We start from the raw sequence: 72089 nt of genomic DNA on the forward strand, positions 1-72089 counted from the left end.
ACTGATGTTTACTGGTATAATTTTTCTTGCTCTTGAAGTGTTTCCGAAACGACGAAGGATCGCGTTTCAGATTCTGTTGAAGGCGGCTGATGTGTTGATGATAAAGATTGTCGTTCAGTGCTTTAAAATCTCGTTCCAAATACCTCAAACGGCATCTTTGATCTCTGGTACGATTCTTAGTAAAACACTTGCGGGCCTTGCGGTAACTGGTTGCGAAATTGTCTAAAATAAGAGTTCCTCCATGCATGTTTAAATGACTGGGGTCTCGATGAGCACTTCAAAGGCACGTATTGTTTCAAAACGGAGTGGAGTTTTCTGTAGAATGCATCGTCTGCAGCATTGACGTTGTCGGTAGCACTGATGAATTCCCAGTTTGTAGAGTCAAACGTAGCAGCAATCAGGTCGAAATAATTTTAACTGTAGTCTAAGGCGAAGTCGAATCTTCCTGTGCAGTCGCTCGGGGTAAAAACGGAGTGAACTTCTACGCATAATACGTACGACTTGTGATGACGGTCGGTAGAAAGAATCGAGATCGGTGATTCGAACATGGTCACATTGCCAGCATCATTACAGAAAGCATGGTCCAATAAGCGCAGGCTAGACCATCACCATGTTGAAGCCCTCTGCGCGATTCGAATGAACTCGAAAATTCACCCGAAATCCGCCCACATCACTGCGTTCCATCCAACGTCGCCTTGGTCAGCTTCCCGGAAAAGCCGTTCTCGTCCATGATTTCCCATAACTAGTCACGGTCGATCGTGTTGTATGTGGTTTTGAAGTCGATGAATAGATGGTGCGTAGGGACTTAATATTCACGGCATTTTTGGAGGATTTGCCGTAGTGTCCGTCGTGGACCGTCCCTGATGACTTCCCACGAATCTGATCGCTTGTGGCATTAGGCGGCGGAGTATTATTCGAGACAGCATTTTGAGGACAGTGATCGCTCAGTATTTCTCACAGTCCAATTTGTCGCCTTTCTTGTAGATGGGGCATATTACTCCCTCCTTCCACTCCTCCGGTAGCTGCTGGCCGACCTGAGCGTTAAAATCTTCAATGAAGATCTTGATATCATTTTTTGGGCAGCGGTCGTATACAGTTCCAGCTGTGCGTAGAATTCGTCTTTGTCGTCACCGGTACTTATGAGGTGAGGGCTGTGCACGTTCATGAATCGGCCCTTGATTCTCAACCGGCACATTCGTGGGTCGATATACCACCACCCAATCACGCGCTTCGTCATCTTTCCCATCACTATAAAAGCTGTTCCAAGTTCGTGTGTGTTGCCGCAGCTCTGGTAGATGTCATGATCATCTTGTAGCGTTCATATCCTGGAGCCTTCCAGCATACCTACTTCAGTGCTACGATATCGAATTTGCGGCTCTTCAATTCGTTGGAGAGTACGTGGGTACTGCGATGAAATTCAGTGCTTGGCAATTCCATGTTCCGAGTTTCCAATCGCTAGTTCCTTTTCGTCTCATGGGTCTTTGCCGATTTCCAGCCAAAATTTCTTGTTCATTCTCGTTCGTTGCTGTTTTTCTCAGTCACGGGCTCGCAAGGCCCGCAGATAACACTCCGCACGCCGCCCCTGACATGGAGAACAGACGCGTACTAAGCCCCCTAACTCAGTCTGCATATGACCAGAGCATTAACTGGGGTTGGGTACCCAATCTCCGCTAAGATTGCTCGCACCCCATGCTTGCACCACGGGGAGGTAGAGAGTCGGAGTTGTGAGGCAAGAGGTGATATGATCATTACCCGAAGGTTGGGTGTATGTGGTCTCGAGTTACGCATTGTCTACCGTTCGCCCAACTCCACAAACAAAGTTTGGATGTATTGCTATCAATCCTTAAATTTGGTGCAATCGATTTTAATTTTACATGTCAATTTATGTAGAGAAAGTGAACACAGCATTAAGAGTTGCTTATTGTGTTGCAAATATTAACAAAATGTATCAACGGGTTATACAAATTGAATAAATTATATCGACCTTAAACATGTAACCTCCAAGTAAAAAATCTGCAGAAAATTAATAGATTCTCAGTGTATTTTTCAATATTTTGAATAATGCAGTTTTTTTTTAAAGTAAAATTTCAAACTTTCATTATTAATTTGGATCATTGGATTGGATTGGATTTGGAAACCCTCATGCTGTAGACATTTTAAAACATTGTATGTATCTAGACATTTAGAATCAAATAATTTCAACAAATCGTATTACTGCAATAATCACCGTACCTTTCCCATAAATAATCCCCATGGGAAATGAATTTCCTATGACCGATAATTACACCTTCACAGTCTCCACGAAAGCCGAAACGTTGGATGGACGGGAGGAAATCGACCGAATCGCCAAAATTTCCTCAGTAGTTGGTTTTATTATGCTGGCCGGCCGTAACGGTTTGGTTTAGCCCGCAAAGTAAGTCCTAGGAAAAAAGCGGGCCCTGCAAGAAGAACGTGCGCTCGTCTGCATGTTGCCCACTCCCTTCTGACTGCCACTAATCAACCTTCAACAACGTCCACCCACCCACGTCCATGCCATACCGAACGATATGAATTGCAAATCGGTTGAATAAATATTGGACTTTTATTACATTATTCGTGGAATAGTGACCGCATAAATCTAGCCGAGAACAAACATTTTACTTTCCACTTTCATATTAACAACCAGCAACAACAAGAAAGCAAAAAAAAACTAAACGCAAGTCCGTCACAAACTTAGCACGGTAGCCACTGCTGGAAAGGTAAATAATTGTTGTTGTTGCTGTCGTTAGATTTTTTGGCAACTTTTCCAAGGTTTTCTGTCTTAGTTTCGGTATCGAGTGGCATAAAAATGCTGGAGTTTTCGTGCACGAGTTGATATTGTTACACTACCTCTCACGAGCCGGCTCGCTAATATATGCACCATGTAATTATATTTTACCACACAGTGTACGCCCCCGCTTTTCCACGGTGCGTATTTCAGTGTGCTATTTTCACCGTTTTCCAGTGTAATTCAACACCCGATGCGATATCACGCACCTTAAAAGTGCTCCGCGGAAAAATTAGATGGTTCTCAAGCTTCTCATTTGGTTTGTTCATTCAAACGAGCTGTGGTTGTTCTAGTTTTTATATGTGCGTACCGTAAACTGGGGGATCTTTGATCACTTTTATAAATTTATTTTTGAATATTTTAGAAAAGGTTGCTTTTTAGTAACAGTTGAAATTTAAAAAAAAAAACTTATTGAGGAAATGAGTATAGCCCATGATCACTGATTTCAGAAAATTTTCACAACATTAGTGGCTAGAATTAAATTGTTGATTGAAAATTTCAAAAATATTTTTTAACTATGATTGGCGATTTGCAGAAAAACTATTTGACATGCAGCGCTAACTAGATTTCAGTTACGGAACTAACAAAAGGGTGATGATAGCTGATTTTTAACACAGCAGTCAATGGGAGTTGTTTTCAAAATTATGGTTTTTGCGTAAATTGGTAAATTTCGGACAGTAAATATGGCAGAATCGGGTAAGACAATTTTCGATTTACTAGTCCTGATGGTTTTTGCATAAGCAAGTTTAGTTTTTATGTAATGTTTTATTTAAAAAGCATTTGTGACTTTTTAAGATTCAAACCAAGGTGAAGCTATTCCGATAGAAATCGACACGGCGGATGTGCTTGACTACGTTGGAGATTCTGTCCGGCCAATCCGAGAAGGGTCCACAGTGAAGCCAATCGATTGCTTGCTTTTAATCGGTTGACCGAAGGAAGTTTCCACGTCGAAGCCAATATTGATCACTTCTTTCCAATTTTCCTGTTCCCGTTTGGTGTTGGGAAAGCTAAATAATTCAATGGGTTTATTTCTAGGCACAGCTTTAAATATGAACAAAAATCTTACGGGTTATAAAATTTCCATCTTTGAAATGCTTTCAGCAAATTTTTCCCGGACGTTTCCTCGACATTTCAAAAAATTTGCTCCATTTAACGAACGCATGGTTTTCGAAAGGTGGCACAGGGAACATTCTACTCCAGGTAAGCCTCCCACGCTGTTGCACGTTGGCACCACTCGGCTTTTTCCGGAAAACTAAAAAGTAATACATTTCGATCAATAGATGGGTTTTGAAAGTATGAACGATTGTGTAGAACACATTTTCTTACCATTTTCTCCGATCCAATCTGGATGAAAACTACTTCAAACAACGAAAGATTAAAATTTTCCGATTTGTTTTGGATAAATAGTACGGGAAAGGACATTTCCACCTATAATATCATCACTTTGATCGAAGTACCCTCTGAACGTCGTTTAGAGCTGCAAATCTCCAATAAGTAATTACTCCAAATGACATCTTCAAACCTATTGGTGATTTGCAGCTCTGAACGACACTCAGAGGGCACTGCGATCAAAATGATGATGTTATGGATTCAAACGTCATTGGCGATTTGCAGCTAAAAACGACACTCAGAGGGCACTGCGATCAAAATGATGATGTTAGAAGCTCTAATGTCAGAACGCATATTATTTTTTCAAAACAAAGTTCAAATATTCAAAATTTCGGTCTCAAATATATTTAATATTGGATTTGACAACACAATAAGGTAAGAAAAAGTGAGTTACGTTGATCTGTTAAAAATTAAACCTTTATATTATTTTAGTTTCGGAAAAGCTTGGGTGTCAGGAAGTCTTCCCGTGTTAATCGTGTTTCAGTGAAGGATTTTGGAAGCAAGGTTATTTAAAGGGACCAATTTTTTGAAGAAACAACTCAAACAAAATGTTCTAGTTCGAAGCATTTCAGAGGCGCTGAAAACTTCACTGGTTTTCAAACAATGATAAAATTCCTATAAAACTATTTTGTGATTTCTGGAACGTTCACTTGTAGATATCCACCGAGTTTACAAGAAGACATTTGTTTGGACAAAAAAGCAACCAAAAGCATTCGAGTTGCAAATAATTGAGAGTGTGTGAACGAACAACTTGTTTGGCTTTCCCAAACTCTGACGGCAACTGGCTATATGAAAAGTAATCAAAATATGAAACCAAAGAACTGGATAGTAACTATCTTAGGATTAATTCGAATCATTATTATGCGCGTAACCAATCGTAACGTAACGTAATCGTAATCCAATAAAGGTACACTGATTTCTTTAATTATATGCAGTTGAATTAACACGCAATTTCTATCCGTAGCGTCGACTTCTTCGAACCACTTCGTCAAAACGCTCATTAAACTTCGAAGAAAATAACATTATAGCGAAGGTGGAATATGAAATCTGAAAATTCAATCATGGAGATGAAAACTGTTAATTCATTCAAATAATTTAATTTTATGTTGAACCTTTTATAACAAATGAGATTTTCTAAGGAAGTTATTAAAATTTTGAAACCAAATTCTAGAAATAAACTAAGAATCCAAAGGGGTCATGCGTATAAGAAATTAGTTATGCAAGTTCAAATAAATTCCAAATAAGGTGACAAATTCGAACAAATCAAAAATGAAAATAGTAGAAATAACCTAAATATGACAATTTTTATAAGGTTTTTGAAGGAAGAGCGGTCAGAGTTCTTTTTTTATTTTGAATCATTATTCGCATGATATTTTTGGATCTTGAACCTTAAAAATCTCTGAATGAAACAATGATCCGTTTAATCGTCATGTCACTAACTCATTTTTTGATGATTTTAATGGCCAATTCCTAGTCTTCTTCTCTTAATGGAGATTTTTCAGCGTTTCGTGCTCTAGTGCTGAATGTAACGTTCTTTAAACGTTGTCCGATATAAAATCACGCTGGTTTTTTGATAAAAAAGGGACCAAATTGTCAAAAAAATTCCTTCTGCAATAGATTCTTCATGATTCGAATTCAAAATCTCGATGGATTATTATTAGAAAAATCACGAAAACCTTTATTTACAAATGCAAAAAGCATTGAAACTACTAAATTGAAGATTTTCTAAAAAGATTCAGTCATTTTCATTATCTGAAATTTTGCTGTTTTTTCAGAAATCTCAATTTTAGAAGCCATTTGTATTCACAGCCGTGTTAAAAAACAGCTATCGTCACCTTTTTGTTAGTTCTATATGTGAAATCCAGTTGGCGTTGCATGTCAAACAGCTTTGCTGCAAATCGCCAATATCACGTAGTATTTTTTCAAAACAAACCCAAAATTTTAAAAATTTCGCTATTTAAAGAAATTTTTGATAAGAAATTATTAGAGAATAAGGTAAGAAAATTTGAATTACCTAATCGCTGATAGTTTAATTGTTCAATCTCTGATACTTTTAAGCTTTCGGAAGGCAATATGTTGTGCGAACTTGCAGCAGCATGGAGATCTAATCCGGGATAGGTGCCGTCCTTTGGAAAAATGCACTATCGAAATGCAAATGAACGAAACGTTACGTTTGTGATGGAAAACTGACGATTTCACCAGCAAAACAAGGCCAAAACTGAAAAAATGGAAAGACAGAATTCTTTAAATTGAAGTCGTCAAGGATAACATCAACCATCCGCTCGGAACTTTTTGATTCACGTATCGACAAAAAAGAAGAAGAAATCGGATATGGATCCGATCAAACTCGTATTCTAATTCGTCAATCTTAAACAAAACAGAATGTCGAAAGAGGAAGCAGTTATGCATTCGTTGGAGGATTGCAGATTAAGAGCAGGTCGAAACATTTTTCTCCATGAATCTATTTTTTTCTCTAGGCAACTTCCTCACAAAACGTGATGCACAATATTATCAAGGATTTTTTGCTTTAAAAAATCATAATGAAATTAAAGTTCAGAACATGAGAACTCTGTGATAACAAGATTTTTCATTTGTTTTCATATTTTCTATGAATTCCTTTCAAAAAAAATAAAACCTTTTTTCCTTATTTCTTGTTTTAATTTGTGGGTCACTTTTCAATCTGGTATAAATGCTTCTGTAGCTTACATTCTACTCTTCGGAACCTACATAAATAAAGTTTTGTTTTAGATTATTCATAACATCAGGTCTTTTCCCTGTTTATTCATAATTACAATCTTAAAATTGATTTTTGTTAAAAAGAACGCGTAAAATATTTTTGTGTGAAAGAATAACATTGAAAGTTTTAAATTTTTAATTTTCTTATGCAATCCATTAATTACTTTTGTCCGAAACTTGATAGATTTCTCGAAAATCACAATTTTGAAAACAATTTGTATTCACTTCCATGTTGAAAAACAGTTATCATCACCCTTTTGTTAGTTCTGTAAGTGAGAATCAGTTGGCGCTGCATGTCAAATAGTTTTGCTGCAAATCGCCAATACAGTTGTGTCATCTGATTTATAAAAGTTTTTTTTTTTTGAAACCCTTATAGCGAAGGCCGTGCGAAGGGGCAGGGGGCTAAGGGGTTTAACCCCCGCATGGATATTTTTTCCAATTAAAATTTTCACCGTATTATCAGGAAATACTTGATCTTAACACACCGACACTTTGTGTATACCTAAGGATACAGCGAGCGGTCAAATGACGGCAATCACCTTTTTCGCTAAAACCGATTTCTACCAAATTTATAGTTTTGGAAAGCTTGTTATGTGACTAAAATAAGATTTTCAAACAATTTTCAGCTACAACCATCTATTTTAAAATTATTAAAATTCCAAGAATTTGAAAAAACATACTTAAGGAAAAAGGCTGTAAATCAATTATTACGTGCTAGAAAAAATATTTCACTTAGTGTCTGAGAAGCTGAAGTAGAAAATATATGTTGCACATGTTGCACTTTTTTTTAAATTTTATTTAAGATCTTGTCCACAAAAAATGTAAAAAATTGTGTAAACCCGTACCATTCAATCAATCAACCGTCAAAGCTATTTCAGTTACAGAAGAAATTTTTTTAAAGTTTTTGTAATACTAAACAAAAAATTTTTGACGACTTTCTAAAGGTGGCTGTTTTTCGAACTTTTTATCCATCTGGATTTTCTGAGACAGTTCTAAATACACCTAAATTCAGCTTTGCACAGGATTTTGAGTGTGTTAACGTAAAGTTTAGGCAATAAAATTATATGCACAAAAAAAGGATATTTTATACCAATTCTAGTGATGTAACTGCATTGGCGATGTGATGCTTAGCAAAAATATGATAAATTAAAGAGTGAAGTACTGATAATAAGTTCGAAAATCAGCGACCTTTGAAAAGTCGTCATATATTTCGTGTTTCGTATTTCAATCGAACCCTGATAGTCTGGCTTACTAGTCAAACGCGCTTGCCAATTGAGCTAAGCACCCACCCCGTTTTGGTCAATTCGTCTTTTAAGAACAATAGCGATTGATCATCGATGATTGCGGATGACAGGTGACGATGATAAACACGGAACAAATGTTTACATCATCACACGCTTAACTGAAAAAACTCAAACTAGGTTCGTGGTAACTCAGCAGTGTTGCCAGTCATTCTGAGTGGTTAACTCAGAATATCACACGATAATAAGAACATCAATAGTGAGGATATCACCAGCGCCAAATAATGGTTGACGGGTTGAGATCCAACCTCGAGTTTAAACACCAGTGCCAATTGTATTATCGTAAACAATATAAGCACACCCAAAATTCAGCCTCTGTGCCAATGGCGTGTAGTCAATTACATAGCATCATTGGTACAAGAAGATAACGCGATCGGTGCTGAATCGATTTGCTCCCACCGGCATTAATCTCCCAAGTTAACCGAATTGCGTATGTCTGAAAGAAACAAAATAAAAACGCTTTCACGTCCCTCCCTATCGCATCACAAGACGAAGAAGGATGGAAATAAATACCGGCCAACACCAGGCAGCCAGCGAACCGAGCACTGTGCGTGTGAATGTAGCAAAAGCAACAACAAAAACATCCTTCTAATTCAATCCCACGGCCGGCAACGGCCCACGGCAAACAACCACGGCCGAGCTGTGCGTGTGTATGCAGTAAAAGCAACAAAAAAAACATTCCTTCAATTCAATTTGCCGGCAAACAACCACGGCTAAGCTGTGCGTGTGTATGTAGCAAAAGCAACAAGAATATATTCCTTCAATTGACCGGCAAACAAGCACCGGCCAAGCTGCCCGGCTTTAGCAGCTGTGTATATGTAGCGTGTGTATGTAATAGCAGGCAGTAAGCAAAGCACAGTTCTCATTCAATGGGTTTCCCGTTTCCTCCACTCCCGTTCCTTTTCCCGTTTCCATCGCAAGACAAATACCTTGAAAGGAGACCAAACGCCGGGAAGCCACTGTCGTGCGTTTCTTTTGTGATTGATCGGTGGCAGAATGCCTATGACAAATATCCCTCTTCCTGCATGAAGTTCAAATAGTACACTGGTTAAGATGTCGGTCTGGCAAGACGATTAAATTGGTGATTTGAGTTCGATTCTCCCTATGGGCGCTGTGGTTTATATTTTTATTTTCTTGTTTCTGGGATGAATTATCCAATAGGAACGAAATCACATAAAATGTTTTTCTTGTTTTGCTTGAATGTAGTGGTCATGCATCATTTTAGTTGGGAGCCGAGTCCTTATGCCAGTTACGGTTTTTCAAACATATCATCTTCGGCACAGTGCACATTTCAGCGCATTATCGGCACAGAGATGTTCCAAATAGGCATTGGATTTTTGCAACCTCTTCTATGGGTGCATAAACCATTTTGAAAATTTCATATCACCAAACCTAAATGCGATTGTCAAAATTTGACAATGATTCGAGTTTAGGACGCAAAAATCACAAAATCAATCATTAAAACAAAACCAAAATAAATTATTATCGCTTGAGTGATCAATTAAATTATATGAATAAGTTTTTATAATGGAAAGACTTGTTTATTGAAAGTAATCCTTCTTAAATGCTAAAACCTTAATCTTTTTAAACTTCATATTATGTTTTAATTTTAGAACTTATATTCGAATAAATTTTATAGTACAGTTTTTTTTTTAAATTTTTGATTAAATTAACCATATTTTGAAGTCAAACTATTTAAACTTTTAGAAATAGTTTTGATAAGTTTGTCAATGCTTTCCAGTTCTGAAATTATAGTGTTCTGCAAGTATACACCTTTAACTTTTTCCTAGTCAAAATTTCACATTTAAATTAGGTTGAATATAAAACAACAGTTATTATCATTTCCCTATCAATTGATGATGGTTATTTTTTTTACCCGATCTAAAATTTGTTATAGAATTTAATTTTTTTCGAAATCTGTGTTTTGGAAATATTTATTTCAAATTTAAAAACTAGACTGCTAAGGAATTATTTTGGAGCAAATTTTAAGTTCAAATTTCTTCTTTTTTTTAAATTAAAAAATGTAGCGGCCCACCACACTCCCCCACACCAAAAGGCTCAATTGAGCCCCCTGGTAATGGACGCTACTGTTCGCTACAAGTTCAAATTCAGAAACATAATTTTGAAAAAAAAATATCAATAACTTACAGAAAATATCTTTGATTTGAAACTTTCATTGTGATTTGTTTTGGAAATTTTGATGACTTTAATTTTTTTTTTTTTTGACTTTGTGTAATGATAATTAGTAAGAAAATGATGATAGAAATCCATTTCCTTATTAGATGGGTATTTTTGGTATTGTTATAACATTTAGCTAAATTTGAATTTAGAACGACCACTAAAAAGGAAACTTCTAAATTTTATGCGAAAACACTCATCTACATTCCATCTTCTCAGTAGGAACAAAATAATTAGGTAATGTAAAAAATGGTCGATTTACCGTGAGTTCAGATAACAAAAGTAAACGATCACAACATTAAACTTTAAACTTGTTATTGATCAAATGATTTTTATTTGAAAGAAAATTGAATTGAAAGCCGTTTGAATATATTTTTCTCTTTTTAAATTCAGGCTCTTTATTGATAAGGACGCAAGAACATAAAAATACGAGAGAGTTTTTTCACAGGTATTTTGTTTTCGAGTTATGTTTCTGATGTCTGATTTGACAAGAGAACAATATTTTTGATGTCTTTATTTAAAATTTAATAGAATTTTTAAATCATAATTTTAAAATCATAATTTAAATATGTGGTTCTTGTCAACGGTTTCAGGATTTGATGATATTGAAAATGAATTTTGAGTCAATTGTATCCCATTTGATGAAAAAATTAAAAGACGTCTTGAAGAATATCTTAGTAAGGTAGAATATTTGAGCAATACTCACTAACAATTCCCCATCTCAGGCACCAAAGCTCGAAAATGGTTTGACGTGCTATGCCGTTCGGCTGTAATTTTTCTTCTTCACTTAGCGTCGCGATAGTTGTAGCTTTACGGTTCATGTCCAGCTCCAGTAGGTACGCGTGTCATTATTTCATTTTCCGCATTTGCAATAAAAATCTTTGGATTTAGGGTTGCTGCTCCCACTTGATTCACACGGTAGATTGGGTAAAGAGGAATCGTAGAAACGTATTTTATGCAAGTTATAACAAAGCCTTTCATTATAATCATCTTCAAGGGATTGTTTAGTTAAAATAGTTCTCGAAAACGTGGCTCCAGAGAGTAGTAAAACAAAAATATGACCAAAAAAAATTAGCAATGAACAATATTTCTTAGTGACTTCGGAACCTTCAAAGAAGAGTGCAGAAAAATATGTACAAGTTGTACCCAATCCAATGTTCGAATTTCTTAATTTCGGGTTGTTGGCTTGTTCTATGCAAATGACCCTAGCGCGGCAACTACTCAGCCAGCAGGTCACGCACCGATCTGAATCAAACCGAAAGTGCGTTTGCCTTACATATTTGAACAGCATTCCTTGGCGTGTGGAGCAGTACGATGGTCATTAAAACGCGTTCTACCCTTTAATTATTATCGGAGAAATCGCAAGGCTTTCTCCTCCACCCACGCCATCCACTAGCCTTTGAGGTCACGCATTTGCAATCCACAGTGGTCGAATCCGTTCCATTTGTAGGGCCCATGCCCAGCAGGATGAAATTTCTGGTCCAATAGAAATGGCACGAAATGTTCTCGTTTATGGAAGCTTTATTGGTGGAATAGTTTGCTGATGGATTTGTATGCGGTTTCCAAGCTCGAATATTTGTACCTACATGACCACCAAAATTAGCTGGCATGGATGAAAGATTGCTTACTTACTTTTGAGTGCTTTATAGGTTTTCGTCACTCAAAAAATTAGTCCTTATATTTTTGAAAAAATAATCTCGGGTAGTTTTTGATGAGACTTAATTTCTTCGAACGAGATAATTAAATTTGGATTTGAAACATTTTCACTCGAATTTAATTACAGAAGAACTGACAAAAATATAAGTTTGTTTTATTGTTCCAGTGCTGGATTTCGTCAGCGCGGGGTTTTTAAAAGATGAAAATATTCATGATATGAACAGTAACTTTTTTTCGTTATGTAGGTAATATTCTTATGATTTATGAACCAGGGCAACAAAAATAATTATAAATCGATTCATGATCATTGAAAAAAAAAAATCGATTAGGATTTTTAAGCACATTTAAAAAATCTGAAAAAAATCACACTTAAAACCGAAAGAAAACTTTTAGATGCAATGTGGTGTTGCATTTTTTGAACCATCTCTTTAAAACTGCCAACATTTTTGATTGCGTTGAACGATGAAAATTTAGCCAAAATTAGCACAAACTTTCTAACATTTTATCATAGAATATTTCGATGAAAAAAAAAATTGACAATGCCCAAAGTAACAGCTTATTTTGTGATGCAATCTCGAATTTCCCCTTCTGTTCTTGACTTTACTCAGAAATTGAATGTTCAACTTTTTCTAAATTTTCTATATTTTGTGGAGAGTTATTTTTGGGGTAATATAGGTTAGTTTTTAAATTTTATTTTCTAAATCAGCATTTTAACATCCCATAAAATGTGAACCGTTTGCTCTTGGTCTTTTATTTTATTAAAATAATATGTCTGGAATGATTTTGAGGGTCCCTCAAATCGGATAGCTTATGGCAAGGCCGTAGGAAGAACTGTCTCATAGGAGGGGTTTTTGGTGACCAAAATTTTCCTAGAGAATTTTTGCTTGAAAGATGCATACATAAAGAACAGTGAAAAAAGTGATACTGAAAGTATCTCATCAACCGGGTTTAAGTTCTTATATATTAATAGTTATTCATTTCAAATCATTACTTTCGAAAAAAAAGTCCTAAAATTGATAAGTTTTTCTATTGAATTTTTAAAACATGAATGAGGGATCTTGATGGCTTTATTTGAAAAAGAAAGTTCAAAACAGATTTATTTTGATTCTTGTAAACTCGATACATTCAGATTTAAGTTAAAACAATTTTTTGAAGTATCTACAATATAAATAATATTAAATAACAAACAAATAAAATATATTTCCTGAACCCGAAGATGAAGTACAAGTTATTTTATCAACATCAAATTATCATTAATAATCTAAATAATTATTGAAATCCTGTGAAAAATTGAAATTTAGATTTTACAAGTAACGAAATTTTGAAAATGAGTTGAGAGCTTCTTTAATGGCGGTGTTTTTTACCTGCTTTATGTTTTGTTTTGGGAATTTTGAATTTTAATTCCGAATCAGAATTCTGAATTTTGAACCTGAATACAAATTTTGAATTCCTATCCTGACTGAAAATTCCAAATGATGAAACTCTTATATTTCATTTCTTCTGGATCACCGTTATGGAATTTTGAAAGTTTTAATTCGGCATAAGAATTAAAAGTGAAAATTTGACATCCAGATTTGAAAAATCGTTTGTTATTTTTTATATTTTCTTTAATATTCCGGAATGATCAGTTTCGAACACAAATTACGATTTATGAAAAAAAAACCAGGGCATAAGAAATTATTCAAACCTAAGCTCACCAGATATTTTTCCGCACTTATCCGGGGAGGGAAAATCAGGGCTTTTTTTTATCTAAAAACCTTGCAAAATCTGGGCACTCGATGCAAAGTTTACAACTCAAAATCTGGGCAATATCCAGACAAATTTAGGAATTCTTCAGTTGAAATCAAGAAGAAAAAACTCGAAAAGTAGTTTGTTTTCATCGAAACACATCAGTCAGTTTATTTGGATAAACTTTTTTTGAAAAAATTGTTTTGGACGCAAAATACAAAATTTTTATCACGCAGTTTAAATTTTTCTTTGTATTTGCAAATAAGTAAAAACTTTTGGGCAAAAATCCGGGCAATCAGGCAACCTTAGTGAGTCTAATCATATTGAAAATTCGATATTGGAGATTAAGAACTATACCAAAATTTATGCACCAACTCATTATGTGAATAACTTTTGATAGCGTTTTTCGAGTACAGTCTTTAAGATTCTATCAACAAGTGAGAAATTTTTTGAAAATCTATAGTAAAGTTGTAGACCTGGGATAAGATTTTGAGGTTTTGGTCTTAGTTCTGGGTCGAGATTGTTACTTTTGATTAACTTGAGTCGTTCATCAAAATTTTATTATGAATTTTAAAATTTCGAGTTTAGAGAAGAACATTTTTGGACCCTCATGGGAGGGGTTCAACCCCCAAAACACCCCCCATTCCTACGGCTATGGCTTATGGCCATTGCCTCTTGATTGCTTCCTCTAAATCCGACTCTTCTTCGATTGTACTATTTGAGCAACATTTAATAGCAAACGTCCAATTCCAACAAAAGGAAATGGAGCTCCATGAAATGAAGTTTTTTTTCGGTACTTTTACAATTTCCCCGCCCATTAGTTTCCTGCAAGGTGGTAAACGCATGAAAATAAGGTTTTCGCGTTTCACTGATTACAAATCAGCCCCGGTATAGTTTGTTGGAACGGAAAACAGCCTGACTGCGTTGCTGATGGTGAAATATTTCACGGAGCTGATTAAGTTTTCCTGTGATCCTAGCGTTTGCGTCCCCCAAACCAATGAATGGTAGCTACTGGATCGTGTTTCACATTTTTCTGACCACCCAAAGGAAAAAAAAAATCATGAACAAGCCACCGGAGCCCGTGGAGCATAATTTAGTGCTCACGCAAAATCAGCACTTTTACAATAATGGCATCTGATAGATGATGCCTTACGGTGTAGTTGTTGTTGTTGTTGTTGTTGCTGTTTGGTCCGATGAATTTTTGGGATGGGGTTCTGAAATTGGACGTTTGATGTGGTTTTTCGGAGTTTGTGCGAGTGAAAAATAATTTATTCCATCCGGGCGAAGGTGATTTTTCGAACATTATTTTATGGATACAATTAACCGGTATACTTTCGCATTTTTTTGCAGTAGGAGGAATAATCGTGATCGAAATTTTCCTTGAGGCGAATGACCAAAGTGCGTGCTAAGTGATTTTGTTGAATTTGTTTCATTGAGTAATGGTAACAGCTTTGCTAGAAAAATGGTATTAATTTTCAAAACAGTCTGCCTTTTTATATCAACGATGAAATTATCGATTTTATAACTTACTCCAAATTAAAATTTTTATAAATTTTCAAAAAGGTCAAATTTGTCTAATTTTGAAATAAAAAAAAAAGTGATAGCTAGTTTTGATATAGCCCGCATTCCCTTATTGAATTATTTTTTATATATTGCAAAAGTTGTAGTTTTCAATTAAGGCTGGAACAAATATCAATTTCTTCTTTTGTCACCCCCCCCCCCCCACCCCCTTCGAAATTTTCAATAACCCGAAGGGGGAAATAAATAAAGTTTGAAGTATGTAAATAATGTAAATTTCGTAAAAAAAAATCAAGATTCCAAAAGATTACAAGACATAAAAACAAATTTTGGAAGATGGAAGTTATTCCACCTTATGTATTCTTGATTGTATTGAATTTTTCGATAAAAAATTACGTGTTTTTAGGTTCTGTGCAATGATATTCTATGCAACTTTGTTGCATATAAGCTTTCGTGCAATTCATTCCAATTTATTTGTTTTTCGCATTATTTTTAATTACCCCCCCTCGCGATGTCCCAACTCCGAGTGGCAAAAGAAGCATTTGAAATTTGTTCCGGCCTAATCTAGACGATAAAAAATTTTTAATTGGATATTTTTACCAATTGAGTACTAAGATATATTTATATTTGTTCCATAATCCATGTATGTATGTCCATGTAATTGATGGTAATAGACGGATAGAAGATTAGAAGCAGATGAAAAGTGTTGAAAATGAGCGAAGGGTTTAAGATTGAACCAAAACTTTATTGATATTACAGGATTGCCGGAGTTGAACGCCTCGAGATATTCTGACTTGTTATAAATCTTAGCCTCCTTAATCAAGGCCTACCTGGTCCCATATGATGGAAAGTTTGCAAATTTCCCTTTAACCCTCATCCGCATCAGATTTCATTACCCTAATCAGCACTAGGAGTGTCAATTTAACACTACAAGCTAAAATCATTATAACTTTTGGCGTGTTGAACCGATCTATACAAAACTTATATCAATAGAAACCTTGTAAACCAGTAAAATATGTTTAGAACATTATATATAGCTAAAGCTTCTAGTTTTCTCGTTATTCAGCATGAAAGAAAAAAAATCTGAAAAAACAGGCCTCAGGAAAACTGCTGTAGTTCATATATTATACGTTAAAAAAAATATTTGTCTTATGCATATGAAACCTGAAGTTAATGTCTACATCATGAAGCCAAGAAATATTTTTTTAAAATTTTTTTAATGAAATGGTCACAAAAAGTTCAAAAAAGTGGTCTGAAAAACCTACTTTTCATTCGATTGCTTGTAAATACTGTTTGAACGATGGTAGAGTTTTTGAAAAAATATGACTAAAAAATCTATTAAAATTCTAACATTTTGCTGTCTTAAGATTTTCCATGCAACAAAAATTTAATTTACTGGAGTTTTTCAAAGTTCACTACTTTGCGCGATTTTTTACAAATTGAAATTTCATCTGTTTTTGTGGTCCGCCGTCAGGTTGTACCCGGATTTTTTTTTTTTTTATTTATTTATTTATTTATTTATTTTTATTTTTTTTTTTATTTTATTTTATTTTATTTTATTTTTTTATTTATTTAAGTTTATTTAAGTCTTTGACTGCCGTCATACAGACCGAGTATTAAAATCACTTATGATTAAATTAAAGTTATGTTAATGCTAGGGAACGTCACGGATTGCACATTTAAACATTGATTTGGATACATTGAAGTCAAACAAGTGTGAAACATCGTTGAAGACTTGACAACATCGATTAAGCGGGTGGTTTTGTCCAAAAACTGTTCTGCTTCTAGGTAGCCAGAAGGTGGTTTGGTTGCGCAAACGGCGTGCTGGGGCGTGTAAACTCAAGCTTTGGAGCAATTGTGGACAGTCAACAGTGTTTGTCAGGATATCGTATACAAACATTCTTTGCAAATATGTTCTTCTTTGACTCAGAGACGATATAGACAGAAGAGCGCATCTTTGTAAGTAAGGCGGTAGCCTTACGGGGTCTCGCCAGGGCAGTCGACGCAGAGCATAACGAAGAAATTTTTTCTGAACTCGTTCGATCCGTTCGATATGAACAGAGTGGTAGGGTGCCCAAACTGGTGCCGCATATTCCAAGACACTTCGCACTAAAGAGCAGAACACTGTCTTGAGAGCATATGGGTCCTCGAAGCTTAAAGTATTTCTTCGCAGGAATCCAAACATAGCGAAGGCTTTAGCTGTTGTTGTCGCGATATGCTGATTAAACGATAGCTTCTGATCAAAGGTTACTCCTAGATCCTTAATGGTGACAACTCTTTCAAGTGGAGTGCCACCAAAAGCGTATTCGAAGGGCACGGAGGTTCTGGTTCTAAAAAAACTGATACACTTGCACTTATCGGCGTTTACTTCCATCCCATGTTTTCCACACCATGCGAGTAGTCTATTGATGTCTTCTTGAAGCGCAGCACAGTCCACTCTCGAGTCAATGATCCTGTAGATTTTCAAATCGTCTGCGAACAGTAGCTTTGGCGATTGAATGAAAGTTGCAAGATCGTTAATGAAAATCACAAAGATAAGCGGTCCTAAGTGACTTCCCTGTGGAACACCAGACGGCATATCGAAACTAGTGGAATGAATTCCACAAATATTTATAAATCCATGACGATGTAACAGGTAGGAATGCAACCATTTGATTGCCCATTCTGGGAATCCGTAGCGCTTAAGTTTCTCGATCACGATCATATGCGGCACTTTATCAAAGGCTTTGGCAAAGTCGACATATATTGAGTCCACCTGCAGTTTTTTACCAATCGCTGTATGCAATTCACTGGCATAGCACATCAAGTTGGTCAACGTCGATCTTTTCCGAATAAACCCGTGCTGGACCTCGGCAAGTAACGGTGTAGCTGCTGAATAGAGCCTTTCGTACATCAAAACTTCGAGCACTTTTGAGAAACAGCAGAGTATTGAAATTGGCCGGTAGTTCTCCACACGATGAGCATTTCCAGACTTATGAATTGGAGAAATTGAAGCAATTTTCCAACGGCTAGGAAAAACTCCTTCTGAGATGGATCGGTTGAAAATTAGACAAAGCGGTGTTGCAAGGGAAACAGCTATTCGCGAAACCAACGACGATGGAATTCCATCTGGACCTGGGCCTTTCGATGGATCAAGTTTACTGAGAATGTTTAGCACCTCTTGCTCGGTAAATAGAGGCTGGGGTAGCCTGACGTCATAGTTCGACAGATTTCCAAAATAGTTATCAGCACAGTTAGGAGTTGACGAGCTATATACGCTGCTGAAAAATTCGGCAAACAAATCAGCTGATTCTCTGATACTGCTCGAGGTGCATCCATGAAACGATACAGAAGATGGAACCGGATTTTTAAGGCGGCGGCTGTTCATGAACTTCCAAAAGCTGGATGGATCTTCCTTAACGTTGCGTTCGATGTATGATATGTATCGTTTAAAGGCAGTATTTCGCAGGGCTGAGTACTCGACTTCTAAACGAGACAAGATCGATTTGTTTTGATCAGATTTCTCCTTGAAGTAACGTTTCCGAGCTTTGCGAACTGAATTGCGGCTTCTTCGTAGTTCAGAGTTCCACCAAGGGAGCTTAAACGGCTTATGCCTGCTTGGTCGTCTAAGAGGGGTGTTCTCACGCAGTATAACCCAAAGGTGGTCATAAAAGGTAGAAAGTGCACTATCAATATCCAGATTGGCAAACGCTGAGTGCCAATTTTTTTCGGCTAACGAATCTATCACACGACCGGTGTCACAGTGCGTAAAATCTAAGCTACAAGTATCGGGGCGAACTGTGTCGATAATCTCTTCATAAGTAGTGTCAATCAATAAAATTGAAGCATGGTGATGTCGATCGGTATTTAAAATGGCGTGCGGCGGGTTTACAGTTTCTGTAAGATCTGGTCTATTCACAAATATGAGGTCGAGGATTCTGCCATTGACATTTACGAGCGAACAGATCTGAGATAAACCAGATGCCTATTGCACTCAATTACAGCCAGTTCCTGTTCGGTTGAGGCGTTTACTGGCAGAAAACTATCAGTATCCTCGTCAAAACTCCAGTTTAAGTTCGGTAAGTTATAATCTCCGGCAACGACGATAATATCTTGACTAGATGCGGTATTCGTTAGCTGATCAATTGCTGACATATGGGACAAATATTGAGCAGTTTCGCTATTAGGTCTAAAGTAAACACAGCACAAGTATACGAAACGGCACCGATCTTTGATTCGAACAACGATTTTCAGTGCTTTTATTTTGTTTGGACCAATCAAAAGTATATTCATTGGAAAGCACATTTAATCTACATTCTAGTGAGGTGCAACAATTCACGCTGTAAGATTTCACAAAAATATGAAAATTATAAACGTAAAATCATTCCTGAATTTCTAGAACCACAAGCAGCGCGTCCAGCAAAACGTGTTTGTTTGCTCTCCGAGTAGGCACGGTGGGTGGTGATTTGGGCAGAGAGCCAAGCTGAGAGAAGAAATAATGATGCGTACCGTGACTAGCAAACGACTTAGATAGATTTTACTTTTGGAGTGTCAAATTGACACTCAAAGTCGGAAAAGGGAGTTTTTTTGCCCAGGCTTCCAGGGTTCATCCATAAAAAAGTGAAGATACAATATTAAAGAACTTTTGAATTCATTTAGGGTCCCCGAAGAAATTTTTGTATTTTGAAGCTTCTGAAAAAAGTTACAAGCCTTCAAACTTGCAGTGGTGTCAAAATGACACTCTAATGCGGATGAGGGTTAAACACGAATAACAATCAACTTCAATTTCATGGTGACTATTCATAACTCAGTTGATAAAAGTGAGCAAATTAAAAAGGTTTTTGGGCCAAGATGATTGCTTAAATCATCTTCAGCATTAATTTTATTGGTTGTTCAAAGTCTATATTCGAGTAATCAATTGATGAGAAACTGAATTGAAGATTTATTAAATTATAAATATCCGATCAAAATGCCCTCGTCAATTTTTGGATAAATCGCCATCCTCTCTAAGCTTGGTTTTTTCAAATACTGTAGCTGAATTCAAAGAATTTATCGACTACGTTGAAATCATAGTATCATTCAACCAAGAAGTTCTTCAAACCTATTCTTTGAATATTGATAAAACCACATTTGAAATCCACACAACTTTCAAATGAAATATTTAAAATCATATTAGTTGTAATCTTTTTCATGAAAAATTGCCAGATTTCCAAATTTATTGGCACCTCTTTACATTGATAATCCAGAAAATTAAGATTCTGTAGTATAATTCAACAAATACTGAAAAAGTTCGTTTTCAATCGATGCTTGAATTTTTTCACAGCCAAACATTCAACATGGCTTTACGCATTTGAAATATTGTCATATGTGTCAGATTCCAAATCTAAATCAAATAAAATAAAATTAATTCTCTACTCCTCGGAGTCACAATTTGAAAAAATTTACAAACTACGCAGAATTTTCATTTTCATTTCAGTTTTTCAATAAAACGCAGGATCTTTCTTAGTATATTCACTCTTGATTATTATTTCAATTTGAATATCCCTGTTGTAATCCTTTTCCAAAGCTTCTGATTCTTCTTGTTGTTGTTTAAATCAACCAATCGTTTTTACGATCTTTTTAAAGCATACCAGGCCCGTGCGAAGGAACCGTCCAAGGGGGGGGGGGGGTTTCGAATTTCAAATTTAGCTAAAAATAATAGCAATTCCAAAAATAAACAATACAAAAAGGAAAGAAATTTCTAACACCGTTTTTCACCCATGATTACTAAACAAACTAAAAATAAATTGGACTGATAATAAAAATCAAAATTGTTAAATCAAACCAGAATTAAAATTTCAAATTTTCGGTAAGTTATTGATAATTTTTTTTTCAAAATTATGTTCTTTATTATGAACTAGAAATTTGTTTCAAAAGAACTTCTAAGCTTATTCAAAATAAACGTTTCCAAAACACAGAGCTCAAAAGAAATCTGGATTCTTAAATAAGTATCCAATCAGGTAAAAAATTAACCATGATTAGTTTTTAGGAAAATGATAATAATTGCTAATTTTTATTCATCTTAATTAAAATTTTGTTCTATTTTTTCAACTATAAGAAATTGATAAATTCCGCTGTAGTAGTTTCAATTTCAACAAAATATATTCAATCGCGACAAAAAATTAATATTTTCGATAACTGCTAAATAAAATTTGAACTTTGGAGAATTAATTCAATTTTTGATGGTTTAATTTAATTTGATAAAAAGAAGAATAGATATATTTATTATTCTTTGTAAAGTGCCAGTGAAAAAAGTAAGAGAAAAAATCTATTTATAGAAAAATAAATGTCTTAAATAGTTCATTTTTTAAGTTCAAAATAATAACTTCATGTTCAATTATACTTACAAGAAAATGTTAGGAAATGCGGAATTTAATGAATGATCAATGAAAACAGATAAAAATTGAAAGATAAGGAATTCCAAGTTACAACGAATATTGTAAGAACAAAGAAAATACAAAGTTGGTAAACATTTCACATTAAAATTAAGTTTTAAGTTACTGCCTATTTCAAATCATGTTTCAAACTTTTAAAGATTAAAGATCATTTTAAAAATCATGATTGATTCAAAAAAGAAGATTTTTCTTTAAAAATTGATGAAAAGTTTTTAAATTTTCAATTACAAGTTTTAAAGTTAAAAATTACAAGCTTATGTGTCAAGTACTTAAAATTCAAAATAAAAAAAAAAAACAAATTTGTTAAAATTTTTTCTAAATTTCAAAATTTCGGCTTAAAAATTTGGCAAGTTAATAACAGATTTGGAAAAAAAACTGTACCTTGAAATTCCGTTAATTTATATTAAAATTTAAACAAAATATGAAAAAAGGAAGATAATCTATTTAAAACATTTCAGGAGGTTTACTTTAATAAACACGTTTCACCAAAAGAATTTACATAATTTAATTGATGTGTCAAGGCAACAGCATTCAGATGTTTTTAATTATGAAATCGAATCTTTTATAAAATTTGGTCGAACACTTTGAGTTTTGGTGATAAGGAGATTCGAAATGTATCAGTTTAAAGTAAAATCAGATATTGATAACTGATTAACTAACAAACCTACATATACGAAAAATCTGATTCTGATTCTGATTCTGTTTATCATACTTCATCCAATTAAGGGATAGTATTATGATGAAAATAATGCATGATCTAAACAATTACAAAAAAATGGAAAGATATCATTACAACTACTTTTGACATAACTGTAGAAAGTGTAAAAAAAACTTGATTTCATTCAACACATTTTTTGAAACCTGCAAAAAGCTTACATGTTTTCGTAAAAATATCTAAAATTCAGTTAAGTTTAAAACTTCTTAAAAATTGGATAAATAAAAAAGAAAAAAAAACTTCTATCGCTTTTTTCGCAGCACTCAAAAATACTTGAATTCTTGAGGAAAGTTTATAATTCATTAAAAACTTTTATTTTTGAATGATTGGCTTTTGATTTTAGTTTTTGTATAAACAATGTAGAAATTTCTCAAATACTTTTTAATTCTTCTCAAAAGTCATTTTAATAACAAATGCTGATAGAAATATTGCATATTAAGATTCAAGGTACCCAAATTAGTTGAAATTACCTTTTTAATTCATTGCACCTCCAAAAATGTAGATTTTGTGGCCTTGTCTAAATTATGTGTTGTGATGAGCATTTAAAAAAAAACAAAAAACGCCTAATAAAATTTAGTCGAAATTGGTTTCTTGAAGAATATTTCATATCAGCATAACATTTGTAATTAAAATAACGATTTTTTAACATAAAAATCGTTCATTTCAAACTCTCTTCTTTATCTTTACACTTCTTAATAAATACCAATTCTGAAGACGAGGTAGGGTTTTTGTATGTCAAGTTTTGAGTTCCTATACAAAAGAACAATTGAATTGCAATTTAGAATCAAAGTTAGTTTCAACTCGTAAACATCGAAAAGTATCGTAGATCGAAATGTCTCAAGCCAAGGGTGATTTAAGAATAAATTCTGCCGGAGGCGAGAAAAATTTCTGCCTTGCTTGTTAACACTTATTTTCATATACATTTTAACATCAAACAATTTTTGTTACTTTGGTGAAAATTTTACTTGGAAAAAATCTTCATGGGGGGGGGTTAAACCCCTAACCCCCCCCCCCCCCCCCCCGTTCGCACGGCCTTGAAGCATACCATATATTTTATCAGATATCGGATCGAGAATAGTTAAAAAATCTAGTTTTTAACTATGCTCGATCCGGTGCAATGTTTCAAATAGTGCCATTTCTATGCCAATGATTTGTCTACTGTCCACAGAGTGCAAAATCAAAGTTCTAAATGATGAATATTGCTAAATAGAGCATTCCATCTTTTGATTTAAGTTGATCTATTGATGGATAAATGGGCTGAGCCCGTAATCTCGATAACTTAAAAATTATCTTATATGTAGTTGCTTCCTGAAATATAACACATACTGATTTTTCACTGTTTGAACAATGGAGTTCAAATCTATAATATTATAAATGCTGTTAACTTCTCTCATTAATCGGAATGCTGGCTCGATGTGACTGTAATTTGTTCTTTGATTTTCAAGAGCGTAACGTCTACGTCGTCTAAGAGCCAAGGTACAGGAATAAGCCGTCAATCGGGAACTCAATAATTTTTCTTACTATGACCTATTTTTCCAATTTAGGTAGAGTAGTTTTTCGAAAATTTAGCTCGATTTATTATGTCCAGGAATTCCCGTGATTTTTCCATCGTTTCCCGGGATTCGGGAATTCCCGAAATTTTGGACGAATACTCTACTCGATACTAAAAGTCTTTTCACTATCAATTTTATGTTATGTTAACCAAAACTCTTAATTCCATCAGAGCTTAGCTTTTAATTATTTTATTATTGGCCGGAACAAATATTGATTTCTTCTTTTGTCTTTGATTTCTCCAGATGTTTTTAACTTTCATAGTTTTTTTCTGGCCGATTTTAAATATTTCATTCGAATAAGAAAAATCATACACGATGAAAAAATAACATAAACATTTTCTATGTTTTTACTCTGTTATTCATTTGTAATGAGATTGTTCAGTTTAAAATGGCTTAAAAAATCTAATGAGTTCCTTAAACATTCTGCAATATTTGTAAAAGTTTGAATCTACAACTACCTACCAAGACTGAAAACAACTAGTTCCATATTGAAAAAAATCATGCCGCTTATTCTGTAAGTCAAGTGATATGACTTGCGAGAACATTGTTGAGCTGATTCCTTAATCCAATCCATGTTAGAAATTTCAGCTTACAAAACGAGTACGAAAAAGCTTACTCCCATCAATGATCTGAGAGCAAGTTCACTGGTTTTGGGAAAAAGTGGTAGAAATTTTGTCACTTTTTGCACATTTTGAAAATTTTGCCATGCAAAAACATTTTCAAGATCTGTGGCCTTCAAGTTTTTTAACAACACGTGTTGAAGTTTCGCATGCTGTGATGCAAAAATAGCAATATGTCTATCACATACGGCTGAGATAGAAACAATGTTGTAAAAAAATACAACGCCCGAAGATCTTGAAAACATTTATGCATGGTAAAATTTTCAAAATGTCAAAATTTCTACCACTTTTTCCCAACACCAGTGAACTTGCTGTGAAGTGCTCTAATATGTGTTGTAAGCCTACTTGGTTGAATAATTCTACTGAATCAAAGCAATCGAAAAATTCCCTTTAATTCAACTACGGTGAAAGAAAAGTTCAGATACCGGTATTTCGATAGCGACTTACTATCTTCTTCAGTGAGCGTTTTCGATATTCATACGCAAAAAGATTCGATAGAAATACCGCCTAAAAGTTTGTTTTTGAAATACTGAGAGCTCAAATTTAAATTATGCTGAAACCAAAACTAAGCACAAAATCTTGTACTCAGTTTTGTTCTTCAACATCCTGGACTTATTCAAAAAATGTGAAAATAAATTAAGGATGGGGTATTGGAAAAAAAGTTATGAAGTTTCTTCAAAAATTCAATATTTAAAAATATGAATGTGGTTAAATAGGCACACAACAAACTAATTCTTCCACGAGTAAAACGTTTCCCAAAAGCAAACTACCACCAGATATCGAACGGAGTTCAACCCTCGTCGCTTCATTACTATTATCGTGTTGTTTCCTCCAAGAGTCGTTACCATCGCTAGCCTGACGTCACCATTCACAATGCAGCAAGTTTAATGACAATCTAGAAAACATCCGAGGTCCGGAAATCCCAAACCATCAATTTGATGTTGTCTAGGCCATGCCATGATAGGGAGAAACCTGGGAACGTTTTTCCCGGGAAAAAATAGAAAACAACATGATATTCCAAGGTGGTTGGAAGGTGGAGTACGGTGGAGGTTGTTGCAGGGGGGGGGGGGCCTAGAATCCCATCAAAAGGCTTGCGGTGCTGCTGAAACTAAAAGGCAAAACAAAATGAGGAAATTTGTGAATGATTCAAAACAAAACCTAGTTGTTGTGTATGGCGAAAATATTCTACGTTTCTTTCCATTCTTCTTCCTTGCGCGATCGATGCTGTTGCACTGCCAGAGTGAAGTTGCTAGTTGTGTTTTTAATTTTTTGCTACTCTAGCATACGAATGAGGATGGGTTAGCAGCAGGAAAAAAATGTAAGAAAAACTAACACACAAAACTCTTCCTACCAAGGCAAGGGGTAGGACAAAGATAGGGCCTCTAGAAGCAAAAAAAAAAGTCAGAAACCAACTCCACTGCGTTGTTTGTTGATTAGATTCACGAATTTATGCGAATGTGGATGAAGGCGCATTTTTTCTTCGCGTTTGGGTAATGTTTTCTATTTCTCTATTTGAAATATTTTTGCTTTTTGTCGTCCTCTATCGGCCAGGTTCTGATGGGTAAGTCGGTGTCACGACACATTCTTACTCTGAAAATTTGTATAATCTGTATATTCAAACGAATATACTACAATGATTTGATTTTCATTAATTATGATTCATTTTGATTCAATTTGATTCATTTGGATTCATTTTGATTCACTTTGATTCATTTTAATTCATTTTGATTCATTTTGATTCATTTTGATTCATTTTGATTCATTTTGATTCATTTTGATTCATTTTGATTCATTTTGATTCATTTTGATTCATTTTGATTCATTTTGATTCATTTTGATTCATTTCGATTCATTTTGATTCATTTTGATTCATTTTGATTCATTTTGATTCATTTTGATTCATTTTGATTCATTTTGATTCATTTTGATTCATTTTGATTCATTTTGATTCATTTTGATTCATTTTGATTCATTTTGATTCATTTTGATTCATTTTGATTCATTTTGATTCATTTTGATTCATTTTGATTCATTTTGATTCATTTTGATTCATTTTGATTCATTTTGATTCATTTTGATTCATTCTGATTCATTTTCATTCATTTTGATTAATTTTGATTAATTTTGATTCGTTTTGATTCATTTTGGTTCATTTTAATTCTTCTTTTTGATTGATTTTGTTTCATTTCGATATATGTATTTCAATTCATTTTGATTCATTTTAATTTTTTTTCATTCATATTATACAGTATTGTTCCGATTTTGTCAGCTCCCGATTTTGTCTACCCCCGATTTTGTCTATCCCCGATTTTGTCAGTATTTTATCCCGATTTTGTCAGCCTTTAAATTTAGTTGAAATTTTCTGCTTTTGAGCTAAAATTCCCAGTCATTTAACACTGTATGTTTTTTGGGGGTTTTCCTGACCCACGTAGAGGACCACTTATTAACCATTTGGTATTTAAAGGGTTGGTATTTAACCCCTTTAATGTATAGTGTTAACCCTTTAATGCATAGTGTTGTTTTAAAACAAAACTAATCAAAATCCAAACATCACGAAGACGCGTGGATATTTTTGAGTGATGTTTTTACAAAAAATATTCTAGAGATTGAAAGAAATTAGCTTATGGTATTCTTATCACGATTTTTTAATGCATGTGTGAGATATCGAACAATGTATGCAAAAAAAATTCGAAAATCAATTTTTTTTTTAAGTTGTTTTTGGAAAATTGCTGTTATTTCTTCAAATTTGCAAATTATAATTATTTTTTTTCAATTTCAATCAATAACAAACACCTTCCTGTACCCAATTAATAAGGTTTTGAAGAAATTAGTAAAACCGTAATGTGAAGAACTAAGAATTTCAAAAATATTTTTTCATCTTTGATGGACCATAACTTTTATAATACAGTATTGTTCCGAATTTTATCAGCTCCCGATTTTGTCTACCTTTAAATTTAGTTTAAATTGTCTGCTTCTCATCCATGCATTTTTGGACGCAAGGTACGTTACGGGAATTTGACGTTCTTAAAGGCTCTGGGATTCCGAGATGTTCCGATTACGATCAGAGGGAGCTTATGGTCTGCTGTGACATTGGCGCATGGCATAAAAGTGATGCGCTCTTTAATAATTTTACGCCCTGGAGCACTAGCCTCTTTCGAACCAAAAAGTGATTCTGTTGGCAACATTTTGAAAAACAATTCCGATCGTCCACATTATACACCATCTGAGCAGTAAGCTCTCGATGAAGTATTTCCTCGTGAAAGTTCTCCAAAAAACCCTCAACACTTCCTATATCGCTCGACAACGCTTCGCCACATATCTTAAGCTTGCGGATACCATAGCGCTTTTTGAAGATATGTATCCAGTGCAGTGAAAATTTAAATGAATCTGGGACGTTGCAACTTTCAGCACATGTTTGAGCTTTGACTATGAGCATGGCCGAAGAAACTGTTTTGTTCAGGCGTCGTTGGTTAAGAAACCAAAGAAACAAAACATCTTCCAAATTTTTATACGCACCTGTGGAAACGTATTTGAAAGTCTTACCAAGACGACACGAGATGTTGGATGCCGCACGAAGTATGCAGTCAGCATTCTTTCGAATTTTTCTGATGGATGTTGTACTTCTTCGCGATGTCTGCTTTCTTCGCAGCCTTGTCCTCAAGATACCGAAGGATTTTGACTTTTTCCTTAAGGCTGAGCGAGTTTCGTTTTTTTCTCAATAGCCAATATTTTTGGAGACATCTATAAATTGTTAAAAAAAGCCATCTGTTTTGAAAACCGTACAGTTTGAAGCACTTAGGATAGTACAAACCTTGCTCAGCACAGTGCTTAGCTATTAATGGTGACTCTTTTTAAAGTAAGTTGTAACGAAGGTTACCTCGGCGATTGGAGGCAGAAAGAGGTTGTTGAATATTGACACCAAATCATGAAGCATTTCTGTAATGTTGGCAGCAGTGAGCTGTCAACACGTGCTGATAGGTTCAAGATGTATTAAGTTTAAAGTGATCTAACTTATGTGATCAACAAATTCAGCTGTTTTGCAATTGAATATCAATCCTGCAGCTACGCACCAACGGTTTTTCAAATGGCATGTACACAATCCATTGTATGAAGGGTGTTTGTAAACAATCACTTAGGGTTGAGTTTTTGAACAGGTCCTCCATTTTGCTATTTGCAAGACCTTTCATTTGACGCCTCAAGAACTCAAATCGGTCAAGCGGTCATCGAGAAACGTGTGTGACATTATTTTGTAACATACACACACACATACACATAAACATACACACATACAGACATATTCCGATCTCGACGAACTGAGTCGAATGGTATGTGACACTTGGCCCTCAACGCCTCGGATCGAATGTTGGTTTTTCAAGCGACATTTGTACCCTTCTTTGTAAGAAGGGTGAAAAATAAAGAAAAGGGGTCAATGTCACCCCTTATCACGGTATTGACATAAAATATCGAAATAACAAGTAAACGGACAATTATCAAATCAAAATTGAAATTACATTCAAGAAATTTTTTTTCCCGATTTTGTCAGGTACCCTGTTTTGTCAGCCCTAAATTCAAGATGGGGCTGACAAAATCGGAACAATACTGTATTTTATTAATATTTATTTTAAAATAATTTGAATCTTTTAAACTTATTTCGAGTCAATTTGAATTATTGAGCTAACTTTAATTCATTTTAGAACATTTTGAATCTGTTGAGGTCTTTTAATTTATGTGAATCCTTTCTGATGCTATGGAACATGTTTTAATATGATTTTTTTGTCGGATTTCAATACATTTTGACTTTACCTAAACATTCGGCGTTTACCTAATTCTGGTATCTAGAAAGTATTTTCATTCAACGGATAATTGTTATTTCTGAAGATTTTAAATTTTTCTAGGTTCAAGGAATGATTTGCCCTCAAAGTGAAAGAAACTATTTCAAGTGCACATTCTGCTTGATTTTCTTTTTCCATGTAGATTCTGAAAGACTCACCCCATGGTTTGCAAGAAATTGCACAAGTTGTGTGGATGTTTTTTCCTAGTTTTTTTTTCCTCTACCCGTTCCCAGCCCAATTTTAGTTTGATCAAAGCCCGTCGTAGTCTGCCTTTCCGAATGCCTAGTCCAGGCACGATTCACTTTTCGGCCATTCTTACATCTATTCTGTGCCCCCAGGAGCTTGAGATAGGCGATAGAAAAAATAACTTCGACAAAATAGCACAGACCAAGATTGAAGGAAACCAATCCAGCATATATTGGGGTCGGAGAGAACCTCGCGCCGAATTCGGAGACTATGACTATATGAAGTCGGATCGCTTAAATTCGCATAAATGCGAATGAATAATAATGCTTCATTGTGTTTGGGCCCGGTCCCGGGAATGACGCTCCGGCAAAGCCAGGCAGAACTAGGCAAGGATGTACCAAATCGTCGGGTAGGACCTAGAATGGCAAGAAGCGGTGTGTGGCAGGCTGAGAATAGCTTTGACTGAGAACTATGCATAAGAATATTTGCGTTATGAAAAAATAACACGCACCCGGGAAGGTGAAGAGCGAACCAAAATATATTGAGTCATTCCGTGGATGCGATTTTTTGGATACGATTATACATTATTTATAGTTTCGTACCATGCAGCACTTTTGATTGGCAGTTGCAAAGAAAGAACAATTCTAACGCAATGCCGGAAAGGAATAGAAAACGTTTCGTTCTCGCGAAAAAACTTGATATTCAAAAACAGCTATTGACAAAGCAGTATGTTGAAAAAAAATATAAAAATGGTCAAGTCGAAAAATTTTCAGAACTGCACTTCAAATTTAAAAAAAATGGCATTATACTTGAAACCGTAACTCTAGTTGTCTCCAAATGATAAAACAGTTTTTTTCAGTCATTTTCAAGAAAATAATTTGTCGGTAAGTCTAGTGAGCTCAGGATTTTTTTTGAAACTTTGTAGTCCTCATTTTTTTGTGGTGTTTCGATTATGGTCGATTTAATATCTTGGTGTCATTCACGACTTTTATCAACGATGCAGTTGTCACTGAAAAATTTATCCGGTGCAACTGTTTTCGATGTTTACTCTTGGGCTCGAACTCACGACATTGACTCAGAGGCAACTGACTTGTCTACTGAGCTACATATATCATAAGCCAAAGATCCTCATTTTTCAATTTTCATATGAAAAATAATTTCTGCTCAATGTTTTTAATTGTCGTCCCTCTGAAAAATTGAAAAAAAACGCTTGATAAGTTTAGTAGTTCAGAAATTTCCTATAATTTTTGTATATGAAAATCTTGAGTGAGATGAATTTCAACAGTCCAACATCCTTTGATTGGTTTTTAACAAACATTAAAATGTAATCAATTCTTTAAAACCTTGGTAATATTAATACTGACAGCAGAACAGCATTCTTAAATTTTGTTAACCAATATTCTAAACAAATTTGAGTAGACAGTTTTTGAGTTTTATTCAAAATGTAAAATACTAAACGTAAACATTTTACACCATTATACTATTACAAAAGCTCTTTAAAAATCCCAGTAGCCATGAGGATGGTGCCAATGCTTGCTTATGATTATGCGTATGATACATACACAGCCAGATCTTGTCAGCATCCCGGTGAGTAGTAAAAGTACATTTACTACCCATCTTTACTCGGCCGGGCCCACAGTGCAGTATTAGACGCAGAGACAACTGGATCACAGGGAGGAAGAAACGTGGACAACAGTACCATACGTTTTCATGGTTAGATTTTTTTTACGTTGCGAGCTTATTTGCTAAAATAAGTAAGCTCCTGGATACCGATCTTTGGTCATTCCTCCTCAAATGGATGGAAATAAGGTTATTTCACACAGAAATGCAAAATTTTTGGAAAAATTTCATTCTTATCTGTTTGTTTCAAAAGCCTTAATTCTTAGCCTAAAATTTATGATGATGATTTATGAGTTATGATGTAAAATTTTGAATTTCTTTGTACCTTATCTCTGGTCATTGACCTTGGATATAGCGCCATTGCTCGCTCTTGAAAAGAAACGTTGATAAAACAGAAAAAAATGTTATTAAAACCTTCATAAAATCTTTTGAAAAAAAAAATTAACTTTTCAAAAGATTTTATTAGTTAAAAAACACCATTCTCATATACATTCCTTTTGTTGCATAAATTCATTATTTACTCCTTAGAAACCAGTTTTGACATTGATTAAATAACTAAGATGAAACAAATTGTCGAACTCAATTGTAAGGCAAAAAAGTTAAATAAATTAAATTTTTAAACAAACATTTAATTTTGAAAACTTCATATCCTTCCTTTTCATCATAATAAAATTATTGCTCAGCAAGCTTTGACTTCTCCACGCCTGATTGCAAAAATTGAACGAGAATACTAACATAGCGCAACAGTAGATTTTGTAATATTTTTTCAATTTTTCTAAAAACGTTTTGTTCAGCAAACGGATTCAAACGTATTTCCTGATTTCATTAAAATAATTAGTTATATAGTTTGAAAAAAAATGAATATGATAATTAATGAAAAGACATAACACTTAGCTTTGTTTCCGGTATGGTTGAGCGCTGGGGCAAACATTTGATTTTTGTTCTGTTCCGTTCACCAAGCAGATTGGTAGAACGGATGAGACAGTAATGGGGATAAAAGAAACACGGATGGAAGTTTTATATTTTCAACATTTTCCAACTTCCCCAACACTTGTCCACTTTCACTATTTTCACAGGTAAAACACAAATATTCGGGGATTTGTCAGATATTTCGCCTTGCGGATGAGATTCCATCGACTTGATCTTTCCGACATTGATTTTGAGACCTGCTGCCTTGGAGCTTTCGGTGAGGTCGTCGAGTTTGCTCTGCATGTCTTGTTGTGTTTGGGCGAGCAAAACAATGTCGTCTGCCAGGTCAAGGTCGTTCAGTTGCTCCATGGTTGAAGGATTCCACGGCAATCCTCGGTTTGGTCTACAGTCAATCGATCCAGTCAAGATCTCATCCATTACGATGAGAAAAAGCAGCGGTGACAAAATACATCCTTGTCTCACTCCAGCAGGTACCGGGATTGGTTCGGACAAGACAACATCATGCAAGACCTTGCACGAAAATGCCTCGTATTGTGCTTCGGTGAGATGGACTAGTTTCTCTGGGACCCCTCGTCGTCTAAGAGCAGCCCAGATGTTTTCGTGGTTCAGTCGGTCAAATGCTTTTTCGAAATCAACGAACACCAGCAGAAGAGAGTCCTGGAATTCGTTGATTTGTTCCAGTATTATTCGTAGCGTTGTGATGTGGTCCACACACGATCGTCCGGATCGGAATCCAGCTTGTTGCCGTCGGAGTGTAGCGTCGATTTTCTCCTGGATCCTGTTAAGGATCACTTTGCAGAGTACTTTGAGGGTTGTACAGATCAAAGTTATGCCAAAATCGTTCCAATTTCATGGTAGCTGGACAACAGGTTGAGACAGTGGAGTGCTTCCAGTATCTTGGTAGCCAGATTACGCCTGATGGTGGTACCAAGAAGGACATCGAAACCCGGATCAGAAAAGCCCGATTTGCGTTTGCGAGTCTCCGAAACATCTGGCGGTCACGCCAGATCTCTCTACGAACTAAGATCCGAATCTTCAACTCAAACGTCAAATCCGTATTGCTGTACGGGTGTGAAACTTGGTGCACATATGCGGTGACGACGCGAAAACTGCAAGTTTTTGTGAATCGCTGCCTGCGGAACATCATCCGCGCTTGGTGGCCTGGCAACTGGATCTCAAACGTTGAACTTCATCGCCGGTGTCATCAAAAGGCGCTAGCAATCGAGATTCGGGAACGTAAGTGGAGATGGATTGGGCACACGCTGCGAAGAGATGAAAACGAGATTTGCAGAGAGGCGCTTGACTGGAATCCAGATGGGCATCGAAGAAGAGGCAGGCCCAAAAGCTCGTGGCGGCGAAGTCTAGCCGCTGAAATCCGCACAGTTGACGAGAACCTTGGCTGGCAGCAAGTGAAGACGCTGGCTCCGGATCGCCAGCAGTGGAGATCTTTTATCTCAGCCCTATGCGCCGGTCAATCGGCGCTGGACCCTTAGGTAGGTAGGATGAGATTCCAAAACCATAATACTTTTAACACCCCTGAAAATTTCACTTCGAATGTTTTCCGACACCATGTATTCTTATTTTAGTTTCGTCGAATGGTGGAATGGTGGCCTTTAATTGGAATTTCACTTGAATTTCAATTGAAAGAATAAGTTTTATAAAAATTTCTACAGACGAAATTTCGGAAATTTTCTGCAGACGAAAAAAAACGCGTGCGTTGCAATCAAGTCAACGCCTACTCCCCGTAACCCTGCGGATGGTGCCAATCAGCACCAAAACTTATTTATTAAATAAAAAGTTTTCGTTTATAGAAATCATATAACTTCTGTAACATATATTAGCTTAAAAGTATCTATTGATTGTACTGCAGTAGTGTGAATGGGATTTTGAGGCATTTAGCTCTGGAGAAGCATAATAAAACGGTTTCTCGTCAATAACTTCCTTCATTACTGGTCGATGGATTTTAAACACTTATTTTTAACACTTGTATTTGAAATCAAGACAGGTTATTTGTGGTTTGTTCCGAATGGAGAAGGATCTCAATATAAATGTTGATAAATTCTTATTTAATGTTTTTTTCTAATTGACAAGTATACATCCATCCATCGATGTATAAATAGATCGAAGTTTAAGGGAAGTTTTGACCGCTTCCCGCATCTACCAGTAGGAAAAAAAATTACTTTAAAAAGACATTAAATTTCGAGTTTGCTTCGCTGTATCTCATTTCACAATGAAGCGATGTTTTTTTTTCAAACTTTAGTTTTTTTTATTATTTATTCGATTATTATTTACATATCTAGAACATATTTAGATCCTAATAAATCTCAGTTCTTCAGTATAATGAAATAAGGATTTCATGATGTTAATATGCGCTTCGGGTCATATTGACCTGAACAGCTTAGGAAGTTTATGAGAATCAGCACCACTGAAAACCTAAGGCACTCAAAAACTACTATTTTTTCTGTTGAGACTTACGATTTCTCCCGTTTGAGGTCTGATCCAGCAGCAATCGCCGTTGAAGAACCAGCACAGTTTGATTTGGTTCTGCTATCTTTGCGCCGATTCGCAATTGATTGCTGAGAACTATCCGCTGTTTCGAAGCTGCGCTGCTGCCATCTGGGGTAGTACGATGTTGCGTGAGCAACATTCTGGGTGAACGATAAATTATAGACGACTTTTCATTGCTTCGAGTTAAGTTTTCATAAATCCAAATGATTATGAAAAAACACTCCTTTGAAAGATTGGAGTTTGTTTTCAAATAAATTTGGATAAATTAGCCTGGTAGGAGAGTCAATTCTATCTGATAGATCCATTTTAAAATAGTCAGTCGGCCAGAGAAAACTAACATGTAAATCAATCTTTTTGTCCAATTTCTAAACTTTTAATTTTTTCCAATTATCTATATTTTTTATCATATCTTTATATTAAACTTTATGCGCTTCTCATTGGTCTGTATAAAAGATCGATTTTTTCGTTGTTACTTCAAACTACAACTATTGGATTCGGTTTAGTTGTTACATTTAATAAATACGTTTTTTTTTTTAATTTAAATAGTTTCAGCCTAAGACAGTATAAAATGTTAAATTTTAATTTAAAATTTTGTACGGCTAGTGGTTGTATAAATTTAATTTTTAATAAAATTTCCCAAAAAAATTCAGATCATGAGGTCCGATAAAAATACAAAACATGATATAACCATTGAACGATGGCAATTGAATAGCATCAAAGTAAACTTAAACTGTGTAGTAATCCAAGGATATAATTTTTTTTTTTTTTCATTTCAACCACCATCAAATATCCAAATCCACCTTCCAGCTTTGAAATTATTACGCCTGATTGTATGCAGCTGCAGAAGGAAACCTAACATAAAAATAGCAAAAATTTATGTTTTTTCGAACAAAAAATTCTAGCTTACCATTAGCTGGATATTTCCCAAATTTTAAAGGAACGTTAATTGACTACTCTTTCAACAAACTGCAATTGAAAATGTGCATTTGGCTTGAGTTTTCATTCAAAAATATGTTAAATACTAAGAAGAGTTTTCGGAGTAGTAAAAAATTGACCTTTTTTTGTTGTCGATTTGCAATGCTTCACGGAACAAACACATTTTTTCCTATAGCTCACAATAATCTCTGAATCTTGTACATCAAATTTATTTATTTATTTATTGTTCACGGTCTTCGATAACTTAATATGATACAGACTGGTTACTTAAACTACGCTTAAAACTATCCTTACTTATATTAAAATCAAAATACACATACACTTGGTTGAACAATCTACAAGAGATGTCAAATGGATTATAAAATTCATTTTTTCCATAATTGTTTAATCTTAGCGGCTCGAAATTTCATAGGGAACGAGATGGGACATGATACGGTATCCTTTCGATGAGACTGGCACTATCTATATTCCCGGATATGACGTCGAATATAAACAAACGACGAAGCAGCACAACACGTGAGCCGATTGGTTCGATATTCAAGATTCCACATCGGTCATGGTAGGAGAGAAGTCGCTGAGGTTCATTCCATGGTAAATTTGGAAGCGCGTATCGCAGGAACCGCCTCTGAACTGACTCAAGTAGTTTCAGCCCTCCAATTGAATTAGGTGCCCATATTTGGATATTGTACTCCAAACCGCTGCGAACGAGTGAGCAGTATAATGCTTTGAGAGTGGTAATGTCACTGAATCCTTTGGTGTTCCTTACCAGAAATCCCAGCACAGTTTTTGCTTTGGCCACGGTTACAGCTAAATGCTCCTTGAATGTCAGAGATTTATCCATAATTACACCAAGATCCCTAATAGACTCAACATTTTCAAGAGAGACGCTATCAGCTGTGTACAGATGGGTAATCTCAACCCTGCTTCTGGTGAACGTAAGAATCTTACATTTTTTTAGGTTGACTTTCATCGCATTCACTTGGCACCAGAGCATTAGATTATCGAGGTCTCGCTGAAGAAGCAAACAGTCTGAGTAATGCGTAATTGAGCGGTACATTTTCAGATCGTCTGCATAAAACACTAATTCAGAACCAATTAATTGACAAAGGTCGTTCATGAATAGGTTAAACAGGAGAGGACCCCCAGAAGGAACAGTGAAATGTTGGGATTTGATGTGGCCCTGTCTGACGAAGGCAATTCTGCCTCGAAGATATGACTCGAGCCATTTAACCAGCCAAGTTGGGAAACCCATTCTATCAAGTTTGTCGATTAAGAGGTTGTGGGGAAGCCGATCGAACGCCTCGGCAAAATCCACGTATATTGCATCCACTTGCTTTTTATTTGCAAGACAGCAAATTTGTATCCGTCTATTTCTGAAATTCCTAACCAAATCAAAGATAATAATGATTTATTACAAAGTAGTATTTTTATTTTTTTGTTAACAATTTTTTGCCACACACGACCTGTCAAAAATTAGCTTCACGCTAACTTTTGACTACCCCTAAACGAATACTTTTGACCCGTTATTCGATAAGACTGGGAGAACTCCTTTTCACGGATAATGTCGCTTTACCCTTTAAGGGGTACTCAGCCTGATAACGCTTCAGCGGATGAAAATTACCCCTTATTCCAAATGCTTGTAACGGATCAAAATTACCCCTTATTTGAAAGGCTTTTGTCGAGAATTTTTAGATGCTTCTTATGGGAAATGTTTGCTGGGAAATAAATCACAACAAAATATCATATGTTTCATGTAGTTTATTTAAATGAAAATAATATTAAAATATTTTTTATTATTTGAAAATTTTAATTTACCCTCCATCGCGAATCGACCTTCGGCTCCAAACAACGGCTTATTTTCATCATCGGGAACTGCGCAGCGCTGAAATAATAAGATCACGGCATTATAATTTCAGAATGGAAGCAATACAAATATTTGTTCAATCAAATACTTACAATCTTTCTAATCGCTGCCAATTTACCGGACAAATAACAACGTTATGAATGTAACAACATCTGAAACTACCCCTTTGAAGCGGACTCGAGCTTTTCGAAATAAGGGGTAATATTGACCCGCAAAAATGACCCGTTATCTGACAGATCGTGGAGGTTCTCAATAACGGGTCAATTTTACGCCTTTAAGGGGTAGCCAAAAGTTAGCGTGTTCGAAATCGCGAATAGGTTGATGATGATGAACGCGGTACAAATGTCATCATCGTACACGAAACTCGATGCTTACTCATAATGTGGTTAGCAGTTACACTGCAATGTTGGCAGATGATAATGAGTAAATCATAATCTCTTTCTACTCATTAAGAAATGAGTCCATTTCTGGCTAGTGAATATAATTGGAGAAAAGTCAGACAATAGCTGTCGCTAATGTAATTAGTTGTATTTGAGTGACTTGACGATAAAACCTATATAAAGATAACTTTACTCCTCCACTCCTGTGTTTTCAACATTATAGATACACAAATACAAAGTTCTTATATGGAGGTTCATCGATCAAATATACTAAATTTAAGTGACAATGAATTGGGAAAAGCTGCTAATTTTGATACCTTCAGGAGATCGCTCAACAACACGCAAGTTTGTGTAGTGTTTTTGCACAACCAAAATTAAAAAATCACTGATTTTGCTTTAATTGTATTAGTATGATTAAACTGATATTGTTTCTTAACATTATTTAACTTAAGGTTTCCACATAACAGATTTCCAGACGGTAAAATGGTACGGTCTTTGATACAAATTTTGTTAAGAAGCGATTATACTTCATCAAATTGGCTATATACCCTATTCAAAACTTGAATTACCATCCAGACTCCCGGCTCAGCTTATCGAAGACAGTCTCAGGGCCGATTTGGATCTTTTTCGGTTACCGGAAACTGTGCTTATGTATGCGTTGTGCACGGCCTCCTGATCTTTCTAGTGACCTGATTGTAGCTGAGTCTTCCTCGCACTGCTTCTTCAAAGTAAGCTCTATCTGCTCTCCCGAAGGTGACATAGTTGTCATCTTGCCGATGACATGTTCAACATGTCTGACTTAAAATGGTGTACCTCCCGAGGTGGCTTTTTGTTTCCGGATCCCAAAGAGTGTATCGAAAATTAACTTTAAACATTTATTTATTTATTTATTTATTTATTCGTCAACCGTAACGTAGACTAGTTTGATACATGTGCATTTCCTTAAGAATAGGTTTAAGCAGTGTCTGCTTTACAATTTCTCCTTAAGAGTTTAGATTTCTTCGATTAAAATATTGTTTGAGTTTTTGCCGAGACATTGTAAAGCCAATGGTTTCGCAGTGTTGATTGTAAGAGGCCATCATGCGATTTATTGGCCCGTTTTTCGCGTAGTTTGTGCGATAGTGATTAATAAAAAATAAATTTCGATTTCGGAGTTGCCGAGAAGGTGCATAAAAGTTTAATTTTGATAGAATTTCTTTTGAGTCAATACGCTGCGAAACAATATCGTTTACAAATGAAACCATTGCATATTCACGGCGTTCTTTTAGTGTTTGTATGTCAATGAGCATGCAGCGCGCTTTATATGATGGAAGTGGAAATGATGTCCAACCTAATTTACGAAGGGCATATAGTAGAAATTGCTTTTGTACTGATTCTATTCTTTCTTCGTGTGAAATTGAATGAGGGGACCAAACAACGCTGCAATATTCCAGTAATGACCTTACATAGGCAATATATAGTGTTTTTATTGTGTATGGGTCTTGAAAATTAAAGCAAAAGCGCTTAATAAAGCCCAGCATGTTATTTGCCCTATGGATGATAGTATTGTAATGGTCTGTGAAAGTAAGTTTAGAGTCTAAGATAATTCCTAAATCCCTAACTCGTTCACATATTTCTACATTCTGATCTCCTAGTGTAATTGTGAGGTTTAGTGTTGTTCTTTTTCTGCTAAATGGTATTAAATTGCATTTTTTTACATTGAGCTTCAGAAGGCTTTTTTTGCACCACAGGTAGAAAATGTGAATTTCATTCTGGAATATGCTGATGTCTTCTTCATTTCTTATTTCGCTCGATGATTTGCCAGGAAGAGGCAGAAACTCAGGACCATCTGACCCAAATCTGGACCGTAAGGAAATCAACCTCATCGACCGGAATCGATCGATGTCCATACGGGATTTGGCGAAAAAAGCTGGGACATCGATCGGAATGGTACAGCGGATCAAGAATCGGAACAACCTGACGACATACGAGAAGCAGAAAGTGTCCAAACAAACGGCTGAACAAAAATCACGAGCCAAAACCAGAGCCCAGAAGCTGTATCATCGGATTTTGCTGAAGCCAGATGCGTGCATTCTCATGGACGATGAAACTTATGTAAAAGAGGATTCCAGTACTCTTCCGGGACTACAATTCTACACTGCAGCTATTGGGGAAGATGTGAGTGACCACGAGAAGTCGATTGAGGTAGAACAATTTGGCCAGAAATTGCTTGTGTGGCAGGCAATCTGCTCCTGCGGATCGAAGTCGGCGAGTTTCTTTACAAAAGGAACAATAAATGCCGATATCTACCAAAAGGAGTGTTGCAGAAAAGGTTGCTGCCACTATATAAGAAACATACGACTCCACCATTGTTCTGGCCGGATTTGGCGTCAGCCCACTACGCTAAATCCACTCTTAGATGGTTTGAGGATAACGATGTAGATTTCGTTGAGATAGATATTAACCCATCAAACTGCCCCCAGCTTCACCCCATAGAACGATATTGGGCTATCGTCAAGAGAGTTTTCAAGAAGGATAGTAAGGCCAACAGGACCATGGCGGTTTTCAAGAAAAATTGGAATGCTGCGGCCAAGAAGTGTGATCAATCAGCTGTACAAAACCTAATGAAACGCGTCAAGTCGAAAGAGAATTTTACCAATAATTAGATACTTTTTTACTTGTATTACTTTATAAACTGTAAGAATATGCTTTTTAGAACACTGTCGAACTGTTTCTTTGTTTGAATCATCAAAAGAATCAATACAATGAAAAAAAATGTGTTTATAACTTATTTTCGATACACTCCTTATGCGTTTAATTTTGTTGGCGTCTTCCGACATCTTTGAAGACACTTTGAGTAATGCGACTCCACGTCAGATCAACACCTTAGAAAACCAAAACTGCCGTATGGTCGACCTCTGCTTAACTTATGAAAAGCACATGCTAAGAAATTGACTAGTTATTTTTTTCATTTCTGAGTGTAGTTTTTTTTGCTAAAATGTAAAAGAGGCGCGAGATTTATCTTCTGCGATTTTTGTTTCGTAAAAGCTATTTTTTCGCTCATCTCGTATTGTCAAGCTTGAATAATTTGGGAATCGCAAGATTTAAAAAAAATACAAAAATAAGATATCCGTCAAGAAACGTCACGTCACACTGAAATGTGTCAATGACATTGTGTCATATGCAGACTATTCTAGAATGTCTAATGTATGCACTAAGTTTCAAATAGGATCATTTCCCTGTTATTGTTGGAAAACTTTCAGATTAAGCGATTCAGTTTGATTATTTAACCAACAGTGATTTACCGTATAGTCTTAAATTAAAATTGAAGCAAAATCGATTTTAACCCTTCAAAACCGGTTTCTCGGTATCATAAAGATGGTCTATATTTATCGGTTTTACCTGTACACTACCCTACATGCTAACTTTTGGCTACCCCTTAACGAATACTTTTGACCCGTTATTCAATAAGACTGGGACTCCCATTGGATGAACTTTGTTAAAAAAAAACAATGTTTCACTGATTTTTTTCACCTTCTCCGTTTCCTCGCCTAATACTAAAAGGTGAATCCTGTATCAAAATAAAAGATTAGATTTTAAATAAAGAATACAAAACCCATTAAACTTACCACCAATGTTAGTTCACCGCGGTTCGTGTTTTCATGTTTAATCCTCCTGGTTCTCGTCTGGTTCGTCCGAAAATTTGCTGTGCTGCTGAAACAAAATGAATGAATGAAAATTCTGAAAAAAATACAATTTAAATTACTAACAAAACACTTACCACAACCTCTCTCATCTTGCCAAATCTATCATTTTAGATGTAACGCATCTAAAACTACCCCTTCGAGCTTTTCGAAATAAGGGGTAATATTGATCCGATAAAATGACCCGTTATTTGACAGACCGTGGAGGTTCTCAATAACGGGTCAATATTACGCCTGTAAGGGGTATCCAAAAATGAGCGTGTATGTAAAGCATAAAAATAGATTTAAACTATTCTAGCTATAGTTTTCAGAAAAAAATACAGTGAATAATTTATGTCGTGTAGTTTTTTTTTTTTTAATACTTTTTAACCAGAGTGTTGCAGTTTAAGAGTTTCCCATTCAACTAGGGTTGCCATCTGTCCCGCTTTTTTGTTGATTGTCCTGCTGTCCCGCTTTTTTCTCGAAAAATTTCACTTAGTTCCCTGACTTACACCGAAAAAATCAAACTTCAGTCACAATTTGAGTTCATTGGTTCGACACAGAAAATCTTTGAAATAAGTCTATTGTTCAAAATAAGTTGCATTTTTCATGATTTACATAGGACAATACTAACTAACTCTAAAGCTCTTAGCATTACAGTAAAATTCTGATTCCGTTAAACGTTCTAGAAGCACGTTCAACGTTTTTGGATTTTATTCACGAATGAAGAACATATTGTTTGAGATGCTTCCAAATAATAATTGATAATAGAATCATAGAAATTAAGTTTTCCGCCGGAATCTTGATAAAATTGCCAGCTTTTCCAACTCAATTGTCCAAAGTACATATATAAACATTGAAGTTGTGTTCAGTTTTCAAACTTGTTAATAAATTTCCAAACAAACAAGTTTATGTACAAATTACACAAAGGTTTTTGACGCGATATCAAATCTGCCTTTTACAAGTACGACAAGAAATATTTTCTCTCGTATATCATGTTAATTCACGAGAACCGTGGAAAATAACTATGCATAAGGCAAAAAACCAATTAAGAAAAACTGAGCAAAATCAATCCGCGTTAAAAAAAACCTGTGTGCACTTTCTTTGAACAACATTGGCTGATGCTTAACGTATAAGTTTGGCTATACAATTAAGTTTGTTTAAGAGTTTCTTAAATGTGCTGCTTTTTTCGTCTGTGTCCTGCAATTTTCTGGAAGTATCTGGCAAGCCTATTAAAATTATATCAATACAATCAAAAAGTACAACATAATTATTTAGTTAGGATCTTAAAGCAAGTAAACTTGAATCCAACAAGAACTCTAATATTTACTGCTCATGATAATTTGGACAGAAAGTAAAAATAACACTTTCATAATTCATAGTTTTGTATTTTTCCCGTACTTTCATGGTGTTGGTCTTTCATTGATTAACTTTTTAGTCAGTATTTTTAAGCGGTAGCCTTTCTGTAAATAGAACTATTTTTAAGATAGGCTTATTCAGTGTTTAGTCTGCATTCTATAACTAGACAATCGGAAAGCAATCCTTTATTCAGCTAGTAGAGTGCTTTAGAAACAAACAAGTATGCTGCTATTGGAATAAGATCCCAAAAGTTGTCAACATTTATAAGTGATGAGCATCACTTAAAGAATTCAGATGGTATAAACTTAACTCAGAAACTTAAGAGTTTAAAAAATTCTCAATCAACGAAAACATTAACTTTATAAGCCTGAGTCATTGTTCTTATTGTACGTCAAGCCATAATCGTCATTCTTAATACACATAATAACTATCGCAACATAGTTCCATAGAATGGAACCTTGAACTAGGTCATCAACTTGGGTAGGCCTTCCATGCTTCTGCCATGCATTGCAATCGCTCTATCTGCGTTTACCCCAATGTTAGTTTTAATAATTTCGGGCATTCTTCTTGTTCCAACATCGACCGGCTAGAGCACATTTTTTAGAGTGAATTATTTGTTTTTTTTTTTGTTTACCCCATGCTTCTTATACGGAACACACGGCTAATCAAAACTTACCACTACCACTCTTTTAACCCGGGTTGATGTTGTTCACCACCACTATGGTTCCGAAATTTTCTGGAGTGAAAATTCTAAACAATCTAATACATCTAACACATCAGCAGAGCAACAGCATCAACAACAACAGCCGTTTGCAGGAATGTATTTTTTTTTCTTTCTTGCCTTTGAGTGCGTCATCGACAAATATCGCATCAGAAATCAACAGTGCAGATATTTTTTTCTCCCCTGGGTGGATAGAAAAACAAGTTCTAACACATTCGTTTCTTTCCTTAGCCAAGGAACTCAGATGGGGAAGAATGAGGAGTAAAAAATGAGTGACGATTTATTTCTTGATTTTAGAAAAGAGCATGTTTGTTTTCAAAGTTTAACAGTTTAGTAATTTCCGTTCAATGAAGTTTTCAAAAAAAACTGTTCGCATTAAAAATTTAATTTAATTAGACATATGAATAACCTTATTTCATGTGTGTATAGAACTATCCTGTTTGATTCCCAAAATAACGTCAAAAAATTAATCTAGTGATTTAGAGTAAAATTGAAAAAACTTGTCATTCAATTCCAAATCGTAAGTCAGGTTTAGTTTCTTGCCATCAAGGCTAAACATTCAGAAAAACTTGTTAACGATAAATTGCATATTTGAAGTTTGTTGACAGATGTTGCATTGATCTAAAGTCAATGAATGCTGGTCTAAATTTGAAAAACATTGTTTTAAACAAATTGTCACCTATTTTTGACGGTCGCCATAACTTTTACAAATTTTTTTTCCAGATTACTGATTTTTTTCCAGCTCCTACTGACGATTTCCTAAAATCAAAAGCCTGTCATAACGATAGCAGTCGGAAGAGATGTTTTCTCCTTTTAGTTCTCATGATAATTTATGGCTTGTTTTTGTTGGGTTTCGATGTTGACTTTTATTTTCTCTTGTTGTTGTCAGAACCAAAACAAAACCATTCGCAATCCCCTTGCAATTCTGTTGCTTTCTGAAGGGGCCTAGCACTAACAGTAGGGGATCATTTTGCAAATGAGTTATAGATTAGTTGTTCTGTTTGGGAGTTCTTGAACACCTTAAGTAAGAAATGCGTTTTGTCTTTCTTTCAACATTTCTGTACCTATGAATATGTTGGAAGTTTTCAAATTTATGTACTATCCACAAACGAAACTCAAATGCGAATAAGAAACACTTCACCTGAGTAACAAGTCAGTGACCCCAAGTGCAAAAAAAAATTTTGACTGATCATTCTTCATTTGGGTTTCACTTGAGAAGCACAACAAAATCGCAACTCTATTCTTAAAGAACGCCCATCCTAAATAGTTGAAGTAGATTTCTACCGAATAGCGTGGAACCGCTTATGAAGCTAAATCTAATGTCCGAGAACTTCACTTCGAGAATAAAACACACGGGTTTGCAGGAAGAAAAAAAACATCAATAAGCTGCGCTTGGGATGTTGTTAGAAGTTTCTAGTTTCTCGAAGAAGTGTAGAGGGGAGTTGCACCTTACACTCCTTCGCTAATTTTTTCAGAATTCTGACAAGTGGCTGACACCCCGCATGCAGAATACGGAACATAGAAACGAAAAGAAGGCATGCAAGGAAAGGTTGCTAGGGTGTCTCGTATTTTTTTTTTTTTTTTTGTTTTCAATATATGACTTTCTCAAAGTTTAGCTTTTCAATAACTGAAACCTATTAAATTAAAACAAAAAATCTGAGTAAAAAAGTTACCTTAGCAGACACCCTTTGGCTTTAGAGCCCGTGTAGAAGAAACTCCCTCTCTGTTCAAACCACTTCATCACTATTTGCCAAACAATTTTGCCGGGATACAAAGCATGGACAACAGCCATCTATAAAGAAAATAAAAGATAAATGGCAACTAGACACAAACTTTTGTGTCAATAATGGCTTCCGTAAATCCATTCCATCTTTACTGAAGTTAAAGTGTTAAAAAAAAACCATTCGACCCATTCGACTGCCACCCTAATGCATAGTCGAATGGATCATGTTGAATTTCAAAAACCGATCATATACATTTGGTAGATTAGCCCAAAACACTAACCTGCGCCAAATTTCAACTCAATCAGACTTGATTTAGGGGTCAAAATTAGGTTTTTTGACCCTCAAAAATCAGCTAAGGGGGAGGCTAGAGGAAATTAAAATCGAAATATTAATTTCAAGCCAAATGACTTAAAAATGCATATAACGTCAAGAACTGGTCTTATAAAAAAAAATCCATAAATCGGCTTTCAGGAACATGTAAGGGTTTTCCAAAAAAGATAGTTTCAAAATGTCGATTTTTAAAAACTTTTGTTTGAGATTACACCAGATTTCTACGTTTTATGCATTTCATAGTCATGTGACATCACAATTAATATTTCGCTTTAACCAAATTCCTTTTGCCTTTTAAAGGTCATTATTAGGGTCAAAATACCGAAAATATGAGCGTTTCAAGACACCCCCAAGTCCGATTAAGCTGAAATTTTGTACAGGTCATTTTTTTTTTTGAGTTTTTTCTTCGAAATTCGATTATGAAATTTTTCCCATACATCTATTGGAATCCTAATATGCACGCTTTACAAGGCCTTGCGAATGGGCAGGGGGGCTTTAGAAGTCCCCCCCCCCCTCATGGAGATTTTTCCCAAGTAAAATTTTCAGTTCACGAAATGAATTTTCCACATTATCGGAAAATTTCTTAATCCCATGATGTCGACGTTCACAAATTGAAACTTAATGTTAATAGTAAATTTTGCAGTTCCAAAATTCCAAAAACTTTTTGTATTCAAACTCTAATCTTGACGCAAAAGTGTTCAGAATTTGAATTCAACTACACAAACTTCAAATTTATTCATCAAATACAAATTTCACACATCAACAAGCTGGTAGCCATGTGACATGTGTTTACGATTCACGATAATCATCAAAATTAGCAGAATCATCTAAAATCATGTATTCAAAACTTTATTACAAATAAAAGTAAAGTGATTGTTAAAAAAAGAAGTCGTTAAAGTCATCGCAAGTTTTATGTTGATATGAATTATTCTTCAAAAAACCAATCTCAACCTCAATTTAATGGTTAGTTTTTTGTTCTTCCAGATGCTCAACTTCACATTCAAAAGGGTTTTAATAAATTCCACAAGTCCAAAAAATTCTCATTTTTCATAGTTTCAAAGAATTTAAGAGCTAGTTCTGATTAATTTGAGTGCTATAAATTCAAATTTGCAATTAGCTTTTGTTTCTTAAAAAACTGTCGAAAATAAGTTGAAAATCATTAAACAAACTTCTGCATACGTTTTTCAAAACTGTTAAAGATTTCGAAAATTTTGAAAGAAAAAGGTTCAGAATCAATGGTCTATTTTCTCTAAACCGCAAGCAATTTGACTTCTGCGCAAAGAAAGATTTTGTTTGTTTACTTTTCCCCATTCTGGGAATTTTATAATTTTTAAAGAAGTTTAGAGTTTAATGACTTTCTTATGAAATGTCAGAAATACTCATATATAACAATAGAGTTTCTAAAAAAATCTCTGAAAATTCTAAAATTTCCAAAAATTTTAGAATTTAAGTTCTTAAGATCACCGTATATCTGAAATAAGAATATTTAGGGAAAAAAAAAGTTGGATGGGATGGAGAAATAATAACAAATTCAGAATCATGGCTTTCATGTTGTTTTTTTTCGGTTAATAAGTTAACGTAATCGATTTCAGGTAACATCAACCGGAATATCGACCCATAATTTACAGTTATAACATTTATGTTCACATTTTCTGTTCTAGAAAAGTTTACTGATAGTGAAATTCCAGCCCATCCTTTCAAACTTGGAGTTCAACTTTCAATTCAATATGAGGCATATGCTGGAGCATATGACAGCGATTAAATCAACTGTGATCGAAAAATTATTTGCATTTTTTTAAACCATTTTTTTTTTTAATTTATTACACAAAAATATGTGTTACAGTCATATATTGCACTGGTCTCCTTTGATATAAGCGATGAGTATTAATTTCTAAGCGTGTCGAAAAAATACAAAAAATTGTGTACTGGTAGCGACATCTTATGGATGTTAGTCCTCTTACGAATTTGGTTTGAAACTTAGCTTGGTATTCTCACACACGTTTTCAACACATTTTTGTTCGGGGCTCGTTGTCTGTTCTCTGTGGTATTAAGTTGTCCACGTCATCGTCATTAACTAAGTCTGAAAAGCGAAATAAGTCTCAAGTAATAAATAGTTCATCTATGAGTTCATGTATCGTTCTAACTTTTGGAGTATATAAACTTGAAACTACACGCTGTCAGAAAATGAAAATGACGGCGAGTTGCTAAATTTTCCCTAAAAGATATAATGAAAATAAGTAAAGGGGATTAAGTATCTCCATTTTCCCTTATATATACATCGTCGAAAGCTTAAACTGACAAATATAGGTTGAGAAATTTAGTTTCTTGAATAACCAATAAGAAATTGAAAAAAATCCTTGCACAGGTTTTATAGTTTTTTATTTCAAGATCACAGTATTTTTTCGCCGTCAATTGGATCCTGTAAAGGACGAAAATAAACATTGTTTTTCTTAATAAGATTTAGACTTTAATGCTTCATTTAATATTGGAACAAATTCTTTTGCTCATTGTGGCGCTCCTAGTGGACGGATTTGGAAACTTTTTTCACCCACGTGTCGGGAAATTCATTACCTTTCACCATGTATTTATGTCATAACACCAAACGATAGCATTTTGTAAACAACCGCCATGGAAGCCGAACGGAGAGATCAAATTGTGCACAGTTTTCTTGAAAATCCATTGTTGTCAGCATCGAAGCTAGCTAAACAGCTTAAAATGCCCAGAAATACCGTATGGCGTGTTATCAAGCAGTACAAGGAAACATTGACGACGGCTCGGAAGCCGCATTCGAAGCGTCGGAGTGGAACTGTCGACCGGAAACTGCGTGGGAAAGTCATCAAGGCCGTCAAGAGGAATCCCAATCTTTCAGACCGTGATTTGGCCAATAAGTTCCAGGCCGCTCACAGTACGGTGCGACGAATTCGTCTCCGGGAAGGAATAAGGTCATTCCGAGCCAGCAAACAGCCAAATCGGACGCTGAAGCAGAACAATGTGGCCAGAATCCGTGCTCGAAAGCTGTACGACCAAGTGCTGACCAAGTTCGACGGATGTATTCTGATGGACGATGAGACCTACGTGAAGGCGGACTTTGGGCAAATCCCAGGTCAAAAATTTTATTTGGCGACGGCTCGGGGGGATGTACCTGCAAAATTTAAGTTCGTGTTTGCGGATAAATTCGCCCGCAAGTACATGATTTGGCAGGGAATATGCAGTTGTGGACAGAAAACCAAAGTCTTTCTCACTGACAAGACAATGACATCAGAAGTCTACAAAAAAGAGTGCCTACAGAAACGGATTCTGCCGTTTATTCGTGCCCACGACCGTCCAGTAATGTTTTGGCCGGACCTCGCAAGCTGCCATTACAGCAAAACGGTTATGGAATGGTACGCAACGAACGGGGTCAGCGTAATACTGAAGGACCTCAACCCCCCAAACTGCCCTCAGTTCCGGCCGATAGAGAAATACTGGGCAATCACGAAGCGGAGACTTAAGGCAAAGGGAAAACGTGTTAAGAACATTACTCAAATGAAGAACTGATGGAATCAAATCGCCAAAACGGTGGACGAAAAGGGTGTGCGCCGCCTAATGTGCCGTATTACGGGAAAAGTACGAGAATTTCTTCGAAACAGCAATGAATAATTTTTTTTAATTTTTTTTTATGAAAGAGTAAAGAAAATGCTACATTTGTATGAAAAACAAATTATGAATTCGTTAAAAAATGACTGAACTACACGCAATTGTTTGTGTTCAAATATTAAATGAAGCAGACTTTAAATAACTTTAAACCCATTTTTTTATTCTCAGTTTTTATTCTAACTCTTGGAACTCTTGGACTTAAATCCATAAACATAGAGCTTAAATGAATACTTTGCATGATGTTAAAGTGAAAAATTTGAACATATTATAATTTCTTCGACAAAGAAAAGCTTTAAAAAAAAAACAAAGTAGAGTGGAAGAAATTTTCTTAAAATTATCAAGCTTATTAAGACATTCTTCAGATCTGCTAATCCTTTCGAAAATCCAGGTAAAAATTCAACTTAATTATATGTAAATATATGAAAATCTTCATCTTCAAAAATTATGCTTCTGACAACTGGTATAATTTTTTCAAATTCATGACATCAAGTGAACGTGTCTTCAGAATTTTAAGCATCTGGAAAATTCAAAAATCTCATTTTATGTCACATGTGATTCTTTAGTATTCTACGCCCGAAGGAATGAAAAATGAAATTCAATACATAGTAGAGCATTAACCAATGCTTAGCTTACTTAAGCTTATAGATTACTGGAAAAAAAATCTTTGTTCGAACAATATAAATCTGTAAAAAGTGATTTTGTAGCCTTGATAGAAAATTTGGGACAAATAATAAAGAAACAGTCCATTTGAACTGGCAAAATTAGTTCAAGGATACTTTTTAGGGTCGTCGGATTTACCGGTTTTTTTTAAATCCGGTATTTCGGTATTTGTAATTTATAAAACCGATAAAACCCGTAAAATCGGTATTTTTTCAAAGTATAACGAATTCATGAAAATGTTTTGTTTAATTGCAGTAGCAATGGCATAAGATCTTCACAATCTATAATCAAGGTTGCCGAAAAAAAAATCTGTGTTTTGACGAAAAAAAATTATGACTTTCTGTGATTTTTCCCAAAAATTCTGTGATTTTCTGTGATGCTTTTTCCATTAGTTTCATTCAAAAGTCATGTCAAATTGCGTCTATTTAACATTTTACTTACGAAAAATCAATTAACATTATCAATTTTATCGTATTTCTCCAATTCAAAGATAATTATCCAAAATTTGAATTGACATACAAAAATTAATTTTGCAAAAACGTCCAAAATTTTGAGATTCTGTGAAATCTGTGAATATTCCGAAAATTCTGCGTTCTGTGACACAGATTCTGTGATGAAATTTGGCTCAAAATTCTGTGAAATTAAAGATTTTTCTGTGATTTCGGCAACCTTGTCTATAAAGCAGTAGATTTAGCAACATTTTCAATGGAAAAAATGGTATTGTGCCTTTAAATTATCCCTTTGTCATAAGTCTATCATCACCCTCATGATATTCATAATATTTATCATTTTAATATTATAAATTCCCATGCAAAAATTATAAAAGTTTCATATAATTTTCAACGAATTTTTGTCCTAAACTCTGTAATACAGTGTTTAGATTGAAGATTGAAAACGATATGAAATTTGATATACCAAAATATCCCTTAATAAATTACTAAACAAAACTCAAAACACTATTACAAAGTTTTTAGTTGACTAACAAAATTACAGATTATTATTGTTTAAAATTTTGATGTATTCCCCGCAACCTAGATCGTGATCGTATTAAGTTTGCCTTTCCAAAATTAAAACGAACAAGTAGAAATAAAAATCCATAAAAAAAAAATTCAGCAATAAATATAGTTGTTTGGATCTGATCCATATGCTCTTTGTTGCTATAATACTGTTGGAAATTTATGAAAACTTTGCTACTACTTTATCTTCAAAATAAAAACAAGGGCTCCATCAATTAACTTGAAAATATTGATAGAGAAATTTCATACAAACATTCCAACATGTGTTTAAATGCTGACTCTTTTGAAACATTTAATGTTTTAAAACAAAGAAGAAAGTTTCTAATGAGTTTTCAACATTTTTGGATTTAAATTTTTATTTTTCGAAAGATTGTCTCCATTTAGAACGATTTTGATAAACTTGGCCTGTTTATAGATAAAACAATTTTGCATCTTTTAACGAAATTCCAGTTTTCTGTGGAAGATACAGTGATTACTTGGGCTTAGATTTTGAAACTGATTGAACAAAATATGAGTATTTATACTCATACATATTTGGTTAAAAAAAATTAGCTGTGTCAATTTTATTACAGTGCCAAAGAATGATGAACAATTTACCGGAAATACCGGTTTTTTACCGTCCCAAAAACCGGTATTTCCGGTATTGGAAAATGGACGGTTTAGACCACCCTAATACTTTTAAAGTTCCAAAACAAAAATTTATAAAAATAAATCAACGGTGATACTCTTTATCGAAAATGAATGAAAAACTGTATATGTTACTGAAATTCGTTCAAAATTAGTGTGTTTTTGGTCAAAAATTGGCTACACGCATCACATTTGAAATTTTAAATGTTTTCTAAGTCTCAAAGGTTTACTTTTTTTTCTATACATAAAATTTAATTATAAAAACTGCTTCGGGGTGAATAGGTCAATTAAGTTATTAATAATAAGTATTTAGCCTCTGATTTAGTTTCTAAATTGATTTCAATGCTGATTCGAGTTTGAAAAACTCTCAAACTTTAATTTGTCATTCATAATTCTTTGTTTTCGAATTTTGTATTTGAATTTCATGTATCTATTCACATTTTTCAACCCGTTATTTATTGAGTAGGCTTTCCGGAATTGATCTGCACGTATCCAGGCCGGTCTAATACTAACATTGGGTTTCTAAATTTGAAACTCAAAACCGGGTGATATCCGGGCAAATCCTTCAAAAATCTACGTATTTTCCATAAAAAGGCAAGAGAAACGCTGAAAAATAGACACACAAAAAACGGTTTTTACCAAGGCACATCAGCGGCGTTCAAATCATAACTCACAATTTCAAAAAATGCACGCGTATTGATGAAAATTTGGAATTTCGTGCAAATTGGTAATAAGTCTGTCGGGAATATCGTGGAAACAACCGCTTCCTATACAACGCTTACTTGAAACGCACTGAAGAGAAACTTAAAAATAAACCCAAAAGCTTCTGTAGTTTTGTCAGAAGCAAACGAAACGAGTCAGGATTGCGTCAATCCATGTGTTCAGAAGGATGCCAAGCCACCAGTTCTAAGACAGACATAAGCAACATGTTCGTCGATCATTTTTCGAGTGCCTTTACTAATGCCACAGCAACATCCGAAGAATTGAACCTAGCAATATTGAACTGCCCTCAAGATATTATGCGTTTGCATTGTCCCACCTTTTCGCTAGAAGATGTAAAAAATGCAGCTTCAAAATTGAAGTGCTCGACCTCACCTGGACCAGATGGTACTCCAACAATTGTCTTGAAAAGATGTGCTCACTCTTAAAGTCTTCCGCTTTCGATGATTTTCAACAAATCTACGTCCATGTCAACTTTTCCCACGAAATGGAAACATTCTGTTATGTTTCCCGTCTACAAGAAAGGTGATAAACGGGAAATATTCAATTACCGAGGAATCACATCTCTTAGTGCTGGCTCGAAACTTCTCGAGATTTTGATCAGCGATTATATGTTCCAGAGTGTAAAACAATATTTATCTACTGATCAACATGGTTTTTATCCTGGCCGTTCAACGAACAAAAATCTGGTTGAATTTACTTCATACTGTATTCGAAACATGGAAAAAGGAATCCAAATCGACATGGTTTACACCGACCTTAAGGTTGCCTTTGATCGAGTAAATCATCGCATCCTGTTAGCCAAGCTGAGTCGATTAGGGGCTACGCCTTCGTTCGTACAATGGATGAAATCATATTTGATGGATCGGAAGCTCAAAGTCAGAATTGGGAATACTGAATCTCAATCGTTCAGTAACGTCTCTGGTGTTCCACAAGGTAGCAACATGGGTCCACTTTTATTTGCAGTGTACTTCAATGATGTGTGCTTCGTGCTGCCCCCAAAGTGCAAATTATTATATGCAGATTACTTGAAATTTTTTTTGGAAATCAATTCTGCTGAAGACTGCAAAAAATTACAACTCTTAATCAACATATTTGTCATGTGGTGCCGAAGAAACTTGTTAACAGTAAGCACCACAAAATGCTCCGTTATATCGTTTACTCGTTGCAAGACGCCGTTGAACTGGTGCTATACTATTGAAAATTGCTGCTTGGAATGTGTGACATCAATCAAAGATCTTGAAGTCCTGCTAGACGCTAACATGACATTTGTAAACCACTATGAAAGCACTATCGCTAAAGCAAACAGGAACTTAGGCTTCATCATGAGGATTGGTAAGGAGTTTAAAGATCTTTATTGTTTGAAAGTGCTGTTCTGCTCACTTGTGCGGTCACATCTCGAGAACTGCGTCATAGTTTGGTGCCCATTTGCTGCAAATTGGATAAACCGTTTGGAAGCCATTCAGAGGAAATTTACTCGTTTTGCTCTTCGTTTTCTGCCATGGCAAAACCCATTGCATCTACCTCCATATCGATCCCGATGCGACTTATTAGGAATGCAAACTCTGGACCAGAGAAGGAATCTGCTAAAAACTATGTTCGTCGCAAAGATCTTACTGGGTGAAACCGACGCTCCTGCTATATTGGAAAAAATCAACCTGAATGTTATCCCGAGAACTCTTCGATCCAGAGAACCACTGCGGTTGAACTTCCACCGAACGGGCTACGGACAATACGAACCAATCCGAGCAATGTGCTCAACTTTTAACGAATATTATGAATGCTTTGATTATAATCTATCATCTTCCGCTATTCGTTCCCTACTTCTACATGAAATCTAAATGCCGGTTTACTTGTTTTTGATTTGTGTAATATTAGTTAAATAGTTTGTAAGTTTTCATGTAGACCTCGTTGTCAGATGAATAAACAACAATAATAATAACAGCAATAATAATAATCCTGGCAAAAACGGGCCTTTTTCTTCGATATCTGGGCAACCGGTCCGGACCTGGATCCCCCAACTTTTCCTTCGAAAATCTGGGCGAGCCCCGAGTAAACCGGGCAATCTGGCATGTTGATGAAATATCAATATTCCGATACATTAAAATTATCGTTATCAATTAAAATAAATGTGATGGGATTGAGGTGGAATACCCAATTTTTTATGTTGTTACGCATCAAAGTTGAAAATATTTTCAAAATGGTTGATGAATTCTAATAAGATAAGGAAATTTCAAATGATAAATTTTTATTGAGGACAAAAATGTGAGTGCGAGTGCTTAAAATATAAAATTTGATGAGGGTTACGTTGTTAGATAATAAAACATTTTTTGCATTTACGGCATATGATTAATTAAATCTTAATCTTTATGCTGATTCTTCAAAAACAGTGAAAAGCTAGTCCAATTTTGAAATTAGTCTTCAAAAAAATGATATTTTACCATTTGGTCCTTTCCGCATGTTCCTACAGCGAATGCAATTTTGAAATTTTCTTCTGGACCTATGAAAATCCGTGTGCCAGGTCACAAGATTCAAATATACCGTCAACTGGGGCAACATGCAACTCTTTTCAACTTCAATGGCTTCTAAATGCTAAATGCTTACAGATGTGATTTTTTCCCTACTAAGAAAAAGGGGTAAGTTGCAACAATCTCTGAAATTAAAGAAAAATCAAGTGAAAACGTTTGAAAATTTATAGTTTTTGAAACGTTTGTGATGTCATAACGCATAAAGCACCAATTGCAGTAATTTTTGGTTTTGCTCGAATTAAATTTTAAAATGTTTTCTGTCAAAAATGTATTTAAGAAAAAAGTGTTGATCTGCTGCATACATTTAGGGGTAAAAAAAACTACAAAATATTCTATTAGCTGAAATCATGAAAATAAATCTTAGGATGGATGAAATTTTAATTTTAACAAACGCATAAAGCAACACAATCATATCCCAGCATATGAAAACGCGATTTACGAGCTTTAGGTCTGATTTGCATTTTGTTGCATTTTGCCCCAGACAGCTGAATTATAAAAATATTTAAAAAAAATAATTAGTTATTGTCCGAAAATTATTTATTCATCAACAGTGTTGGTATAGGATAATAAAAGCGATATAAAGTTTGTAGGTGATATAATTAAGCCAATACGTCATACAAGATAAAGTTTATTACGGCATCGAAAAATGTAAAAATTTGTACATCTACGGCTCGATTTTTTAAATTTTTTATGAGAATCAAAAACTTTGAAAAACTCTTTCACAATATTAAAAACTATGTCATCATCAATTTGTTAACATTCAATGATAACTTTATTACAGTATATTGAAATAAAAATTGAATGAGTGCTGTGGTATTCAAATGTTGCATCTAATCCTGCTTTTGCATGATGCCCCGTTTGACGGTACCTAATAAGCGCAGTGCACTAAAGAGCCGCCACTTTACATCAAAAGAGCCGCATGCGGCTCGCGAGCTACAGGTTGCCGACCAATGGACTTAAACATTATTTTCAAGCATATTTCTAATTTTGAATAAGGAATATCGTTTTGAATTATTTATAAATGTCTTACCAGAGAAAGCGTAAGTTTTAAATTATTTTTGGATCGATGCACTAATTTTAAAATTTTATGTTTAAATGATGTTGGAAAATTTAAATTAAATACTTTTCCTCCTAACATTGGATACAAAGAAGCGTTTGCAAAAGTTTAACTTGACGTGTTGAGTAATAGTATCAAAGTTTGTGTGATGCTCATTGTAGGTAAAATTGTTTTAGAAATCAAATCCTTAGTAACTGTGTATTTTTGGTAGGTATGTATTGTTATAATTCCTAGCTGAATTTGAATTTCTAAACGGCGCCCTCCCCCTCCCCATTAATTAAAACTAAACGGGATATCTAAACTGATTTAGCTTCAACAACACTTTTAACACTTTTTCTGTAATTTCTGGTTAAACCTAATGGATTGTTCGGAGTTTTCTATAAAACTTCAAATTATGAAAATACAACAAAAAGGCAAGTTGAAAGAAATCATCGCAAACTGTTGAGGCCATCGTGAGAAGGAAAATTAATCCTTTGATACTATTACTCATCACGTCAACGAAAACTTTAGCAAACGCTACACTTTATCCAACGTTAGCAGGAGAAGTATTTAAATTAAATTTTCCAGCATCATTCACCACGCGACCAATCAACCAACAAAGGGCTCGAACTAGTAGGTATACTACATTCCACATGTCTAATCCAGCCCATTCCGAAAAATCAACAGCTCGTGCGTGTGCTTAGAAGGAGTAGATGTTAAAAAAGCAACTGAAAGTGGGCTTAAAAAATATGTACATCCCAAATGAACGTCCAAGTAGGACGAGGATGAGAACGCTGCTGATGGTTGACGTAGTGCTGCGTCGTGTTGTGCCTACATTTGGGCCAGGAGGTATGTTAGTTGGAAAAGTTCCCATATCTTTGCCTTGCCGTTGGTTCACATCCCTGACAACGCAGCACTACCTAAAGTAATGAACCGAAAAAGCCACGCATTGCCCCACTCTTGCCTCTCGCGACGGTGTTGTTGGGCGAAACAAAAATTTTTAAAGTCATTACCACAAAATGTTACGTTCTGCATGCGGATGTCAGTGTGAGTGTGGAGGTGTGTGCGTGTAGTGGAATGGGAATATGAAACATTCCATCGGAGGAACACCGTAAGCAGCTTTCCCGTGTTATCAAATTCAAATGCGTTGCTGGAGTCCTGGAGTTCAGGGTTGGGGAAGGAAAAGCACGAACAAGGTGGTTTCATCATCACATATCACTTCAAAAGCAGCACCAAGGAAGGTGTGGGCGGAAGTGTGATGGAAAACTCCGCGCACCGTCACATTGTTATATTCCCTTCAAGAGTGTTGCCAACTATTTAGGAAAAAGACATTTTTCTTGTAAGAAAACGTTACCAGTTGAATCCATTTTTTTATGGAAAAGTACAGACACTCAACGTAATTAATCTGAGATCTTCGTTGGTTCAAAACTAGACTTAAACCCCTCAACTATGCCAAGATTATTAAAAATTGACAACCTGGATGTACGGTTCGTCAAGCGTCAAGTGATCACACAAAGATAAAGAGTGTTTTATTTAAATTCAGAAGCTTTTGACCTTCGTAAAAGCTTGCAGTGGTGGAATAAACAAGAATGTTTATCTTCATAGTCTCTGGAGCCACGAAATGAGACAATGTTTGATTGTGTTTTTCTTTCAAGCACCTTAGAAAAAATGGTCGAGATATTTTCACTAACCTAAATAAAAACAATCTGAATTCTGCATTCAAGATTCTGAGTGCTGATTAAAAACTATTTCGCATATATATGAAAAAATCTCAAGTCAATTTATATGACAAGCGAAGGTATTTGTCAATTAATTTACAATATAACTTTCATCATGTAGAAATTTCAATCTAGAAACAAATATAAAAAGTTTATGATCATAGTGGAAAAATATTATACATGGTATAATCCACGAAGACTTCTATTGTATAAAAAAAATAAGATTTTTAAAGACATACACCGTCTTAGCCGATTAAGGCTTTACAGACTGAATAAATGACGTGGACAACTTAAGATTAACATTTAAACACCCAGTACCGAGATGGAAATCGAACCCATGCCATCAGTGGACTAGCGATTACCGTCCTATCGCGCTAACCACTCGACCACCGCGGACGTACAGATTTCTTAAGAACGCCCTAATAACACCAATTTTTACAGTTTTAGAAGCTTTGGAATGATCACCATTTTTTAATTCTAGCTAGAATAATTCAAACCTTCTATCATATGTTGATTTTAAATTATAATGTTTCTGTAACGTGAAAGTTACATTTCTTCCTTAAATTGCTAGCTAAAATTGCTGAAATATGTCATGTCAACGTGAGATTTCAATTTTAAACAGCGCATCGATAGAGTTTAACCCATAAATAATGCGAAAAATGTTAACAGTCTGTTTTGGATTGTTTTTAATTTTTTGAGTATTTGCCGTGCTTTTGTATATATTTGCTCTCACCTTCATCCGTCAATAGATATTTACAATGCAGTAGAACAGTATACGCTATATCGGCAAGATATACACGAAGGAGATAGCAAGATGTAGGGGAAAACTGTACAAGACGCACCAGTTAACCATAATCTTAAGGTAAGCTAAGGTGAGTGCTCCTACTTGAGACTTAGAGCCTAAAGGCGCCCGCACAATAGCACGTCGGACGTCGCGTCGCGTCAGCTGTCAACGCAGTCGTTGAGTACTAAAACGCTGACGCGACGCACTGGGAATTTTTTGCAGCACAATACAGCGTCCACTGACAAGGCTTTCCAAAATTTTTGAGACAAACCTCGGGGTGCCTCACATTATAAAACACAAAAAAAATGACGATAATTTTATTTTTGAGTATATTTGTGTCAAACTTTGACAAAAAAATTAAAAAGAATATTCATAACCCTGCTGACGCGCTGGAATTTTGATTTATTTCATAACGAAAACGTCGACGCTGGAGAACGCTGCTGTTTAGAACAAGTTCAGCGTTTTAGTACAATGCTGTCACTGGCGCGACGCACCATTGTGGTGGCTCAAACGGAAAACGGTATCCCAAAATGTCAAATGTGAAATGTCAACGCGACGCTGACGCGACGCGACGTCCGACGGGCTATTGTGCGGGCGCCTTAAGGCTTTGATCATTTAGTATCCGGGCACTTTATTTCAGTGATAGCTACGTTAATAGAGCTCGCATATGCAAAACTTTAGTAGTGTTGGTTATGAAAAGGACTATCTCTTTGATAGATTTTTAAGTTAACGTGTGTTTGAGATCATTGTTGACTTGAAAACTTATGAACTGTTGATTTTTTCTGATTTTTTTTCCGGACAAAATGGTCAAGAAGTATAGGGAGCCACTCTAGGATCCACGCGAAGTTCAAACCAACCGTCGGAGTACAACCCTTGATCTTAATTATGGTAAAAAGTCTATGGTTATTGGGGATAACTGAATGAAGACTCCTTAAATAATGAAAAAAATCCATTTCCGGCAGGCAAAAAGTGTTGCCTGACTAGTAGACACCAAGTAAATAACTAATAATGATCTGTTTCAAAGATTTCAATCTGTGCATACAGTTTTTACGCAATATGACAGATGTGTTCTGATGGACAAAAAAAAAATAAGTTAAAACCGGATTTAAGAGATCAAATTCTTCGAGATGCCTACTCATAGAAAGGTTCCAACCAGATTCCAATTGCTTTTTCCAGGTGAGTTTGTGTTAAATATCATGATTTTGCAAAGGTTTTGCTTCTGTGTAAAAAAAATAAATCAATACATGACTGAAAAAAGTGTGCAAAGATAAAAAAGAGATTTTATGAAAAAGTTAGAGTATTTCTTGAAATCATTGATAAATATATATCTATTATATAAAATTCTCTTGTAACGGTGTTTGTAGTACTACTCCTCCGAAATGGCCCAAACGACTCAAATGAAATTATTTTTAGAATATTCTGTAGCCATGCGAATCGGTTTATATCGAATAAAAATAACAGAAAGTCGCATAAATTGTCCGCAATAAGTAAATTTGTAGTTTTTCGAAACAAATTAAAGTCATGACATCCATTTTCTCGAGATTTTTTTTTTCCTTTAGGCGGTTTGTTTTTTGTCTCCATGGTCGAGGCGTCGCGAACATACGTCGTGAGAGCATAGTAACCATAGCATAGCATACTGATCAGTGAGAATATTTTGGCGCGTATTTCTCAACCAAGCATATTTTCAATGCAAGGGCTGGCGATATGAAGCCTTGATGTGATTTTTTTCTAATTGATTCCTAGCTCATTTGTATAGCACATGGGAATGAATGACGCCTCGATGTGACTCAGATTGACATTTTGCCGATCAAATAAAACTAATAAATTTTGTTTTGTCAAAATCAGAAATTGAAAAATCAGGCATCCATTTTAGAAACTTCTTTTCTTCGAGGGGTTTGTTTTTCGTTTCTATGGGCGAGGCGTCGCGAGTGTAATAGTAACCAAAGCATACTTTTCATTGATCGTTGGAAAAATTTAAAAATTAGGCGCCTGTTTCTTAACCAAGTACCTATATCTCTTATGCACGTGGGGCCGATATGCAACCTAGATGTGTTTTTTTCCTTGCTTATTTGTACACAGCACATGGTAATAAATGACGCCTAGATGTAACACGGACCACACGGATTGATATTTTATCGATCGAATCAAAACCATATAAACGATTTTAAATATTAAAACCATTTTTAATTCGTGTTACTTTAAGTAGTAGATTGTTTACAGTAGTAGAAGCTTTACAATAAATTTCGTATAATCCAATACGCCTAGAACGCTAGACACATTAACTAAACAAGAGTCTGTCCTTTGAAATAGATTAGATAGGATTGAAGTTTTTAAAGGCCGAATGAACTTTTTGAGTTTTTGCAAACGTAAGTTGAAGTTATCAATAAAATATTCAATTTTTTATAACACAAACTGAGGATATGCATTTTCCGGAAGAATTTTCAATTAAGAAAGTAGACTAGAGCAAGTGCAAACATTCAATTTTTACAAAAAATGTATGCATTATTTTTTCATCTAACAACTATTGGGCCCAAAAATACAATCTGATTAAATGAACTCAACTCTTTTTTTTTTAAATCATTCACCAAAAAACTGTTTACATGTTTACTGTTTGTTCAAGTACGAACTTAAAATGAAAAGTGTGTTTTGTTTTACATATTTTGGCTACATAGAAGAGACTTTTGATTCAATTTTTTGTTGAAAAGTTTTTTTTGTGATTGATATTCCAGTGGCAGCAGATTTTTATGATGAACTTTAAATATGACCTGAAAGTGTTAAAAATAATATTAAGTCCTGTAATTTCTTAGGTGGAATAAGTGAAAAAGCGCCATTTAGCAATGAAACATTTACCATATAAGAATTTTATCTCAAAAATGGCCAGAAAGGATATTCTGAGTGTTGAATATGAAGCGGATATTCAAAATTTTTATAAAGGTCTTTGTTAATCAAGGTCTTTTGGTTGAACAGCATTCAGTGAAATTTAAGTACCAAGCATTAATTTATTCCGGAGAAAAACTTAGGATATATCAATGAAAGTTGATAAAACAGACAAACAAGCACAAGTATTAAATTCATTTTAAAGTCTTTTCACAGACGCATCTGAAAAAGAACTATGTGTTTTCACTTGCCTCAATAAATGGGACAAATGCATACTTCAATATTTCTTTTGGTCATCAAAACTAATATTTTTTTGAAAATATTATTTTTTTTCAGAGAATATGAAAGTTTAACGTTGGTGATATTTCTTTGCATTTGCCCCGGTGTTTCATTTTTGAAAGTTAAGATTTACATTAACCACCTGATTTTTTTAAAGGTTTTGATTATATTATAGTTCCCAAAAAAACAAAATGAACTCATGAAACCATCGAAGCCTGAATTGATTTTTTTTCGATCTATTAAATTTAAAAAAATCTACTTTTCAATTAAATGTTATTAAATCTCAAAAATATTACATAATCCTCAATGAAATCGCAGATCACCACCAACAATGTACATGGAATTTTGAAATCAGAACATCCCAATGCTCCAATTAGAATCTTTAAAATAATGGGTGAACATATCTAAACACATTTTTTCCTCTTTTCAAAACCAATCGATATTTTTGATTCATTGAGTTAAAGTTCGAAGAAATTAATTTGCATTTTTGCTTGAACAAATAAAAAAAAAAGGAATTTGCAGTATACAAAATCGCCAAATTCAATTCGAACATGAATGCGAATGCGATAATGAACATGATTTTGATGAAAATATAAATTTGAATTCAAACTGCTTCGAAGGATGGGGATGGTGAATAAAAATCTGTTTGAAAATAGTTAGTAAAATTTTTTTTCTTATGTTTTTATTTCTTAAGCTCTAAAAAATACACCATCCAAAGCTAATTAGGAGCTGAAAGCACTGCGTTAGGCAAAATATTCGTCAAATACTTCGAAAATTGTCCTGATATTCAAATTCTATTCTAATAAATGAGAAACTTTTTATTTCTTAATGTGAACTCGAACAAAACGGGATAAATTTGCTAAATAAAATACAGCAAATGAAACATACATATTATCAACATACAGTTATTTATGGAACAAGTTACAAAAAGTGGATTTTAAAACACCCGCAGAATTGAGTTGAAATTTTTAGGTTTTAATTTGATACAATTAAGCGGGACGATTCGAAAGGAGGAAAGGAGGAAAAAGTAAAAAAAAAACTAGGAAAAATGGAAAATGGACGCCACGTTGAACATGGTAAGACAAAGTTTACCGGGTCTGCTAGTTGTTTTATATTTTTACATTAAATTTCATATTAACACCTTCATTTCCTCCATAGAAAGATTTTAAAATACACACGATTGTAACTGCCCGGATTCTAAATGATCATAAAGGTACTTTGGCCCTAAAATGCCGAAAATTGTCAATAATCCATTTTGCTAGCATAGGATAAAAATACTGCTATGCACACAATACACTCTTATTCTTCCTGATTTCGAAACGAGAGGAAAAACGCAAAGCTGTAGTTTCATCAGATTGCGTAGGCTTGTTTACCATAAAAACTTATATCACAGACACACAGGCGGGACACTCATGTTTCATTCTTCGAAAACCATGAAAAATAACAAGTTTCACGCAGATTCAATTAAACCTTCTGTGTCTAAGAATTAAAGTACTTTTTAGTGAACTTTTACCCTAATAATAATGAAAAAGCATATTAAATACAATAAAAATGAAGAAAAACATAATTCGAAGCCATAGGTTAGTGTGTTTTTAAGAAAGAATGGCATGGTATGGCATCTCACCCTGCTGGTGCGTCTTGTACAGTTTTCCCTCACACTAGTTATTTTTTTCGCCCAAAAATCTCCCAAGAAAATTGCGCCGGCTGTAACATGCCACATAGGCTCGATCTCTGAGGCGTGGGCATTTTTTTTCAAGGAATTTAACAACCTGAGGCGTGGGCTTCAATGCCAGAGGCTTATATTGCGAAGGATTGTCCCCGCTTCAGATCCCGTCTGGAGAGAGTAGCTGAGAGGAAAGTGGACACATCATGTGATTGTTTCTTAATATGTTTATCTACATGCCTGAATGGATAAAAAATGGGTTTTAATCATATCAACATCAAGAAAATTGCTTTTGAATCTTGATGACAGATTTTCGCATTTTGTATATGACAACTGTCCGACATAATCTCAAAATCGATACTTTGTTTTTACCAATAATGATAGTATTCATGCATAAAACAAGTTAAAACAATTTGCCTTTTTTTCATGTGTCAAGCATTTTAGAGCAGGTGTTGACTTTTTAAGAACCCTGAGTACAATTGTGCAATATGTTTTTGTTCATCAGCTCTAGCTTTTGACACGATTCAAGGGCTAACTTTTCTATACGAAAATCTTTTTTTGGCTCAAGTGAAAGAAGAATATTACAAAGATAATTGAACTTGAGGGCTTTGAACAATTTATTATCAATCACCTCTTATTTTGGGTCCAAACACAGTTGCACTGAATGGAAGTTTTCAACCCTAAACTTACCGGAGTGGGTCGAATGACGTATTTTGAACTTTAAATGACGATTACGTCTAATATTATACAGGACTATTTTTATATTCAAAATGCACTATTTTTTTCCATTTTTATATTTTTTCTAAGTTTTGATGATTTCTTATAACGTATGTGGTATACATATTAGTACTTTTTCAGCAAAAACTCTCTTGTTTCTCAACCGAGTTTATACCTATTTTATAGTTTTAGAAAGCTTGTAACGTGACTCTAATATGATTCTATATGTTGCAAATATGAAAATGAATATGAAAATTTGGCCACAAAAATGTAAAAAACTGGTGTAAAACCACATTTTCCAAGGTGATTAAGTATTGAAGAAACAAGAGATACCAAAGAAAGAAAAAAATATATACCGTAAATATCATTCATTAATTTCTCGTAAAAGATGCAGTGTCTCACCTGCAAGACTTGAACCGCAATTTCCGCTTCAGTACAATGGCGCGTTAACCAATTACACCATGGTGAACCACAGTGAAATGGGCTCCATTATGCGTACATGTCGAGCTCCCTCGGTTGACCGCTGGATCTTCTATCGATACTCCATCCATTTATATTTTGCATGTGTCCTTTGCCCACTATTAATCTTTCTGTTGTTTCTCTATATAACCACCCATCGACTCGGGATTTTAGCCGAGCGCGCACATGGTCGCGACTGCTTCGAGATTTCCGCTACTTACGGTCTATACATTTTTTTCTAAAATCTCTTTGAGGTTAGTAGATATCAAGAATGATGAAGCGATCAGTGCTGCTCAAGATTCCGACCAGTTACACAGGGAGGTGCTGCTCTGTTGAGCAAAGCTGTTCCAGTCATTGCAGAAAAACTTTAAAAAGTGAATGGGAAAGTACATACACGCGATTTAAAACATTTTGAAATGTTTAGATTTATAAAATAGGAAATACATAATTTTTGACGACTATTCAAATGTAGCTGTTTTTTGCACTTTTCATCAATCTGCGTTTTGTGAGACTTATTCTAACACCTAAATTCGATTTTGAGTATTCTAACGCAAGGTTTTGAAATAAAACTACATGCAAAAGAAAGGCTATTTCATACCGGTGATGCAGCTGTTTTTTCGCACTTTTCATCAATCTGCGTTTTGTGAGACTATTCTAACACCTAAATTCGATTTTAAGTATTCTAACGCAAGGTTTTTGAAATAAAACTATATGCAAAAGAACGGCCATTTCATACCGGTTCTAGTGATGTGATTACATAGGAGGTGCGATGCTTGACAAAAGGTCTAAAGATGCCAAAAAATCACAAATCACGTGTTCTTTCCAATTCATTTTTAGTATTTTTTTCTACTGTGACCTGTGACTAAAGCAGCTTTGCAGGTTAATACATTAAAAAGTATACAGTTTTAACACCAATATTTTACATTTTTTGTGGCCATCACTGTTTAATGAAAACTTTTTTTAAAATATTTTCAAATAGGCAACATATAGTTTCTAACTTCAGCTTACTTATGCACTAAGAGCCTTTTTCCCGAAGCATGTTATTTAGAAAAAAAAAAAAATTCTTCATCTTTAAATAACGTAAGTATAAATTTTTGTAGCTGAATGTTGTCTAAAAATCATATTTGAGTCATGGAACAAGCTTTCCAAAACTATAAATTTGATTCAAATCGATTGAGAAACAAGAGAGTTTTAGTGGTAAAAGTGTTTTACGTCATTTGACCTACGGAGTTATGAATACAATCAGTAACAAAAGTTAGTAACAAAAAACAATTTTATCCATAATTTTACTCATGTGCCTTTTGAAATGAATGTTTTATGAAATAAACTGTACTGGCTAATACTATTTGAATCCCTTAAGACTATCATGAAGTTATGTTTTTTGGAAAATTAATTAACAAATAATAATTTTTATCATCAGAATTAAATAGGAAAAAAGTAAGCAACCGTATGAGGAAAAAGAGACAAATGCATCAACAATCAAAAGTAAAACAAGTCAAAACATATCATCTGTCCTAAAAGTCCTTAAAATATTTTGATACGAGGAATGTTTCTATGGTTATTATAAAGACCCCTTCCTTCTTCCAGCGAGAAGAAAACAAAGGAGGAGGGGAGCTTCTAGAATTTTAACTGCATAACTCGAGAACTATGAAAGCAAATGGAACCAAATTTCGCATGGAAGAGTATTTGGGCACAAGAAATGCTTCTATGAATATTCGGTATCCCTCACTCCTTCAAACAGGTGGATGAAAATAGAAAGGGGAGGAGGGGTCTTCCTTACAATTTTCAGTAGTACTGGAGAACTGATCAAGCAAATGGAACCCAATTTGGCACGTCAGGGTATTTGAACACGAGAAATGTTTCTGTGATAAAATGAAACCCCTCCTTCCTTTCCATGGGAAGATGTAAAGAAGGATGGGGGGCTCCCATACAATCCATACTCCTGAATTGATCGAGCGAATGAAACCAAATTTGGGATCAAAAGGATATTTGAGTTCCAGAACATTTCTATGAATATTAAAACCTTACCCCTCCATTCAATGGGGAGATAGTGAGGAAAGTTGGGACTCCCTTTCAACTTCATGTATAACTCAAGAACTTACAACGCATATAAAACCAAATTTGGCATGGGATAGTATTTCAATACGGGGAATATTTCCATATGTTACAATTCCTTTCTTGCAGTAGGAGGATAGTATTGGAAATAAAGATAAGGAAGATGGCTTGCATACAATTTGTTTTACAAAATCCAAGAAATGGACAAATCTTGATATCGAAAATAATTCTGGTATGATTCTATGAATATTTGAAAAACCATCCTTTTTCCAGTGAGTAGATACATAGGAAGAGGGCGTTGGGCCCAATACAATTTTGTTAGCATAAGTTATCAATTTATGCTAACGAAGCCAACAAATGGAAACTGCTATGGCATGGAAAGGTTACGAGATATATTTTTACGGTTGTTATAGATCCTTATGCCTTGCAATGTAGAGAGGGGAGAAAAAGAGGGGCTCCATATAAATTTTGTTGTAAATCTTATAAATTTATCAACCAATGGAACCAAATTTGATATAAGAGGGTGAAATGAAATGGTGTGATTTTTTGAGATCTCGACCTACAAATGTGGCATGTCACACTTCTTAGATACCTAAAATACTTCTATGGTAAGGTTGCCAGGTTGCCCGGTTTTATCCGGGTTTGCCCGGATATTCAATATAAAATTAGGAAAAAGTCCGATCCAGTCCGGTTGCCCGGTTTTCATTGGAAAAGCCCGAATTTTGCCCGGATTCATTCTCGTTTTCATTCTCAAATCACACTTTAAAAAAAAATTTCTAAGCAAGTTTTAAAAATATAATCATGAAAGGTTTTTAAAGCCTTAAATACTATTTAAAATCTTTTGATAAATTTTGATGGTGATTTTTTTTTTCAAGTTTTTTTCTTGATTTTTGATGAGTATCGTAGTAGTTAATAGTTTTGTCTAAATTTGCCCGCATATTGCCAGGATTTTGGTCGAAGATTTTGACCGGTTTTTAGATTAAAATAGCCCGGGTTTTGCACCCAGATGCGTGCGGAAAAAAATCTGACAACCTTATTCTATGCTATAGTTCGTGATCCGCTCTGGCAAAAAAGGGGGAAATGATGGAGCATTTATATCAAATCAACAATTAAAGAACTTATGAAACTTATAGAAACAGATTAAAATTATCAGATCTCGAATATAAATTCAGAAAATTAGTTTGTCATCTTTGTATTGCAACTCGAAACTATAGCTGGGGCTCTCATTATATAGCGGTTGCTTTTGAATTATGTTGTAATTTGGTTTAATATAATGGCAACAACAAAAATTGGAATAATTTATGAAAATTTCATTTATTTTTTAAAGGACACCGGGTCAGCTAGTAAATAAATAAATTTCAATTTATTAAAAAAAATTAATACCAAGAATTTATAACCGTCCTCAGGTCATGTCAGAAAAATGCGAATATATTTTTTTATTGACCTTTCTAAAAATTATGAGAAAGCTTTGTTTCCCTAAAACTACAATAAACAATCAAATCTGAATTCTTAATGAAATGGAGGATACTAAATAGTCACGAAGCCCGTTTTAGATTTTCATATATACCCAAAATTCAGTCTTTACTCCAATTATGAGTTTTCGATATTTCAACGTCATCGACATAAGATGTGAACACCAGGGGTGATGATACGATCTGAGACCGCTGGCATTAACCTCCCAACGCAACTGCATTTCGTGTGACTGAAGCAAACATAATAAACCTTTTTCATGTCCCTCCCATCACAAGATGAAGGAGGATGATAACAATCGTTGTGAGTTCGATTCTCACTAACGGCTTTTTTTTATTTGTTTCGCTTGAATGTTTGTATATAGTTATATATAGTATATAGTTCAACATCATTTGCCCAAAAGCTCGAATCTTTATGTCAGTGACGGGAAAGCAATCATATCATATTTGGCACAATGCATATTTCAGCGTTTTTTCGACACATAGTTAGCTCCAATCGGCATTGAAATTTTGCAACCTCTTTTTTGGGTGTAGTTTTATTAAAAAGCTTCCAAAAGTAATATTACTGAAACCAAGAAGTAATAGATATAATTTGACAAAATATTCGAGTTTTGGAAACCAAAGTTTTCCCAAATGAGTAATTTAAACATAGACATAAATAGTGATGTTGAATTATGATGAAATTTATTTAAAAGTCAGTTTAAATAAAATCAGTTAAAAAAAAAATAGCCTGCTATTTTTAAATTGAAACTTAAATGTAGAATTAGGTTTCAGGTTGATAATGATCTGGGGATCTGAATATGTATAACACTCACATGTACATATAGTAATTACGTCATTACATTGTATTCACTACGTTTTTCAATTTCTACTCTAGGTCCTATTTTTATTCTCCCGATTGGCAACTCTGAACGCCGGGAACACTTTAGAAAATGTGTGGAAATTTGATTTTCAATGCCGCACTTTGTGTCCACATTCTTCGGCTCACTATTGCATACCTACTTTCCAGCGACAATTCAGCTCAGGTGTCGTAGAGCGAAAAATGATATTTAGTAAAGTCAGCTCCGTTCATTTAGGGGCAGAAGGTAGTTGGTAACAATTCCGGCGAATCTGATGGGTTCTTCTGATGCTGGTGCTTCGACACGGCACGAGATGAGAGGAGATGGTTAATTGATTTTCCCGGTTTTCTGCAGGAGCACCAGCCAGCAGCCTCCACCGTCATCTTCATTGACTTTTGAAGTCAGCGAACCGCCATCTTCCTCCCAGCAGTTATTTAGATCTGAGCCAGCAAAGTCAACGAAAGGCAGCTGGTGTCCAATGGCTGGGCCATTTCGGTTGCGTGTATTTACGCAATGGTGTTCCATGCCCTGGATTTTTCGGGTGTCGGTATAGTTTGAGCCGGAGCCAGGATGCAGAACACAAAGTCTCCGGACCAGCAAGTGCTTTAACGGCTTAACTAATGAATTCTAACAGCAAACCATCAGAATGGGCTTCATTCACTCCCTTTTGCCGATATGCGCTATTGCTGTTGCTGCTGCTGCTTCTGTTAATGACATTGCCACAGACTGCCGGTTGCCGTTTTCTGCAAGAGAAAGAGGACATTCTCTTTTATGTGACATTAATTAACTGTTATTAGAGACATGTTACGCATTTTATCTGGATAATTAACTTTATATTAGATGTGATTTTTTACTTTTATGACGCTGGGTTCAAACGGTTTATTTTTCCTTTTTGGAATAATATGGTACAAGGATACACATCGATTTATTATCTTGTTACCGGTGAAAGGTTGAAGACATTTCCAAAAAAACACAAAATGTTACTTTTGTTTGGATGGCTTATTGCGTTTTTCTTCTATGTTATTATCATTTTACACGTAGGAATAAATATTATCTTTGTAGTTTATAAACCACACCCAAATGTTGCCTTTTTTAACAACAATTTTATCAAATGTGTTTTTTTCTTAGTCTTAGATTCGCCTTAAAACAAACGGTTAAGTGTATATCTCCACATTATACATAAGAATTTTTCGCATGCTAAAGCATTATCATTAAAATATGTTTAATTTTTATTTTTTGGGTTTGCCTGTCTGATATTTTTTATCACTGTTTAAAAAATTTCTGACTGTCTGTATTAACACGTTTGTCGCCATGGCACCCATATTCGGGTGACGGGTGTATTTCCTGAGGGGCCCCATCACATCAAAAAGCGGGTGACGCTCTCTTACACAAGTTAACCGCTCAGTTTAGCAACACGATGCAAATCTGGGAACTCTCCTCTTTTCTTTCTCGCTCCCAGAATGTCTTTGGGCCCCACTAGTAAAACTACCAAAATGAGCGTGGCGATGAACGTGTTAATAATATTAATTATGATAACAAACGCACAGAGAGTGTTTTTTTTTCAGCTATTTGCGTCCATTCTGACTCTTTGTGCCCTTAACTTCATTCAAAATAGTGAGAAATTTTCTCTCGTTCGGGAGCGAGAACTTTAATCCTTAACGTTAAAAGAGACGATAAATTTGACTAGGAATACACAACTTATCGAGAGCAAAATTTTAATTCAGAAGTGCTCTCTCTCGCGAGTGTTTTGATCGGCAAATTCTATCGGAGGATAACGATTTTTGGATTCCCTGATTCTGATATTCAAAACCTGTTTTTAAGGATTTTTAACGGCTATCAGTCACGGGTTTTTAATTAAAACGGCTGTTTTTTACTCTAACGTGTCGATCCTTATTGGATCGGAAGGGAAAAAATCAGCGGCTAAAATTTATTGCTAATTGAGTGAAAATCGACTTCGATTTTTTGTTGATCCAACACAGAAACCCAATGAAAATTAGCAATTAATGTAGATTTGATTTATCGGTCTAGCGGAGAAAAGTGATGTCCTTTTTAGTAGGGACATCTAAAGATTAGGAATTTTTTTATATAGGTGGATAGCAGGTTAGATGAAATGAAAAATGTTGAAAATGAGCGGTAGAATTTATTTAGAAGCATATCATCGGTGATAGGCCACTATCAGACTAACGACCGTACCGTTTCGCATCCAAAGGCCGGATGTAACAAATGCGAAGATAACAAACTGAGAAGACTATACATCGATAGATGCGTTTCTGAGTTAAAGGGAGTATATCTGAGCGATCACATATCATCTTTTTGTTCGTCCGCACTGCAAGTTTTCCCTTGTGGGGCGGACCACGCTTGGCCTACTAATGTGTGGTGGTAGATGCAACTCTATCTGTATCTACCGCTTCATAGTAGTAGGCCCGTGAGGAACAAAAATTTTATATGTGATGATATGCTTCTAAATAAATTCCACCGCTCATTTTCAACATCTTACATTTCATCTAACCTGCTATCCACCTATATAAAAAGATTTCCTAATCTTTAGATGTCCCTGCTAAAAAGGACATCACTTTTCACCGCTAGGCCGATAAATTAAATCTACAAACATAAATTACGGTGATTGATCCTTCATCAAATTAGCAATAAATTTTAGCCTCTGATAAAGATTCAATAAGGATCGAAACATTAGAGTTAAAAAAAAGTCGTTTTTACTTAAAAATCCTTGAATGGTAGCCGATGAAAATTCGTAAAAAAAAGCCAACAAAACAGTCGTTCCACGTATAAAAATATTCAAAACCAATTAGGGAAATTACTTGATATCGTGTGGAAATATCCGGCTTCTGCCGGATCTACAAAAATTTTACGCAATACCAAACAAAAAACCAAATGTAGATATTGATTTAACCGATCAGCCTGAAAATTGGTACAGTTATGTTTTTGGACCATGGTAAGGTTTTAGTAATAGTTTGGAGCTCACAAATTTCATCAAAACCACATCGGAATGATTTTTTTGTTATTTTTCCTTTGAAGTACAATAAAAAATGCCTATATTTTGAGTACAAAACAATTTTATTTCGTTTACATAGCTCCGAGATAGACCCGTTGTAATGCGTTCAGATTAAAGATGATCTATGTTTTAGTTTGACCTCCTAGATTCTTTATTGAAACTTTTCTGATGAGTAGGCGATGCCCTTTGCGAGCCGTACGCCTTTTTTTCTCGTCCTTGGAAAGTTTGTTGGAATAAATACATAAATTAAAGTGATACGATGAAAAAGTGCAACCACCAAAAAGCAGGGGACTGGGACTCATCATTAAAGTGATGATCGGATTTTTTTATT

This window comes from Uranotaenia lowii, chromosome 2, assembly GCF_029784155.1.
Source record: "Uranotaenia lowii strain MFRU-FL chromosome 2, ASM2978415v1, whole genome shotgun sequence".
Classification (NCBI taxonomy): domain Eukaryota; kingdom Metazoa; phylum Arthropoda; class Insecta; order Diptera; family Culicidae; genus Uranotaenia; species Uranotaenia lowii.